A 69039-nucleotide genomic window follows, 5' to 3' on the forward strand; every position below is an offset into this window, starting at 1 on the left:
TACTGTGTGCACATTTGAATGATTCAAATAATAAAAAATACAAATTAAATTTGAATGACAACTTGTTTTGTATATATACTATGTCGACAACAATCTAAGTATCTAACAAATTATCTAACTAGATGTATGTTCACAACAATCTAAGTATATTATATATTATGTTATATAAATATATATTATATATTATATAATATTTAACGGGGATTCGGGGACGGGGTTGGGGATCGGGGTCGGGGCCGGGGCGGGGAATGCCCTCCCCTTCCCCGTCCCCGACGGGGATTGGCAAATTGGCCCCATCCCCGCCCCCGTTCCCCGAAAAAAATCCCCGACCCCGCCCCCGTCGGGGCGGGGATCGGTTTTCCCTATCGGGGGCGGGTTGAATTGACATCCCTAGTAGCAACAGCAGTAGCAGTAGTAGTAGCAGCAGTAGCAGTAGTAGTAGTAGTAGTAGTAGCAGCAGTAGTAGTAGTAGCTGGTTAAGAGCCAAAGAGAGTTAGGCCTAAAATGGGTAGAAAAAATGGCGGTCAAATTATTTAATCAAATGGATGGTTCAGATGAATTATTTAATCAAATAGATGGTTAATATAATTCAGATTAATATTATTAATAGAGATTACCTAATTTAACCTTACTTTTATGATTATCCGTTAAGTTTTCCGTTAAATATTCTCTTCTTCGTTAATATTCCGTTAACTTTTAACTTACCCATTAATTTCTATAAGAAAGGTCATAGGTTCGAACCTCATCTCAATCAAATTAGACATAATTAAGTTTCTCACTCTATTTTACTCTTATTAAATTAAATAAATTAGTAGCTACAACAAAAAATGATACATATGTATTTCTTTAATTTAGAATTATGTGTCTACAATACCTTTATTTGAAAAAATTATTCATTATCAAAAATTAAATTAAATAAGAGAAATAATTTCATTAGTTATATTGTCTTTATTTTCTCTATTCTTTACATTCAAATTTATCAATTGATATTCATTACATTGTCCATTATCTTATTTTTACAATATCTTGTAATTAAATATCAAAGTTATAGTACAAAATAATGTTATATATTTATTTACCAAGTATTTTATTAATACTATGAAAAAAAATTAAAATAATTTGAAGCTAATTGTATTAACTACTTGGGGATTGGTTGACAAATAGAGTACTCAAATAATAACCCAACAAATTGAAGCGGAATCACTCTATTTTACTCATATTGAATTAAATAAATTAGTAGTTACACCAAAAAATGATACATATGTATTTCTTTAATACCATGAAAAAAAATAAAAAAGAATAGTTTGAAACCAATCATATTAACTACTTGGGGGATTTGTTGACAATGAAAGTACTCAAATAACCCATTACCCAGCAAATTGAAGCGAGAAACTACCTTTTAATATCTTTGGAATACATAATATTTTAAATTTTCAAATTTTTATTAATTAATTTAATATTTTTTCTTAAACTAGGGATTTCTTTATCCACAATAACTCATTCAACAATAATGGTTGAACCAAATGAACCCCAAGCAGAACACCTAAAAGAAAGTCCATAGCTCGCCTATATCATAATCTCATTGCATGACGTTGTCATCTATGCTACCAACAATATCCGAATTGCAAATAACACACTACCAACAAAAAGGAAGAGAACAAATAATAAAGATGAAGACAATGACAATGTTACTCAAAAGAGAATTAAAGAACACTTAAAAAAATTCAAATTTTAGTATTTATTTAGACTATCATTTTTAGACAAAATATTTAGACTATCGATTTTACAAGGTTGCAAACATTTATTTTAGTAATAATTATAATGAATTTTCTATATTATCTTGGATTCATATACTTTGAGTCAGATATTTAAATAAAAAAATTCGACATTCAATTACCCAAGTATAAACTTCTCCTATATAATCTTGCATTGATATACTTTCAAATATTTATTTAAATATAAACATTGGGCATTAACACATTCGCGCAATGCGCGTATAAAACTAGTATTTCTAGATAAACCTTAAAACCTAAACATTAATGCTAAATTCTAAGCAATAAAAAGTAAACCATTAAACCAAACTAAAAAGGAAAATGTTAAACAAAACCCAAAAAGAAAAAAATTAAAATCTAAAAACAGAAATAAATAAGTAAATAAAACAGCCAAATAAAACATAAACTCTAAAAGGTAAACTCTTAGTGCATTGCTCTAGAACCGTTAGCTCTAGCCAAATGAATGACTGATTTATGTTCTTAGTTTTATTTTGATAATAACTCTCATATAAAGATAGAAATTTATAGTTCAATCAATTACAATCAGCTTTACTTTATATACATTTTTCAAGTTATTAAACAAACTTGAGTGCTATATATAAAGTGGTGTAAGTATATATGTTGGTTTAAGGATTACTTTTTGGCAGATGTGAAATGAAAAATAAATTTTTTTTAAACAAAATGAGAATGTTTATTTATTTTATTTTCAATAAAATTAGATATTATAATCCACTGAATCAGCCACTTACACGTGTACAATAAATAAATAAATGTGTGATTTGATTTATGAGTACATACATAATTGAAAACTCAAGCGTGTTCGATCGGTTGAGTAATCTGGTTCCTCCATTGCCAATGTCGGCGTTCGTGTATAAAGTGTTAATAGTATTAGGGTGATCCAGCCAAGTAGGCTTGATAACCACAAGATTCCAAGTTCAGCTCTCCTTTGGAATGGTCTATTGGGCTGGTCAACTATTAGTAAACTATGTTGTTTACTTCCTTTGGTCCTTACTCTTTAAAAATTAGGGTTACAAGGTCAGAAAAGTTTCACCGGATTACATTTTCAAGTAGTGACTACTAATTTTCTCCTAAATTAAAGTGTTAGTAATAGTCAAAATGAAGTTCAACCAAAGTACACTTATGAATAGCGATTACAATTTTTTTTTCATAAATTAAAATATTAATAGTATCCGACTATCCAGGCAACCTGATACACCTGTATGACTTTATCATATGCATAGAAATTTCTAGACATTTATTTGTGCTGGTTGCGTTTATATTGACTAGATCTACGTTGTCGACCTATGATTATTTAAAGACTTGGATGATAATTACTAGCTGTCTTATAAGTTTAATGATAATAACTGGTTGTCTGGTTATATACTATAAGTTTTCTAATTTAATACACCCATTACCTAATATTCATAACCACGTACCCGGTCCACCCATGGGTTGACCAGTTGACTACAACCTTAAAGGAGACAAATTAATTGGTATGTGATATTTCCTACAATTTGACATCTGATCTAACTTTTAAAGATGAAGTTTGTTGTTCAATCAACTATTACTGAATTGCCTCTACAATTACTTTTTCTTATTAGCCGCCATTTACTGTAGCATCATTTTTTCTTTTTAATTCGATATGCAAATTCAATATTAATTCAATGTAGGGTTAACCATTAACCAATTTCTTAGTAATTTATGAAAATAAATTTTAATCCAAAATGATCGAGAATAGACTAATAGAGTGTGATAATTGTAGGGGTATGAAGTTTTTTTATTAAATTAATTTATTATAAATTAATAGATATATATAAGAACAAAAAATTGTCATGAATTACATTATTTAATTGAAAATTTTCATACTTAGTCCCAGAACTTTTATAACCATATTAATTAAAAGGCCTTTTTATTTGTTTAGATATATAAAATAAAATCCCTGTAGGTAGAAGTAGATAGCGTGGGTTACCTTCGGTTAAGGGTTGTAGGTTAATTTTACTATAATTCAAAGATAATGTGCATTAGAACATTACTTTTCTCCTATTCTTGAATTTCAACAAGTTTTTAACAAATTAATTAATTATTGAAATTGAAAGGAGGTGCTTTGTCTTAACTAAAAAAATCTTAAGAGGATAGTTGGATTACTCTTGATAGGGAATATATCTCAGGTGTACGGTCCTGAGTATTTGGTACGTAGACCGTATACGAGTATGGGTATTAGCCTATAAAAGGGACCCTAGCCCTTTAGGTTGAGGGCCTTTTTCTCCTCTCCCGGCTCTCTCTCTAAAAGGAACCATGATCTCTCTTCTCTCTAAAATTGTGAAGGTTAATCAATAAAAGATGGGAATTGAGAGCTATTTTGGGATCTTTTCTTGGTTGTTCATGTCATTTCCATACAGATTATATACATGGATGATTTTACGGTATCAACTCTTTATATGTTCTATTATATGATTTTAACATGCTCTCTTTATATGTGCGAACTGATTGCTTTTGAGTGGCTCCAAGCAACATATAGATTGTAGTCTCTTTTTATTAAATTGAAAGATGTATTCCGTTTAAACTAATAGTTAAATTACAATTTTATATGTTATATTCTATTATGCACACTCAACAATTGAAGGGGCAAAGTGAAAAGTGACATAAACTAGAGGACAAAATATGTCATGAGTATTAAAATCATGTGACTAAAAATAAATATAATTTCCATTTAATGCCAAAGTAAAAATAATTTTCATTTAATGCCAAAGTTTAATATAAAAAAATTATAATTAAAACAATAAAAATGTTATAACTATTATAAATAAAATTTTCCTCTTTCTTAGATGGTGTCTTAGAATTTCTTTATTAAAAAAAAAAAAAAGATAAAATAGACCCTCGAACTTTAGCTGAAAAGTCAATTAAGCCCTAAACTTTTTAAAGGTACAATTATACCATCAATAATTTATTTTAATACAATGAAGTCTAAAAGCTGGTTAATGACCTGTTATATTATAGGTCGTCATTAGGGTTCATGCAACATTCCCGCAATATTTCAGGCAACAAAGTGTCCAGCGATCGGTCACCTTCTCCAGTTGAGAAGGCGACCTTGGTCTCCTTCTCCAGTGGTCGTTTGCTTTGTTGCCTGAAATATCGCCAGAATGTTGTCTGAACCTTAATGACCTATGATAGTAGGTCATTCATCAATTTTTAGGTTTCATTGCATCAAAATAAATTATTAATTGGTATAATTATTCAAGAGTCTATTTGATATTTTTCTTTTTAAAAAAATGAACATTTCTTTCAATAATTACAACTTACAATTCATACTTTGGTCCGCAACTAGAAGTCTAGAACTCCTATAAGTAAGAGTCGTATAGGTTAGGTTGTCCGTCATTCTCCAATCTCCTGACGTGCGTAGATGAAGTTCACACCATCATTTTTGGCAATTTCAATGATTGATTTAGCATTTAACTTAATAATAACTCGTATAAAGTAAGGCCGGAGAGATGCTTTCTTGATTTAAACTAATTAATTATAAATAATTTAAATGAATTTATTTTTTGTGATCTTTTGTTAATTAAAATCACAATACAAACATTTTCTATAATGCTTTTTCAAATTATGATGGTAAACTTTTCTATAAATCAACGTTGACACCATTCTTCTAATTACTCTATTGTATTTGATTACAATGATATAATGGGAGAATAAATAATTTTATTGCCTGTCAACTTTTATGTATTGTGATAGCACATTTGTTATTATTCGACTATTCCAAATGAGTGATCACGTGATTGGACCCCATACTACTTACTTAAGAATTATAAGTGTTTAAAAAATAATAAGCTTATTTTAAGCAGGCGAGGGAGTTAGAAATTAAAATGCATGGTTATTTGATAGTAAATAGTAATGTTTATGATTTAGTGTGAATCAAACAAAGATGCTCATCGCAATCTTGTACATGTCATTAATTAAATGACTACCAAATATATATATAACCATATGATATGAGATCTCCATCTCCACTTTTTTCCACAACTGACCAATCATATATCATAGAACAAATATATAAAACACAATCACAGTTCAATTCAAGACCCAAAACAGCCTTGTGATAATGCATTTGCACACATATATAGGATTCAAAAAGTTTAAACGAATACAGTCTTATCAATCAATTTGGTATCAAATTCAAATCATCAATAGCTGAGCCTTCAATTGCGTACAAGAAGATAAGAGGCAACTCGGCATATATTTAGATCATCACATGATGGTGCAACCTTTGCCTTCCCTTCTGCCAGTAGTGTCTGACTTATCAGAGTGTGTCCGCTGTGAACTATTCGCATCTTGCTGGTACTACATAAATAAAAAAAAAAATGAATAAATAATAAATAAATAACAATAATAATAAATTTATAATGCACCTTATGGTCTAATGACATGAATCGACTATAAATAGGAGGTCATGAATTTGAGCATTGATGAACAGATACTACATACATTGCAACTCTTTGTGCTACTACATTGAGAAAGTAGTGGCTTCAAAATTTTCAATAGGTTGAGAAATTAGATGAACAGATATTACATTATAACAAAAAAAAACTAACAACAATAATAATAATAATTGACCATGCTAGGTTGTCTATCATATTGCTTATGGGTTGTGGGGCTAGAACTTAGTTTCTGTGATGTAATGGCTAAAATTGAAGTTAGTGGGGGTTATCCGATCCATCGCTTAATTGAATCTTACAGGTAATACATATAAAATAAATTAATTAATTAATAAATTAATAATAACAATAATAATTAAACTGATCTCTCATCCTAAAATTAAAAATGGCATATACACTCTTACATATGGCATAATACACTAATACACTAAACAAATAGTAAATGCACTAGGTAAATTTGACCTTGTAATCCTAGCTGATAAAGAACTATAAGGAGGTATACTAGCTTAGGTCACACCAGTATGCACTAGGTAAATTCAGTATTGTGACTCTAACCGACAGAGGACTGTAACGAAGTAAACATGCCTAGGTTGCTCATGTATACATTTGATAAAACTTGTCTTATAAGTTATAACCCTATAATGCAAAAGAACATAACAGAATAATATATCCTAAGTTGTCCACAGTTGACCCGTTGTGGGCTAGTAGTAGGTGTTAATTTCTGTGATAAAATGGCTAGAATTGAAATTAGTGTGACTTACCGAACGGTTGGTGGTATTGGAATTAGCAGAGTTTGTCCACTGAGAAATATTTGACTTCGCAGAGCTCAAACCGTCCTTCAGCTTCTTCAAATAGCTTTTGCGCTACATAATAATAATAATAATAATAATAATAATAATAATAATAATAATAATTCTAGTTGATATCTAAACTAGTATAGGTTGCAGTTATATGCTAGGTATATTCATCGTTGTGACTTTAACTGATAAAGGAACGAACACAATGAGATAAAGTAATTTCGACTGACTATGTATGCATAGAATAAACCCAACTTTATAAATCTAGTTGGCAAAAAAACACAATAAGGTAAATTATGATAAGTTGTCCATCGTTTACGGGTTGTGGGGTTGGTACTGTTAGTTTCATTCTATGATGTAATGGCTAAAATTGAAGTCAGTGGCGGTTGTCAATCACTTATTCGAATCTTGCAGGTACTACATAAATAAATAAATAACATCCCATCCTAACATTAAAAATCGCATATACACCTTATTAAATATGGCATTGGATAAATTTGATCTTGTAATCCCAGCTAATAAAGAACTATAAGGAAGTATACTAGCTTAATTAGATTGCACCGGTATACACTAGGTAAATGCAGCATTGTAACTATAATCGACAAAGGACCACCACGAAATAAACATGTCTAAGCTGCTTATGTATACATTTAGTAAAACTTGCCTTATAACCGTAGAATGCAAAAGATCACAATAGGATAACTAATTCTAAGTTGTTCATAGTTGACCGCGGACGAGTAGTATGCTTTAGTTTGTGTGATGAAATAGCTAGAATTGAAGTTAGTGTGACTTACCGAATTGTTGGTGGCATTGGATTTACTTGACGTCTCAGAACTCTGACCGTCAACTGTCTTCTCTGAATCTTTCTTGTCCTACATAAATAATAATAATAATAATAATAATAAGTCAACAAATCTCTCATCCTAAAATTAAAAAGGGGCATAATATACACCTAATTACTTGTGGCATAATACATAAACAAAGAGTAACTACACGAGCTAAATCTCATCTAGCTTGTAATACAAATTGACAAAGGATTAGATAAACTGGTTTAGGTTGCACCCGTGTATACTAGGTAAATCCCTATTGTGATCTTAATCGATAAAGAACGACAAGTATACTAGTTTAGGGCGCATGTGTATGCATTTAAGTAAATTTTATCTTATGACTTTAACTAACAAAAAATCATAAGGAGGTAATTTAAATCAACCTAAGCATTTTATAACTGACTGGCTGTGAGGATATTAGTATATGTTTTCGTGATGTAATAGCTAGAATTGAAGTTAATGCAACTTACCGAAAATTTGAAGGCGTCTGAGTATTTTCGAGAGTTCGAAGAGGCCTGACTGTTGCCCATCCTGCTCAAATCTTGCTGGCCTCTTCCCTTGTACTGCATATATAATAATAATAATAATAATAATAAGATAGACTTCTCAAATTTTTAAAAGTTGTAATTACTACATTTAATAATGTAATGAACTCTCGCTCAGTTACACAATAATTTAAATATTTAATATTTAAATTATTGTTATCATTATGAATATAATGATAATGGAAGTTACAAAAAATTTCTAATTAACTCTCTTCATTAATCTAATATTTATGAGAATTGAAGAGATGATGTCTTATATGATGGATATAAAAGAGGATTCTAAGGTGCCTAGATAATGATTATGTGTGTATTCTTTGTTCTTGACTAAGCAAATGCAGTACTTACAAGTTACAAGAGAGTGGTTTCTAAGACAAAAATATCAAGTTACACCCTTGATGTACTTTTTAGAAAGCTAGCAACCTAAAAAGTTTGGCATTTTTCTTGTATCTTAAAAGTTCTAATTTGTTACCATTGTTGCTTGCTAAAGAAAACTGGGAAACTAGAAACTTTTAGATAGTGTGTTTGCACATGCCTGAAAATTATAATTAAGCTTTCCCTTGTTTTTATGGTTCTCAGGTTTCTTTCTACGAGACTAGATTGTTTCTTTTGATTCAGTAAGTTTATTTTATCTATAAATTTTCAGTAAGGGAAGGGGTACTGGTAGTAGTACATGTTAAGGTCATAAGGTAGGATCACATGCACTCTCGGATAACCTCATGATAAAAAATAAAATAATAAAAATAAAAATAAGCATGGTCGGATTAGTGGTCTTACCTCTTTGCAGGAGAGTGGCCGGCGGGGATCGGAGATTTTCTTGAAAGACTTAATTAAGGTGATTAGGGAGAGACTTTGTAAGTTTTCATTGTATACACAGAAATTGCAACTCCCTTATATTGACTAAGGACGTCGTTGACCGACGATTATTTAAAGACTGCCCGGGATAATAATTACAAGTTTTTTTTCTTTTTGAAAATTAATTACAAGTTGGTTGTATTATAAACTAAGTTTAATTTAATACACCGCCACCTAATTAATATAATATTCATAACCACCTATGGGTTGTCCACTAGTTTTGACTTTTGAAGAATAGAGTCAAAAACAAGGCATAAAAAATGAAAAAAAAAAATCATTATTCATGCATAAAATATATATATGTCACACTTGTGTAAGACCGTCTCACGAATGAAATATATATAGGTCACACTTGCATGAAATATATATAGGTCACACTTGTAGTATTGTAGATTTGTTTCTCAATAGCGAAGTGAAGCACTTATTTTTCTACATGATCTTATGTATTGATTGAGGCAATTTATATCATAGACCGGGTCCACATAGCATTATGAATCTTAGATTGAAATGACGTTGTACAGAATTTATACTCATAAAATACCAAATTTCATAACATAATACAAAAAATCACAACACAATTAAGATTTATATACATAATAACACATGTTATATATTTACTTATTTTTCAAATATGATTTAAGTACATAATTTATGTTCGGGCATAGCTCGGGCAACTCCGATTAAGTTCATCAAGATGTTTACTTGGTAACCACAAGATGCAAAAGTGACTTATTTGTCTTCTTAACTGATTAGATGAATTTACATTCATGTGATCCTTTGCTGACTAGGATTACAAAGTAGAGTTTAATCAATACACATCTTTCAGTAGTGACTATAGATTTCTATCGTCATAGTTTTTATGGTCGTTTACCAGTTCAGGTTTACAAGGCGAGATGCTTAGTTAAGGTGATCAGGGCGTTTACAAGTTTTTATTGTATATATATATAATTATTATTATTTAATAATTCCGAATTTACACATAAATGTCTCCATTGTTGAATTGGTCTACATTAATAATGAAAGATTAAAGTGTTGTTATATTTGACTGGATGTTGGTCGTCAACCATGGACTCAGATGATGACTGGTTGTATTATAATATGTTTAATTTTTAGTACACATTTGGTGGTTGATTAGGAGAGTGTAAATGGACACAGTAGTTGGAAAGAAAGAAATAAGTGTTCAAAAGATAAGTTAATTAAATTAAATTCCATTCAGAACGGTGTGGTTAATTAGTTGGTGGAATTATTTTATAACAATTTATATATATATATATATATATATATATATATATATATATATATATATATATATATTCTGCATTTTATGATATCTTTTAGAGGTAAATTGAGTCAATCTAATTTCCAAACACAATATAGTTTTGCAGGTTATGGTTGTCTAAAAAACATATACTCTCTATAGCTTTGCAGGTTATTTTACAAATAGCATATTTACGCGTGCATATCTTGGGCAGTGACTCTGATTTTTCACGTCATCTAAAAATATACTATGTATATTCTCATCACATAATATATTTTTTGTTAAAGTAATGCTATATACCCTTAATTTATTTTTCTCTACATTCTTTTCTCTTCTGACTTCGCATCGGTCACCCAATGATTGGGAGTCACATTAGGAGGAAAAACTTAGGAGAGACAAGAATCATTTTCCTTTTTGTTGGGTGATTCAATTCCCACAAACCACACAAGTTTAATGGTTTGTTTGATATTTTTTCAAATAAAGTAAAAACTTGTGTGAGATCGTCTCACGAATCCTTGTCTGTGAGACGGATTGGGTAAAGATGAAAATTCAGTACTTATACTAAAAAAATGTAATACTAAAGTACTAATCAAGAATAAAGTGTTTATTATTTATATGAGAAATTATAATATTTTAATTTTAAAGAAAAATATAATACTTTTACATTCTGATTTAAAAGTATTACATTTTTCTTCATAAGTATTACATTTTCTCATATAAATAACAAACACTTGTCAACATTATTTATAAGAGAAAGTATATGTAATGCTTTTAAATTAAAATGTACATTGTCCTCAAATTAAAGTATTACATTTTTTCTTATATTACATTTGACTTAATATTACATTTTTCAGTATAAATATTACGGAGTACATTTTTATATTGATATGACCCGCCAGTGTGACCTTCTAATAAATATCATTTTAGCTTTAAAAGACATGGCTTTTGATTTTTAAGACAACGAATAGTATTTATTGTTTTTCGATAAAATTTTTGACTAATGAAAGTTAAATGTCATAAAATATCAATGAAGGTAAGGAAGGGTAGTATGCCTTTATTAATTAATTCTATTTAAAATTTTCGCTTGAAACGACAAGAAAGAAAAAAACAATATTCCACAATCAAAATGAATACATTTTATATCAATAAACTCAACAAATATCTCTACAAGATTATATAACACACCATCTGCAGAAAACCAATAATAACCTTTTTTTTTTTTTAAAAAAAAAAATACACACCCTCTACTTAAAAGTATATTTCATGTGAAGTATGTCTTGTAACCTTAACCAGCAAAAGACTACAACAAAAATATCTCAATATAGAAGGTCAATAGCTCACTCTCACGGGATTAAACTCGATCAAATGAACTCTCTAACCAATTTGAGGGAGGTTGTCCCGCAGCCACCAAATTTGGACATATATATATATATATATATATATCATTGTTTGATCACATTATGGTGCAAAACGCAGTGGCAAAATTCAGAGCCGCCGTACAAGTGGTGAGTACCGTTGAGAATGTGGTCACTATTTCCGTTCGTTTATCCTGCTTGAAACACGCCAAAATGCATGTCCATGTTAATGAATAAACTCATGCAATCAACAATTTTTTTTGTTAAGGAAAATCCGTAGGATAAACCCTCAATCTAGGTTGTTTATAAGGCCAGCCGGTCCCCCAACTTAAGTTGCCCCAAAAATCATAAATGACGGGCCTAATCAGCCGGTTCAAACTTAACTAAAAATATCTACAGATTATTCTTGTTGGTAGCTAAACTCTTAATCTTGTGATTACCAAATGATCAGTCTAATCCATTTAGTTGGAGTTGCCTCAGCGAGCCATCAACAATTCATGTATACGTGGGATTTGTGGTGAACAAATTAATGAAATTAAACAACCTAGGACGACCAATAATTAAGGAATGTGTATGGCCGGCCGGCCGGCTTAATTAGTACTCCGTACCTTTTTCACGATTGCATTTGAGGGTTCAGGTCTTGGCTGCAAATATATGTAAAAGAAACATACGCCAGGTTAAACTAATCGTATTTCCAGTTATATAATGAAATATATACTCCGTATCTATTATCAGTGTTGTAAAAATTAGCCTAGAAGGTAAGTCAGTAGCCTAGGTGTTAAGCGCACCTAGGTCGATGTAATTTTAGCTCTAGGGGACTTTTAGTCGGCCTACCGCCTAGGCGTTTAGTTCAGCGCCTAACTCGGCCAAGTCAACACTCAACTCGGCTAAGTCGGTGCCCAATTCGATTGAGTCCCGCTCAAAATAGCCAAGTGGATTGGCTGCTCTTCTTTTATGTTTTTCCAATCATGTACTCAATTAATCATTTAATATATTCCTGAATGAAAAAAAAAAAAATGAAGACATATATATTGAAATTATTTGACCGCCTCGTCTAGGCATTCAGGTGCTAGGTTCACCCAGATAGTCCGACTAGAGCCTAGTGCTTAGGGACTAGCTATATCTATTGTATCTAGCTACTTACCTCATCGTCAGTTTGAAAATTGGGGCTTTGCGGCGTCGGGGCTGCGCTGTAGCAGCCGGTATGCAGCACAGTGTAATCCAAGAAGAAAACGTCATTTTCCCCGAAGTGTTTGTTGCGTTTATGGCGAAGATACGCTTCGCTCTCATAACAACCCAGACAGAGGGCGTATTTGGCGGCGGGGCATTTGGAGCAGCAGAAAAACATGTCAGGTATGAAGTGTTCGCAGCCGCTGCAAAACGGCCGTCCACTCAGAACAATGTAGTACAGTGTCAGAGCTTCCGACATAGTCATATGATTCCCATCCTTAGCCAGCAGCATTTGGAACAGTTCTCTGTCGGCATATTGTGGAAACCCCTTCTTGATCATCACTGCTAAGAAATCATTCTGGGTTAGACGGCTTTGGCCTTTTCCGGCCTGCCGGAACATGCTCCGGCAAAAATCATCGGCCGCGTTCTTGATTTCCCGAGAGGCGGCTTTGTGGTGGGCCTTCGCGATGCGAGCCAACTTCTCCATTCCTTCATTATGCCCCTCCTTATTAGGTCAAAAAAATTTTAATTCAAGTTATAAAGCAGCCTCAGAAAAAAAAAAAAAAATGAGAATTATGGGGTATAGCTTGTTAGCTAGACCTCTAGAAGTTAGTGTAACTATCATATCCTTCAAGTCCTTACCATAATCTTTGTCTCTGCAGGAGGGCTTGTACAGTATGGTTTAATTGGAAGTATTTGCAAATCTTGCTTTGCTTTTCCCTTCTCCTACATACATTTAATCGGTAACACTTGTGTTAGAATATCTAACAAATCTTTATTCGTGATACCAAACGGATCAGGTTGAGTCGGTTCAATATATAAATATAATATTTAATTATACTGAAAAATGTAATACTAATTAGGAATAGAGTGTCTGTTACAGGAAAAATGTAATACTTTTACATCATTTAGTATTACATTTTATGTTGACCCAACTCGTTTAGCGGACAAGGATCCATGAGACGGTCTCACATAAATTTTTGTCATCAAAAAATTAATTAATTTCCAATCCTAAAATCAAAATGACATATATAAGTGGTTGGGACAACCCTGCCAAGTTGGTCAGGTTATTAGCTTAATAATCACGACTTCACAAGGTCCCAAATTCAATTACCTACTAGTGAAAACAATAATCTTATTAGCTCTATTGGTTTGAAGTTTGAACATATTAGAAAGATATGGGCAACTTTGACACTTAAAAAGACATATATACACTCTTTTGTTTGACCTTGTCGCACTCCCATATATAGTTTACAAGCTATTACACAAAGCTTACCAATGCACACCATCATATTCTACTTGTGAGTTTTTTGAATCACCAAAAAAAGTGAATATATACCTAGTAACATCACTCCAAACCCATCCACATGAGCTTGGCATTGTTGCGGGCGGTCCTGGGCTAGGCCTTGAATTTTTATATTTATTTTTATATAAAATATATATAAATTGTTTTTTTTGTTTGGAATGAAATTTCAACTATTGACTTCATGATTAACAACGAATGTTCTTACCACTTAAAGTACTTCGACCTTTGTTTTCAAAAAAAAAAAACTACTTCAACCTTTTGATATAATATATATATATATATATATATATATATATATACACTCACGCACACTTTTCAAAGTTAATATTTTTGTTAAAAATAATACTTTAACTATTAATCTCAAAATTAAAAATTTATAAGACTTTAATAACATTTGAACTTGTACTATTAAAAATTTTTATAAGACTTGTAATATTATTTGATAACTTATACTTATTATAAAGTGTATTAGAATTTATAAAGTTTATGTTAAATTTTGTTCGGGCCTGGACCGGTTAGGAACTTTGGTCATGCCTGGACTTGGGCCTAGATCGGTTTTGAGCTAGGCTTCGAGTTAATTTTTTTATAGGACCTGAACTGGCCCTCTATAAACCGGTTCAGGTTTGGACTAAGCCAAACTTAGGTCCACTTTTTTCGAGTTGATTCAGGACTTGTTCAACTTTGAACCGGCCCGTGACTACCGAACTCTACCCTATTTGGCTATGGCAAATCGCGGTTCAGGTTTGACTGGACTAATATAAGCCTAATCCACATTGTCATTTTATTCACCAAGTTTTCTTTTTCTTCATTTTGTTCCACAGAATAATCCACGAGAAAAGAACTAGTCTTACCAATTCTTTTGTTTGTTGGACTTGGACCTGTTGAAGACCTTTTCCTTTCGGCTTCTACATATATATATATATATATAACAACCAAAGAAGAATCATCATATATATATATATCAGTTGTTAGCTTCTTCCAAATACTAAAATGCATCAATCCTAACCAAATTGATCAAATTATTGACAGTAATAACTGCGAATCTCATTTAGGAGTTAATGCCCAAAATGGTCCTCCGACTATGACATTTTCTTAATTTGGTTCCTTGACTTTTAATTGCACCCAAATTAATCCCCCGACTATTGAATTTTAAGCCAAAATGGTCTCCGTTAGCTTTAGCGTGAACCTGCCGTTAAAAAGAAGGGCAAAATGGACAATTTATATTATTTGTTGGAGACCAGCTAGTTTTTTCCCCAAATTAGTGAAACAAATTGCAGCCCTAAATACCGGAACCGGAATTCCACGATTTCCACCAGAACCAGAATCGGAATTCTGCCTTCCTCAACAAGCGTCACCCTCGCCTTCGCTGCCGACGCCAGGACGCTCACAACGAACGCTGACTTATCCACCATGTTTGAACTAAAATCAGCCATTAATTCCACTAGAGGCTTCATTATTCCGGCTTGAACAACCCTGAATTTGTTTTCTTTAACTGAACAAATCGAGTATAGAGCCGTTGATGCATCCTTTTTGCCGCGTAAATTTCTGTTTTCTAGAAGGCTTACTAGCGGCGGAATCGCGCCGGACTGTACAATTTCTACTTTGCTCTCTTTAATTTGCGAGAGCCGGAGAAGAGCGCAAGCGGCGTTCTCTTTGGCGACGGGGGTGCCTACTTTAAGAGCTCGAACGAGCGGCTTGATTGCTCCAAAAGCCGCGATAAGCTGCTTGTTCTCGTCGCAGAGCGAGAGGTTGAGAATTGCAGTAACGCCATATTCTAGAAGCTGAGGATCTGTGGACGAAATTAGTGAATTAAGGGGTTTGATTGCTCCGGCTCTGGCGATTTTGATTTTGCTCTCCGGCTTGTTCTTCACAAGGAGCCGGAGTTCCATTGTTGCCTGCTTTATTGCATCGATTGAGCTCGAATCGAGATCGGAGACAAGTTGAGGAATCAATTCGTCGGAGTTATCGATGGCGCAAGCCAGCAATAGCCGACGACTCTGCGAAGAAGCCGTCGGGAACTCGCCGGATCTATCAATGTTGCAGTCGCTGAAAGCCGAAGAATCATCGTTGATGCTAAGATCGCTGAAACTTCGTCCCATGTAAGTGTAATTCGATTGAATCTCCGTTTCCATTCCACGGAAGTTGCTCAACTTCATCTACCAGCGGTACCGGTTATTTGATTCCCGCAATAAAATCTCCCAGAAAAGTAAAAGCTGAAAAAAATTGCGCAGGTTGTTGAATTGGGGACACATATTGATTAAATTGGAGACCAACACTTGAATTACCCGTTATACCCCTCATTTTAACACCCATTTGACACCAGATCTAACGGCTGACCTTTTTGGCTTAAAATTGAATACTTTGGGGACCACTTTGGGTGCAATTAAAAGTCAAGGAACCAAATTAAGAAAAGGCCATAGTCGGAGGACCATTTTGGACATTAACTCTTTAAAAAAAAACAAACAAACAAACTGTGAGAACTAAAATACCTTGTGAATCTCACAGGGCGGATTGCGACTGCCCTTTTTAACCATGGTGAGTATACTGTGATTATCGGCGAAGGAATCATGTTGGTGTTTGACTGTTCCATCGTAAAAGCAATTGACGCAGAGAGTGTAGCCATTGTAGAACTCACATTCGATGCAACAGAAGTAGAAACCTGCGAGAATCGCCCGACACGCGTTACACTTACGTATGCTAATCTTAGCCACACGAATGTAGAGTTCCTCAATGGATTCTCCGGTCTGATAAGCTTGTTGTTTATACTTCTCATAGCCCTCAGCTCCAAAGTAATGTTTTGCAGCTCTTGTCAAGTCTTCCATGCTTAATTAGCTTCCTGCAAATACTACATACAATACAGTATAGTATATATTTCCAGGATTATTATGAGTATAAGAAAGAATAATAAATAAAGGATTAAAGGAATTGAAGAAGACAGCATAGTCGAAGGGGTTTTGGTCTTATTATTACCTCCTAGGATTAGCAGTACGTAGGATTAATCTGGCAGGAGATTTTCTTGAATTAATGCTTATTTAAGCTGAGGTAGAGAGTTTGGGAGTGCTGTACAGAGCTTTATATACACTTTTTGTGCTAAAATTCAACCTATCTAACTTCTAAAGTTTTCATTGTAGTTGACAATTCATGGTTACCTTTGTTTATAGTTGTGTTCTTTCTCTGTCTTTTCACAAATATAATATATATAATAATTGATAATTTCAAAAAAAAAATTTAGGGTTTTAATCAACACCCTACCGTATTGTACCCGATGCAAACATGCTTGTATTGTAGATTGTATTAGGTATTATCCGTACAAGTGTTAATAGTATCAGGCGACCCCAACCAAGTTGATTGGATAGTTAATTTGATAACCACAAGGTTCCAAATTCGACTCTCATTTAGAATATCTATTAGACGGGTCAACTATTGACAAACTAGCTTGGTTTACTTCTTTTGTGGTCCTTAGTTACTCTTTACAAACTAGGGCTAAACAGTCGGGGAAGTTTCACTTAAAGTATATTTTCAAGTAGCTAGCAATTACTGATTTTCTTCTAAATCAAAGTGTTAATAGTAGTCGAAACGGAATTCAACCAGAGCACACTTTTAAATAGCAATTACAAGTTTTTTTTCATAAATTAAAGTGTTAATAGTATCCGGATCGGAAAACCTGATACACCTGTGTGACTTTATCATATGCATAGAAATTTCCAAAATTTTAAATATGCATAGAAATTTCTCGACATTAGTTGTTCATGTTGCGTTTATATTGACTGGATCTAGGTCGTCGTCAACTTAGGATTATTTAAAGACTTGGATGATAATTACTGGTTGTATTATTATAAGTTTAATGACAATAAGTGGTTATATTAGAAGTTTAATTTAATACACCCGTCACCTAATATTCATAACCACCCATGGGTTGACCACTTGACTACAACCTTAAAAGGAGACTTAATTGGTATGTCATTATTAGGACTCTACATAATAGAGTCATACTATAAGTCTCAGTCCTAGTTTACTTATGATCCTCTTGTATATATACTCTTGTATTCTTACAGTTATATTTGGTGAACTCTAATACAAACATAATTGTTCTCATCTGGTATCAGTCGCTAGGGTTTCGTTCTTGTTCCCATGGCTACGAATGACGGCTTTGCCTCTGAGCGGACCGTTTCAGATGTTGCTGTGAGTTCCGCGGCGCCGGCTCCCGTGTCGTCGCTCTCTTCTGCTCATCACTACATTAGCATCAAACTCAACCACCGCAATTTTTTGTTCTGGCGTACTCAGGTTCTCCCGTTTCTACGTGGCCATGATCTCATTGATCTTGTTGATGGATCGTGTCCTTGCCCGGAGGAGTTCCTCCCTGCCGTGTCTGCTGCTACCTCGTCCGCTGCTGCTGCCCGCGTTCGGAATCCGGCATTTGTTGCGTGGTCTCGCCGTGATCAAGGGTTGCTGTCTCTCCTTGTTTCTTCGCTGTCCGAGGAGGTGCTCTCCATCGCCGTCGGCTGTCGGACATCGAAGGAGTTGTGGGATGCCATTGAGCAGTCCCTAGCTTCCGCCTCTCAATCCCGCCAACTTCACTTGCTTAGCCAACTCCATGGTCTCCGGCAAGGAGATTCGTCGACGGCAGAGTATCTCGGGCGAGCTCGGCTTATTGTTGAAGATTTAGCTCTCGTCGGCCGGAAGGTAACGCTGGAAGAACAGAACCTGTACGTGTTCCGCGGCCTTCGACCGGAGTTCAAGGGTGTCACCTCTTCGCTGGCGGTTCGAGGACATCCGGTGACGCTCCTTGAGCTTGCTGACTTGCTGGGCGCGCAGGACTTCATCGCCGGTGATGATTACGCACTGCCTGTAGGTGCTGCACCGGCGGCTTTCGCTGCTCAGGGAGGTCGCCAGTCGCGTGGTCGTGGAGGAGGCCGTTCGGCTGGCGGAGCACCGTTCGGTCGTGCTGGTTCCGGTTCTGCTCGCGGTCGCGGAGGTTCTGCATGGCGCGGCAGCGGCGGTTCTGGTAGGCAGTCACATGGCGGTGGGAGAGGCCGTGGCAGAGGCTCTTCCATCCAGTGTCAAATTTGCGGTTCATTTGGTCACTCGGCTTTGTCTTGTTACAAGTTGCCTTATGTTGTTTCTCCGCAAGCGAATTTTATTCATCAGGGTGATTCGGCGAATAACGTGACTGCTCATACCTGGTTGCCTGACACTGGTGCAACACATCATGCCACACCTGATATAGCCGCCCTATCTACTTCTGAAGATTATGGTGGTAACGACACTTTACGTGTTGGTGACGGTACGCCTTTACTTATTAGTAACGTGGATCATGCTTCTATTTCTACGCCTTCTAGGTCTCTTAAGTTGTCTCATATTTTACATGTTCCCCGTCTTTCTGCCTCTTTATTGTCTGTTCAGTGCTTTGCGTCGGATAATCAGGTGTTTTTTGAGTTTCACCCTTCCTTCTTTGTTGTGAAGGATATTCGGACCAAGGAAATTCTTTTACGGGGCAATAGTTCCGGTGGGCTCTATACCTTGCCGGTTCCTTCTGGTTCACCTTCAGCGTTTCTTTCTGCTCGTGCTTCGGCATCTACGTGGCATGATCGTTTGGGTCATCCACATCAGCGTGTTTTACATCGAGTCTTGCAGTCCTGTTCTGTTAGTGAGTCGAATAAAACTTCTCATACTGTGTGTTCTGCGTGTCAAATGGGTAAATCTGCGCGTTTCCCATTGCCACGTGTTGTCTCTGTTAGTTCGAATGTGCTAGATTTAGNTCCAACCACTGCACACTGGGAACAACTGAAACGTGTGTTAAGATATGTTAAAGGTACTATGTCTTTGGGTCTGCGATTGCGAAAGTCAAGTTCAGGTGAGCTTCATGCATTCTCAGATTCTGACTAGGCTAGTTGTCCTATGGATAGAAAGTCTACTAGTGGGCATGCTGTGTTTCTTGGAACCAATCTAGTGTCCTGGGTATGCAAGAAACAAAGGACTGTTGCTCGATCTTCTACTGNGGGCCCTGCTCCTGTACTCTCTTCTGAGGGTTATCGTTATTTCGTTTTATTTGTGGATGACTTTTCTCGTTATACTTGGTATTTTCCTATGAAATTAAAGTCAGATATATATTCTGTTTTTGAGCGTTTTCGATGTTTAGTTGAACGTGCCTTCAATCGTAAAATCAAGGCTGTTCAATCTAATTTAGGGGCTGAGTATAAAAAGTTACATTCTGTTTTTGTTCAGCTTGGTATTAGTCACAGGCAATCTTGTGCGTACACACACGAACAGAATGGTCGTGTGGAACGGAAGCACAAGCATGTGGTTGAAACCGGGCTAGCACTTATGGCTCGTGCCTCTGTGCCGTCTCGATTCTGGCATTTTGCTTTTGATGCTGCTGTTTTCCTTATTAACAAAATGCCCTCGCATACTCTCCATAACTCTAGTCCTCATGTCTTAGTGCACAGATCTCAGCCATCATATTCCTTTCTTCGTGTCTTTGACTGTCTGTGTTATCCGCACTTACGGCCATATAATCGTCATAAACTGTCTTACAGGTCTTCTCCATGTGTCTTTCTGGGCTATCCTGATTCGTTTCGGGGTTATAGGTGCATGGACCTGCGTACTAATAAAGTTTTTGTGTGTCGTCATGTGCGGTTTGATGAAGCTGTGTTTCCTTTTGGTGCTAAGTCTGTTTTGCAGGCTCCATCAGAATCTATTGCACGACCTTGGGCTGAATCTGTTTTTCATCCTGTGGCTGATCCATCTGTGGTAGCTCCCTCGCCTCCTGCTGATATGGCTCAGAAGAGGCCTCGTGGTAGGCCACGTGGTCGTACTGTGCGTCCCACGGAGAGGTCTCACTCCATGGCCACTAGGAGTCGGTCTGTGGCTCCGGTTGCAGGTTTGACTGTGCAGGTTTCCTCTGTTGATCCTACTTGTTATACTCAGGCAGTCAAGCACTCTGAATGGAGGGAGGCAATGGATCAAGAGTTCAATGCTTTGTTGCAGAATCAGACATGGTGCTTGGTTCCTCCCACTGAGTCTATGAATATTATTGGCTGCAAGTGGGTGTTTCGCACGAAAAGAAAGGCTGATGGATCTGTTGAGCGCTACAAGGCCAGGCTCGTGGCTAAGGGGTTTAATCAGGTCCCGGGTCAAGATTTCTTTGACACTTTCAGCCCGGTGGTTAAACCTACTACAGTCAGGTTGTTGCTCTCTCTTGCTCTTTCTTCTGGTTGGCTGGTCAGACAGTTGGATGTGCATAATGCATTCCTTAATGGTAATCTTACAGAAACTGTTTACATGCGTTAGCCTCCGGGGTATGTTGATTCTCAGCACCCTGATCATGTTTGCTTGCTGAAACGCTCCCTGTATGGTTTGAAGCAGGCTCCCCGGGCTTGGTTCACTCGTTTGCACGCTTTTCTGTTATCTGCTGGTTTTAATGCCTCTAAAACTGATGTTTCGTTATTTTATTATTCTCGTGGATCGGCTACTGTTTACCTGCTTGTTTATGTGGATGATATTCTTGTTATGAGCAATGAGCAGGGTGCATTGGAGGCTTTGCTCTCTAAGCTCTCTAGTACTTTCAAGATTAGAGATCTTGGTGAGCCTGGGTTTTTCCTTGGGATTGAAACAGTCAAGTGTGCAGATGGAGTGTTGCTTTCTCAGCGCAGGTATATGACTGACATACTTAAACGAGCTGGTATGACAGACTGCAAGCCTGTGTCTACACCTACTACGACTTCAAAGACAGTATCTACCTGTACATATCCATATGATGATCCCACGCAATACCGGAGCATTGCAGGTGCACTACAGTACCTAACTGTCACGAGACCAGATTTATCCTTTGCAGTTAATCTGCTTTGTCAGCACATGCATGCTCCAACCACTGCACACTGGGAACAACTGAAACGTGTGTTAAGATATGTTAAAGGTACTATGTCTTTGGGTCTGCGATTGCGAAAGTCAAGTTCAGGTGAGCTTCATGCATTCTCAGATTCTGACTAGGCTAGTTGTCCTATGGATAGAAAGTCTACTAGTGGGCATGCTGTGTTTCTTGGAACCAATCTAGTGTCCTGGGTATGCAAGAAACAAAGGACTGTTGCTCGATCTTCTACTGAAGCAGAGTACAAGGCTCTTGCAGATGTATGTGCTGAAGTTCTATGGATCCTCTCTTTGCTGTGAGAAATAGGAATTTCACCTCTTCCAGTGCCCAAACTTTGGTGTGACAATCTTGGAGCTACTTATATGTGTGCTAATCCTATTTTTCATGCTCGCACAAAGCATGTCGAAATTGATTATCACTTTGTGAGAGACAGAGTGGCTGTAGGAGACATTCAGGTGCACTTTATTTCTACTAAGGATCAGCTAGCTGATATTTTCACCAAGTCACTCGCAGGTCCCCGGTTCTCCTTCTTACGTGACAAGCTACAGGTTACTTCCGTACCATCCGCTTGAGGGGGAGTATTAGGACTCTACATAATAGAGTCATACTATAAGTCTCAGTCCTAGTTTACTTATGATGTCTCAGTCCTAGTTTACTTATGATTCTCTTGTATATATACTCTTGTATTCCTACAGTTATATTTGGTGAACTCTAATACAAACATAATTGTTCTCATCGTCATATTCCCTACGATTTGACGATCTGATCTAACGTTTAAAGATGAAGTTTGTTAATTGTTCAATCAACTACTACATGAATTGCCTCTACAATTGCTTAGTCCCAGAACTTTTATAACCAGAATAATTTTGGTCTCTAAGTCTAATCTTTATTACTCATAGTGCATAATTATGTCCTTTTTTTCACTTTTGGTTCCTTTAACTACTTATTTGATGAAAACCCATCGAAATTTCTCAAAACATTAACACATGAGAATAATTAAAATTATGTGACTAAAAATAAATATAATTTTCATTATATGCCAAAGTAAAATAATTTTCATTTAATGCCAAAGTTTAACATATAAAAAAATTATAATGTAAAACAATAAAAATGTCAACTATTGTAAATAAAAATTTTCCTCTTTATTAGTTGGTGTCTTAGAATTTCCTTATAAAAAAATAAACATTTCTTTGAATAATTACAACTTACAAGGTGGTTCATACTTTGGTCGGCAACTAGAACTCCTAGAAGTATGTTTCAAAAAAGAATTCCTAGAAGTAAGAGTCGTATAGGTTAGGTTGTCTGTCATTCTTCAATCTCCTGACATGCGATCATTTGTGACAATTTCAACGAGATTCATTCACAACTCGATAATTATAAAGTTTTAAAATCAAATTTATGGAGAAATGTTTTTTGTTTAAGCTAATTAATTATAAATAATTTAAATTAATTTGATTTTTTATTAATTAAAATCACAATACAAGTTTTTTTTAAATCAAAATTGACATCATTTCAAATGATTGGTTATATAATCGAACTTTATACTACCTTTTTAAGAATTATGAGTGTTTTAAAAATAAATAATAACCTTAATTCCTATTGGTCACAAATTATTTAAATTATATATTATTAAATAATTAAATAATGTGATTTTTCTCATCAAAAAGCTTGTGGAGGAATTGGTCTTGTAGTATTGTAGATTTGTTTCTCAATAGCGAAGAACTTATTTTTCTACATGATCTTTTGTATTGCGGCAATTTATATCATGAACAATAGTCCGCATAGTATTTTGACCTTGGATCAAAATGACGAGGTATAAAATTCATACTTATAAGATACAAAATTTCATAACACAAGATATAAAAAATTACAACACATGATATATACATATGTTATATACTCCGTATTTACTTATTTTTTAAATATAATTAAGTACATAATCTGTGTTCATAAACAAAAAATTTCACAATACTTGATACAAAAATTCATAACATAAAACACAATTACTAATTTATTTTAGTATAAAATTCACATTTTTAAGGTACAAAATTTCATAATACAACACAAAAACTCACGCATATACACATATACTAAGATTCACAGTGCATTATGAACCCTCCTACCTGGTATAAGAATTGATATATTGCTAATCATGGTTAATAATGTGTGCTTAATCAAGGCACCCGGGCCCAGGATCCCCAAATATATCTTATTCAATAAAATGATTTTATCTAATTAAATAATTCATACATCACAAACAAACAAAAAATCTGCACTTTGAGAACAAAAATCCCTCCAAATTGGATGCACAAAGAAGAGAAAAGTCAATAGCCCCATTCATTTATATGAAAGTAAAATTTCTTTAGAAGGTGACTCTGCTACACCCTACAGTAGTACACCACAAAACTTTTCTGTCAACAAGCCTACTTTAACTTGCACGTCTTAGAAAATACATTCACTACAGAACTAATACATCTTCATTATAATAAGTTCTTTCCCTACAAACTGATCGAGGTGTATGAGTAAAACTAACCAAAATCAAAATTCAAGAAAACAGGCTTTTCGCCAGACATCTTCGAACAGCAACCGCATACCATAAACTGTGCTCCTGTTGTTTGTCCAAAGAACAAGAGAATTGTGTTAGACGTATACAATACGCTACTCATGCTAAGAGTCAAATTTGTAACCTTGTGGTTACCAAGTCAACAACCTGACCAACTTGACTAGGGTTGTCTCTAACCATCCTTTTGGATAAAAGTTAATTCCATTTGAATAAAAAGGCACAGAAGATCATATTCCCTTTGCAAGATGTATTAATTTCAAGTCATTTAGTTATCAAAATCTAGATCCACCTATATGAATGAATAAGAAATCTTCTGCAAACAACTAATCAATCTTAGATGGGCTTAGTTTAGTTCAGTTAAGTGAACAAAATTTCTAATGTTCATTTGTTTCTTGAGTTCTCAGGATAATTGGCTAGTGACTATGAAATTAGAATGCTCAACTCTTGACCACACAACATATAAGGATAATCTAATTGGGACATAAGATATGCACAGGTACAATAATCCTTTCTAAATGGTTCTTCAAGTCCATGTAAGTACAGATAGTATAATAGAAATATATCAGGGCAGGATGAAGCAGATTCGTTATGTATGCATTAGAAGGAAAATATTATGATTAATGAATCAAATGCCTCAACGAATGTAATAATGTGAAACAGTCTTGCAAAAACAAGCAATGGAGTTATTGAAAAGCTGAAGTTGAGATTACCTCAGGATATCGACTGACAAAGCTGATAAGCATCATTGAATAATTCACAAGAACTGTTCAGTTACAGATAGCGAGCTTCCCCGTCCACTCATCAGCAACCCCATAGTCAATACTAAGCTCCCTTAATGGAGGGATATTCTCCATCGCAAAAAGCATAAGTCGGGGGAAGCAGACATTGTTATGATCATAGAGCACAAGCTGCACAAAAACGTTTGGACTGGAACTATGGCTCATGTAACAGGCGACATTCCTCATTTTAGACACATCCATTGCAAAACCCAAAGGAGGAACAGAAGGATAAGTTGGGCATACATAGTTGGGATATATTTGTGATACATCTCCCCACTCTGCCCATCTCTGGGCAAAACGACTCGGATAGACTAAACTATCGCCATTCATCTTGAAAATCTGGGCTTGCTCCATTGTGAGGACAACCCCTGAATACTCACAAATAAAGGAGCCAGCTTGGATCAGGTCCACTGACCTAACTCCCCAACCAGTCTCTCTAGACCGGAACACTTCGAATTTGTACCTCACGCCTCTCTGAGTAACTCGATTTCGACACTTTGGAGGGCAACGACAGTGCGGGCCACATTCAAAAACCAACGGCTTACCCCTCAGCAAGATCCCATTATGATCATATGCAAACTCACCGCCATTCCTCATTGCACAAAAGCAATTGGCTCCACACCCATCAACACACTCACAGCCAGTGCCATTTCCAGCATGCTGCTGGACATGCGATGGAAAGATCGTCTTCACCAGATAATCATAATAAGCAGGCTCTTGATCAGTATCTATGTCATTATACAAAAAAACCGGCACACTCTCCTTGTTCCTTGACATATCGAGGCTGATATACCCCGTTGGCCTCGCCACTAGTGGTCGAGTCCTGAGATTCTGAGCCAACCTCAGAACAGAACTCCCCATTTCGGGTTGATTCTCAATCCTAACTAGCTTATACTTAAACACCCCATACCCGGACTTCCCCACATCACACCAGTAATCAACAATTCTATACAGACCATCATAAACATACACTTTCCCACTAGCACTACCTTCATATTTAAAGCCACGAATCACCCTCACCTCTATCCCATAAGTCATGCTCCTTTCCATGGCCAAATTCCCACTCTCAAGCTTCTGGCTCACACATTGCTTGGAGAATTTGTTCTGCCCGCCATGTCCAGTATAGATTATCACATCCCCTGAATCCTCGTCGTCCTCGTAGCCGCCTGAAACTATCACACTTGTTGCAATTGGCTCCCCATTTGAGCTATGGTTTGCCGGCAAATAGTCAATTCCGGCTTGGGCTTGGCCGTGCAATCCAACCACACATAATTCCATCCGGTAAAAGAACACGTCTCCGATAAAAAGCCCAGGGATGGCCCCCACAATGCGCTTATCACGGTTTAGCCAGAGCCCCCTCATCCGCATCAACTGGGCGGCTTTTAAGTCCGCTCTGTTCCTAAAATGGCCGAATTCTTGGTTTTTCTCGTCCTCCAGTACCAAAAGAACTCGGATAGAATCGTAAACCATCCGGGCTTTCCTCACGATATCCCGGAAGTACCTTTGGTCCTCCAGTTTAAGATCCGTGACTCTCACGAGCTCCGACGAGCGTTGCCGAATGCTCTTGGAAATAACCGCGCTCGAAACCTGAGCCTCGTCGCTCACCGGGACAATAGCTCGGGAATCCGGGCCCTCCACGACGTCCACGTCACCAAACCCCTGCATTTTCTCCGCGAACGTGGCGCGAAACATCTCCGATATCCGGTTGAACTCCGAATACACATTGGCCTCCTCCGAGGAATGCGAGCTCCTCTTAGCACCGGCCGGCTCAGTAACGGCCGGGAGACCCAAACCCGAACCCGAATCGGAATCTCTGGTGGGGCTAGGGTTTGAAAACAAAGGACTCGCCTTCAGTCCGGTAAGCGCAAATTCGTCGAACGGTTCCAATTTTGGCTCGATTTTCGGCACAATCGTAGCGACGGCGGCGGCGGAGCCGGCGCCGGAGCTTCCAAGTTGCAGATTAAGGTCCTGAAATGAAACAACGGAATCCATTCCCCCTTTCTCTCCCCCCTTCTTTCTACTTTTCCTCACAAATAACCACTCACCACTCCCTCGCCCAAGCGGTGGCTCATCAACGGTGACAGAACAGCGGTTTCCGGCAGCGATTAGGGCTTAACGAGAGGGTTTTCATGGAAGTTCCAAAAGGAATCAAAATGAGTATCAGAGTAAAGCTTGAGCTTAACGAGAGAGAAAGGAGACGAAAGTTTGACACAAAAATTGAAAATATTTTGTCAGAAAATATTTGTCTCAAAAAAATCTATTATTAGAAATTTGTTGACATCATGACTCTTAATGTCTAAATTGAGAAGGGGAAGAAAAAATTAATTTCCTGTTATTAGTAATTTAGTACACTTTTTTTTCAAATATAGCAAAAAAAAATTAATTTCATATTATTAGTACAACTTTTGTTTTCAAATATAGAAAAAAAATTAATTTTATATTATTAGTACAATTTTTGTTTTCAAATATAGCAAAAGAAATTAATTTCCTTATTAGTACTACAATATTTTTTTCAAATATAGTCATTCATCTGATCAACGCGTAACCGAATCGATTAATTTATAAATAAAATACACATTAATCAATGTAATTTCAATAGCTATTTTATAACTGTCCATGAATTGATTAAATAAATTGGCGTTATTAATGTACCTTTAACGGTTCTTAGGCCCTACATTATTTACTAAAACGTAATAATTGTTTGTGCTTTTTTTGTTGTTGTTGTTGTAATGTGAATAAAGAAATCAAATTAAATCTCAACAAATTTTGTTCATGTAAAAAGGATGATTAGTAGCAAGTTAAAACTGACACGAAAATGCAAGGCGTTTTGTATGTAATATGCATATTAATTATTTAAAATTTTGTGTTTGTATACGACATCTAATATGCATAATATTGTGAGATTAATATGGATTCTACTCATATTTTTTATATATGATTCAGATTTCTATAACACAGCGCATGTATATACAAGTCAATTTTATGATTTACCCAATTGTAAATGGCAAATTATTCTATGGACTCAGGTCCAAAATACACAATTTTACATACTGAATGTTCATAATTTGAATTGTGAACATTCAGTATGTAAATTTTAAGCATTTATTATGTAAATTGTAACGGGTCTACGTTACAACATGGATTCTAGTCCATGGTATAACTATTGTTAATAATTTATGATTTGGATTTATTATTACTTCTTAAATTTTTAAGTTTTGTATTTAATAAAAATGTTTAAATAATATAATTATTTTAAATTGTTTAAAGTGTTTTTTGCATTATCCATGAACTATGCTAAAAATATCAGAAATAGTGGCGGCAGAAAGTATCATTTGGGGCCCACGTGTTAATCATATAGTAACGGGTTCAGGAAGTACGGAAAAAAGTACACTTTTCGATTCTCCAAACTATCCTTGCTTTCTCTTCAATTTGTCAGGGGCACCACAGTGGTATTTTAGACTTTTCAACAACAATGGCGTAGCCATTATAGTATTTTATAATTCTCAAAAAAATTCCGGTCAAAGTCCAAATTAACACCCAATTTCATTTGAAATTTTGATTTTGGCTCCAAAATTTTATTTTTTATTTTTTACTTTTTTTGCCAATATTTTGGCTCCAAATATTGAAAACTACCGTTTTGGTAAAAAAAAAAAAAAAAAGAGAAATAACTAAATAAAATAAATGAAAATGACATTGTACATGCATTAATATGCAATTTTAATATATATATATAAACACGCAGACACATATATGTATGTGTATATTTATGTAATATATATTTTTATTTATTTATTTTGATTTCAATTCTTATTTATTACCAATCAAATACATTCTTTTTACTTAAAGTTATTATTACCAATTACGGAGTATCTGATTTCTATCAACATTATGGTTTTAATATTTCAACCAAACACGCCTTAATTTTATACTCATAAGTCATAAGGTGTACGGTAGATAAGATGATTCGCGTCTAAACATGGTAGTTCTTAAAATATTTATAATTTATATTGATTCTTTCGGATTTCATAATTTTATTATGGTGTACATGTTTTTCCCTGTTGAGTTTATATAAACTAGTATTTTCACCCGTGCGTTGCACGGAATGAATTTGTTATAATATTTTAAGAAATATTTGAATCGATATACAATTATATAAAATTATAAATTATAACATCGAATATGAGTATGAATAAGTGTATAAATGCAATTATAGTATGAGTCTTCCTTGCATGCAACAAATATCACAAAAATTCAGTGTTCTAAAATAAGTGTATAAATGCAATAGGTAGATAATTTACATTATTGCATCATATTCATTAATTTAATTACTTGTCGGTTAGTTATTGCAAGATCTTGAGGTATACTTATATTTTGATATTCAGTAAGTATAACTATATTAGAGAAAAATTTACATGGGAGTAATGGGATAATCAGTTGAGTAATTGTTGGTTGACCGTAGAGCGTTGTGTTGGAGGAGGAAGATGATATATAGTGAAGATGATATTGCCCTTCACTATATATCATCTTCTTCTTTCAACACGTTGATATTCTCTTGACAAATAACTGTTGGAAAAAAATTAGCATAAAATGGCATTTTACTGGCAATATTGTGGTACAAATATATGTGGGGTCCACTTTCGATTTGGGTCGGGTCAAAGTGGATTCGTGTTCTTCGTAGTTAGACGAAAAGATTGATATATTGTACGCTCAAAACTGATAATGGGTGAATGAGAAATTGGTTCTCAAAATTGACCCATTTGAGTTAGAAAAATATAGAGAAAAACCTTTCAAGTAACTTTTGTCCCACATTGGTTTGAGAAATGGTTTGCACCACAACTTATACAAGAGTTTTTCTAAGGCTTATTGAATTGTATAGCATAGAGGCTCTCTCGCGCGCGCAGGAGGTGCAAATGAAATCCCAAAATAAACTTAAAAAGGCTTGACTCGTGTGCCGACACCTGCATGCACGAATGTCGTTCAGAAAATTGGTTGGCCTTACGGGTTGAATTATGCCAAATTTTCATATTTTTTACAACATTACACAAACCATACCATAATACTATCGGATTGTTTTGGGCGGGAAGTTAAAAATGAGGATATTGTTTTTATTAATAGTATAGATTGCATTGAGAGAAATATATATACTGAATTATTACCATTAGTAATTCTAGTCTAGAATTGTATTACGAATATGAACGTAGGGAAAAATATATATTTTATTAGGAATTCTATTTTAATTTACAATTGTATTATGGATAGGAATTGTATTACCATATTTTACAATATTACGCAAACCATAATATTATAGGTCTGTTTTGGGCGTGAAGTTAAAACTGAGGATATTTTTTTTATTAATAGTATAAATTGCATTGCAGAGAAATATATATACTGAATTATTACCATTAGTAATTCTAGTCTAGGATTGTATTTCGAATAGGAACGTATGAAAGAATATATTTTATTATGAATTCTATTTTAATTTACAATTGTATTATGGATAGGAATTGTATTACCATATTTTACAATATTACGCAAACCATAATATTATAGGTCTGTTTTGGGCGGGAAGTTAAAACTGAGGATATTGTTTTTATTAATAGTATAGATTGCATTGCAGAGAAATATATATACTGAATTATTACCATTAGTAATTCTAGTCTAGAATTGTATTACGAATAGGAACGTAGGGAAGAATATATTTTATTAGGAATTCTATTTTAATTTACAATTGTATTAGGGATATGAATTGTATTACCATATTTTACAATATTACGCAAACCATAATATTATAGGTTTGTTTTGGGCGGGAAGTTAAAACTGAGGATATTGTTTTTATTAATAGTATAGATTTCTTAAAACATTTAATGATTGTTTTCCCAATTTAGGAGTACATTCCTTTAATTAATTTAAGAGTTAATTTCATTTTTTGTCATACATTTATATGCATCCGTCTAACTTTAGTCATTTTTTATAAAAATTATCTTTTTTGGTAATAGTATTATTGGGTCAACACCTCACCCATAAAGATGGATACCCCACTTTGACGGTTAGACATTGATTTTTCCAATAAATGGGGCCCCTGAGATCATATGTCCCCATCACCTTTATTTCATGTAACTTAAATCAAACAAAGTAATATAGCATTACCTTTCTTATATTACTATGATAATATAAGATTCATTGAACTAAACGTCCCTTAACGGTCAATATTTACAACTATAATTTTAAAAGGTTACAAATACAATTTTTTTTTTTTGTATATTTGTTTATTTTCTCACATTTTCTGTATTGTATTTCACTATTTGTGCGATCCCTATATTGATGATAACTTTTCTTAAAGGCCATCATTGATTGATTGGTGTGTGAAATAACATTTTACTCACTGATATATCATGTGATAGAGTCTTTCATTTTATACACAACAAGTCAGCAATCATGTGAATTGTAATACAAAAAATGAGTTTGTCCTTTTGGAAATTAATTTGTGTGATATTATAGACTACTTTTTTTTGAAGGGAAATTGAACATATATATTATTTATAAAAAACTAAATGTTGAATGCAAGAAGGATAGTCTGAAAATCAAATACGATGACAAGACTAGGAAGTAGCTTCTCCTGTCAAAACATGTGCACACTTATTCGTTGATCTAGGAATAAAATGAAATGACACCTTATCAAAACATCGCTTGAGACTTCGACATTCCGTGATGACACAACCAGCATAGGAGTTATCCGGAGAAGTACTCACCAATGATGAACCAATTGGCAATCTGAAAAAACCACCAACTTTTGCCAACCACACCCCATTGCTCAAGATATGCTACTTTAAAAAAAATACATTTAATAGGATGATATTAGTGTTTGTGTCACTGTTTAAATCCTATTTAAAACAAAAGGTAAGAAATACAGAGTATTGTTTAATTTTATTTACGGAAAAGTCAAAACCGCTATCTGAATGTGCATTTTTGGGTGAAGCATGCATTATAACCCTAGTCGGCAAAAGATCACAATAAGGTATAGTAAACCAATTTAAATTGTCCATAGTTAACAAACTAAAACTAATAAAGTCAATAAACAGCTTACATGAAAATTCAAACTTAACAACTTGTGATTCTCAAGCTAACTGTCCAATCAACTTAATTGGATTGCAAAAAATAAATAAATTCAAACATTAACCTATTGTATGAACAGATACTACATTGTAACAGAGTTAATAGTATTCAAAAAAATAAAAAAAAAAACCTATTGTTGTTTGTTTAATATTAATTTCAATAAGAGATAAAAAAAAATTGTTCAATAAAGGGTAAGCAAAAGAATATGGGCCTATAAAATATCAATTTAGTTTATGCTCTCATGGTCTCATGGACGATTCCCAATATTCATTTGCCCAAGATCTAGGTTGGGCATCGACTGCACTTATCAGTTAGAAATACATAAATTAATGAGCATATGGGCTCTTTGTATATATTACAAAATATCTGCTAATACTATTTTCTAAAGCTGGTCCTTTACATGAACAAAATGCAATGTTGTATATGGCTCTCAATTCATTACTAATTTAAAAATGATATATATATAAAAGATTTCAGTATCACATATTTTAGTTTTCAATTTTAAATCACTTGATATGATCAGATTGTCCATATTCTTTCCATTTTACGAAGGTATTACGAAATTTTACATATATTGAAACACACCTACACAAGTACACGGAAAAAAAAAAATTCTATAATAACTCTGCCTACAATGACTATTTCCATTTTTTAAGTGGCAATGTTATTATAGTACTTTTCTTATCTTATTGTAAATTAGTTTCTCGTGATAAGTGTGGACTAATTTGATCAATCCATATATGATGATTAGTGGCAAAAAAATGACGGAATCACTTATATATATTAGTAACAAAACTAACTAGATAAAACATGTTCTTTTTACATACTATCAATAATAACCAAAATGCAATAAGACACCACAAACAAAAAAAAAACAGGAAATCAATGAAGGAGAGAATGACAAATCTATCCAAAAACGAATTAACAAAACTTAAAATAATTAAAATCAAAAGTAATATCTAATACCTAATATCATACTAACTAAAATAAATATTTAGATAATTATTTTTTTAAATGCAAATTAAATATTAATTTTAATATCAACTATAACGAACTTATCCTATATAGTCTTGCATTGTGCATTAAAGCAGTTACTCAATGCACGTATAAAATTATGTTCAGGTGTTTAATTGAAACTTTTGTTAATTCAAGAGCTCAATTATATTTTCATAAATAATTTAAGGACATATTTACCTTTATATCTATTATTATTATTATTATTATTATAATAGCATTTTTATTTGTGGATAATAAGGAGTTATTGGCAGAGAATAATCTGGTCCGGGAGGTTTTGAGTTGTGGAGATTGATGTTCAAGTGGTCACGAAGGCTGTGTCTGAGGATATGAAGATTGGTCATTTCGGTTTAATAGTTCAAGATATTGGTTGTCTTTTAGGCCAATTGCCTTTGGTTCGTCTTCTTTTTGTTAAGAGGGAAGGAAATAGGTTAGCCCATGTTATAGCGAAGAAAGCGTTAGCTGATTCGTCTATAGTAGATGTTGCTTATTTCGATTGTATTTCTCGTTTTATTTCTTGTAATGTTCATTCGGACTTTGCGGTTATTTAATATATTTGGTTTGGTTGGTATTCAAAAAAAAAAAAAAAACTTTGTAACTGATGTAGGTGATAGTTTTTACAAGCTTGGCTCTCTCTTCAAATAACATGTTATTGTCAGAGAGGAAAGGAAAACAAACAAAAAAAGTAGCGCTAAGGCCGCGATTAAAAGGCAAGTCATGCCACAGCGGGTGCGCTGGGGTGTGCCAGGGTGGCCCTGACATTAATATTACTTTTTTTTTTTTTGGGTTCTTTTGTCATATTTTTTTGTTTGTGTTTTTCCTTTTTTTCTTTTTCTTTCCATACTCTCTTTCATAATCACACTTACAAAAACTCCTTAAAAATTACTAAATATCTCAATTGGTCAGGATGCTCTTAGGAAAATGTCAAATAAACCCCTAAACAATATATGAAAAGTCAATTAGGCCTCTAAACATTTAAAAAGTGTAATTAAACCATTTACCATGTTAAATTGGGTTAAAGAAACATAAAAGCCGATAAATGAGGGAAAAATCCGGCGGAATGGTCGCCTTCCGCCATGGAAGGCCCAAGAGGAAGGCAACCATTTGGTCGCTTTCAATGGAGAGGGCGAACAGTTTCTCCTTCTCCATTGAAGGCGACCAGATATGGTCGCCTTCCTCTGGTGGAAGGCCACCAGTGAGGAAGACAACCATTGATCGCCTTCCATGGTGGAAGGGCGCCAGAGTCCAGCGATCGGCGACGGTTCGGTCGCCGAATTTCTCCTGAATAGTAATTGACCTGCTATTGCAGGTTATTTACCGATTTTTGGACTTCTTTGTCCCCATTTCACATGTTAAAGGATCTAATTGGACTTTTTAAATGTTTAAGAGTCTAATTGACATTTCAGGTATTATTTAGGGGCTTATTTGACTATTTTTCATTATTATTATTATTACTATTATTAGTTTTGCTTTTCGTTTTTTTTCCCATCATTCTAAACTTACACAACGAGGGGATGCTCTTGTACTCTTGGTTGCTCTAAACAGCTAGGGTTCATTGTCCAACACTTCAATTTTTTACCGCCGGTCCGCCGCTGCTTTCACTACCCAGGACTACCATCGGCAATCGTCCATAACTGCGACGCCGAAGCTGACTGCGCCGGACGCCGGTCACTCGGTGCCTCAATCGGACGCCCAGGACTCGAACCGGCGATTTTGCTTCCTCCAATCATCTTCGGCTCCCTACATAGCCGTTAACATCTGTTATTTCGGATTCTAACCAAAAGGTCTCGACATCAATGAATCTACGGAGGATCTGAAAAGGACAGCCTTCGTATACCGGTGAGTTCTATGTCTATTTTTTGTGTTATCACTTTTACATACATTATCATGTTTAGGGTTAATTAACGGTAATACCATATTATGATATAATTTGCACGTGAATCTGCATAACTACTGTATTTTTTGTATGATTTTTAAAATAAAAATTTAATTTCATAAATGTATGCATTGTTTTCATGTTGTGTCTATATACTGAATTTATAAATTTTGGAAGTATGTTATGATACTGTAGCATATTATATTTGTTTACCTTAACTTTTCGTATTGATACTGGATGATGTGGAAGCTATAATTTTACTTTTTGTTGAACTCCTTTTTATAAAACATTCACAGCTTTATTTGTTTTGTAGTCTTCTGTTGTAGCTGCTTTTGAATATCAAAGCCATGAACTGAATGTATGCTTCCAGTTTAATACATGGTTTTAAACTTTTAGGATCATAAAGTGTCTCAAGCTTGTTAGTTTTTTTTTTTTTAATAAAATAATATATCATTTTGAATGAATTTGTTGGTGAAAATTGGTGAGTAATTCATGTTCATTTCTCATTTCTTGCTTGCTTTCTCGATAGTTGGTCATCCTAATGCTTTACAAGAACCATATCCATTGCCTTGGGTGTTTTAGGATTCGACTGCGTACTATTTTACCAACTTGTGTAATTTAGTTATTTTCCTTTAGTGAGACAATTAATTGTGGACAAGGAGCCACATCCTAAGGGGAGTGTATTCAATCAAAACTTTTAAAGACTTTCAAAAACTTTTAAAGTGATGGATTTTAATTGACTTTCGTAGAGTTTTTGTAGAATTTCCTAGAATCTTTTAAACTTTTATTAACTTTGTAAGAGTTTATAAATATTTGTAAGACAAACATTTATAGACTTTTAAAGCTTTTTTATATTAAAAAGTCTACAAAAGTCATTAAAATTCTAAATTGAATACACCCTCACAAACATTCCATAACTTCTTTTAATATATTATTTATAATTTTATTAAAAAAATATATTTTTATAAATCATAAATAAATTAATGCATTGTAAAAAATAAAAATAAAAAATAAATATTGATTGTCACGAAAATAGAGTATATTATACATAAAGAAAATATAATCAATTTCAATAAATATAACTAATAAAAATATTTCTTGAACTAATGAAACAACTAATGTAAATTATATCAAAATATGTAGCAACTTGTTAATATAATTAGATCAATTCTGCACATATAAATGTGCATCTTTTTTTTTTTTAATGTGTTTTCGGCTTTTCGCACATATATACAAGGCTTTCTTTATTTTGGTTCAGTAATATAATTTGATTAATTATGCTGCAGCCAGCAGCCGGAAATTTTATGCTGCGACCGCAGTAATTTTTTCTTTTTGCTCAGAACATCAACAAATAATAATTTTACAGGTTTAAAACGTACCGTAAAATCGATAAAAAGTTTGTTAGAGGAAAAAAGTCTGTAGAGAATGTTGAAAAGTTTGGGTTTGGAGGGTTGAATTTCATCTATTTATATTAATGAAGAAAAAGTCTACAATAATCCTATTCTGACAAAGTTTATGAAAGTTAATAACTTTTTGAATACCCGTAAACTTTTAAAGACTCTATAAAAGTCTGAATCGAATACCAGTATACTTTTAAAGAGTTTTGAAAAGTCTGGATCCAATACCAGTAGACTTTTAAAGATTTTTTAAAAGTCTAAATTGAATACCACCAACTTTTAAAGTTGGTAAAAGTCTTTAAAAGTCTATGAAAGTCATGATTGAATACACCCCCCTAAGATGACCGAATGAAAACCTCCCTCCCATGCAACTTGGAGGCCCTTGAGAACCTCCCATGCTTCAACTTCTTCCCCACTCTTCCCCTTCACACTAAAAGTGAACCCCGAAACCCACGATGGCTTGTCATATATTATAGAATTTTGAGAATTAATTAATCTAATAATATATAATTAATTAGTGCTTGTAGGCTATAAATTTCTTTGTTATAAAATGATATTTCATAAATGGATTTTAAGAAGATTTACTCAATGTCTAAAAAACTACTTCATTCTATTGGAACAATAATGCAGAGGGAAATGCCAACAATAGCAAGAAGAATGGTTAGTCGGGTTGCACAAGAAGCTAGTATACCTAGAGTTGTTAATGCGGGCTGGCAGTGTGGGCTAAAAAGCCCACAAAATTGGGCCTAAGGGGGTCCGCCCTGCCCCGCCTTAGGCATGCGGGGTTAGGCGGGGGCCTGTCAAAATTAAACTTTATTTATTTAGTTATTTTTTGGTAACTTATCTACACTAGTAATATTCGCAGAAAGAAAATATACACGGCACGTTTGCATATATACATTGGTAATATATAAAATATATGTACACATACAAACAATACAAACATTGAACATATACTCACTGAAAAACAATACAAACATATTCACTGGCAAACACTGATCAATACAAACAAATATGTAAAATATTTCAAACAATACAAACATTGAACATATATTCATGGGCATAAAGAAAAACAACCAATTAAATAAATTTAATTAAATTGAAGATAGGAAATAAATATATTTACCTGGTGGCGAACTGGAGTGCGACGAGACTGTCAGAGTCGGAGTGCGACGGAATTGCCGGAGAATGGAGGAGTGACGATGTCGAGGACTAGGAAACGGAAATGATTAGACGAGGATAGATTGACAGTACAACGAAGGGAGGAAGAGTGTGATGATAAAGGGCTTGTTGCATCTTTGTCGAGTGACGACAAAGGGAAGAAGGACATCGAAGGGAGGATCAGAGGAGTGACGACAAAGCGTAGACTCTGCATTGCGCTTGCGTCATTTCTCTGTGAACCGTGGAACTGTAGTCTGCTGAACAAAGGAAGGAAAGGGAAGACTAAAATATGATTTTAGGGATTTTATTCTTTCGGCTATGGCTTTTTTGTTTTTTTTTTAACAAATATGATTGACTAGTGTTTGCCAATGAATATGTTTGTATTGTTGTCAGTGAGTATATGTTCAATGTTTGTATTGTTTGTCAGTGTATGTATTTTATATATTACACGTGTATATATGCAGACATGCCGTGTATATTTTGCTTAGTGAATATTATCGGTGTAGGTAAGTTACCAAAAAAAGGTCTAATTTTGGCAGCCCCCTCCTAACCCCGTGGGCCTAAGGTGGCCCGGCCTTGCCCCCCTTAGGCCTGCATTTTGTGGGCTTTTTAGCCTGTCCCGCCAACCCGCATTGACAGCTCTGCTAATAATACTCTCAAAACTATCAAGTACGTGCTCTCTCGAATTTCGGATTCCAATCCTCCATAGCTGCTCAATTCAATTATTCGAAGTTTGTCCATATCTATTAACCCGTTTACTTGGTTTTTGAATTATTGAGTTTTTTTTTTGGGGGTGGGGGGTGGGTGGGGGAGGAAGCTAAATTCAGCACTGATTTTTATGAAATTTTGGATTGATTTTTTTATTGTTATTTTATTTATTATTTTAATGATATGCAGAGTTCAGATAAATTTGAGTGAACGGAGGTGGTATAGCAATGGGACAGCAACGACCGACGACGCGCAGTAAAAACAAAAGGAATAGAGCTGATGATAATGCTGATGCTATTTCTGAAACTTTCAGGTGCATCTTTTGTTGAAAAATATTTACCATTATTAAAATTATTTTATTCTAATGTTAGAATTCAATGGAGTTTGTTTATAATGTTGTTTAAGCTGGAAACTATCATTGACATTTCCATTTGGTGTTGGATGGATTTTCATCTAATTTGGTGAAATAGGAATTACTGATTTTTCTAAGGAGAGAATGTCAATTTTTGGTTCGATTTTGATTAACTTGAATGTGAGAAATTTACAGTCATATTCTGCCCCTATTATTGGGCATGGAGCTTTTATCTATGTTTTCTAAGATTCCCTCTGCTATGAATTTGTTCAACTTTCCTCTGGCAGCTTATAGATTTTGCTTGTTTCATTGGGCATGGGATGTTTATCTGTGTTTTCTAATATTCTCTGCCATAATCTGTTGTTCAACTTTCCTCCAGCAGCTGATAATCTTTCATTCATCTTTCCTTAGTATTTGGAAAATAAAAATTGTTCAATCAAATAATGTTACATTTCTTTTGAATTTCTTGTTAGACAATTAGAAGCTCAAACACAAAATAAAAGTTGAATTATCCATAATTTACACTGCATATTTGCATTCTATATCATATTTCCTCTGTGTTCTTGCAGGGGTTCTTTGTTTATAAGACTCTATGATCACTTTGATTAGGTTTGCTTAATTTTTTTTTTTTTTTGGAAGTTGTACAAGGAGAACATGTGTTTGAAGGGGGGTGGGTATTACCGGGCATTTTAGAAAATATTGCCTTAATAATGATTATGGAAAATGAAATAAAAAGAGGGTATGACAGTATAATAAAATAAAGGAGCAGAGAGAATTAACCTTGTCCTCTATAGACTATAGTGTTAAAGGGTGGTTTTCATTGCCATTGGAGTTTAGGACTTGCTAAGGTTAACTGGAGAATTTGTTTAAGAACTGGTTCCTGGACTTTAATCCCAGGAACAATCATTGGTGCACTGTAGTATTGAATATTCTTGGAAATTTCTTCAGGCACACACTTAAGTGTTGCAACCCAGCTTGATCAATTTATGGTCCAGTTATGCCATGGTGGGGTTAGGGTGATTGTGTTAAATATTGTGGCAAAGTATGAAACTGTTGCAAGAATGGGGATTTCTAAGAACACATTCCTCATATGCCCTTTTAAAATAATGCAAAAGTTCACATATTGAAATCATGTTGTCTAATGTTATTGATCTAAAAAAGGTGCTAGGATGTTTTGTAATGGCTGACTTTCTCACATGACATAATTTATTAGATTTAATTTTTTTTTTAATTTTTAGTTTTTAATTTTTTTTTGCAGGAAAGTTCTTTCTACTGGACAGGTAACTCAAGATGATGTAAATCAACTATACATGGTATGGAGGCCTGTGTGTCAAGGATGCCGAGTCAACAGCAAGGATAATCCCAACTGCTTTTGTGGATTGATTCCACCACCAAATGGAAGTCGAAAAGTTGGTTTATGGCAGAAGACATCTGAAATTGTCCATTCCCTTGGGCCTGATCCATCTGATGACCTTCGTGCATCCCCAGACACACCAGCAGGCCTCACTAACCTTGGTGCGACATGCTATGCGAACAGTATACTCCAATGTCTGTACATGAATAGGTCATTCAGGGAAGGTGTTTTCTCAGTTGAACCTGAGGTGTTGAAAGGAGATCCAGTATTGGACCAACTTGCACGATTATTTGCTAAGTTACACTTGAGCAAAATGGCTTTTGTTGATTCTGCTCCATTTATCCAGACTCTTGAGCTTGATAATGGTGTTCAGCAGGATAGTCATGAGTTCCTGACATTGCTTTTTTCTTTGCTTGAACGATGTTTAAGCTGCTCTAAAGTATCCAAGGCTCGAACAATTGTCCAAGATCTTTTCCGTGGAGGTGTGTCACATGTCACAATGTAAGTCCTGAACTTATTTAGGTTTTGTTGATGTTATTATATATGTGTGTGTGTGTGTGTGTGTGTGTTTAATTTGCTAAATAGTTCATAACATTTCAACATATGAGGTGGAGAGGAGTAAGAAAGGGATATTTTATAGCACTGAAAAGTATGATACTTGTAATTGTATAAAAGTTGAATGCATTGAAATATTGAATAGTTCATGATGCTTTCACTTATATGTCACAGCCGAAGATTATCTCCTTGGTCTTTTGTGTTGCTAAACTTGTAGGTGCTCAAGATGTGGAAATGAATCTGAAGCATCATCAAAAATAGAGGACTTCTATGAGCTGGAGTTGAATGTTAGGGGTTTGAAGAGTTTAGATGATAGTTTGGATGACTATCTTAGCATAGAGGAGCTTGAAGGAGATAACCAATATTATTGTGAGTCATGTGCTACTCGAGTCAATGCTACCCGTAGCATTAAACTGCGCTCTCTCCCTGCAGTCCTTAATTTCCAGCTCAAGCGTTGTGTTTTCCTTCCAAATGTATGTGAATATTTCTGAATATCTTTCTGATTTCTTCTAGTTCTATTAATAGTAGTAAAAGATAACTTTATTATGTGTACGTTATGTTAAGGGTAAGAGAAAATGTTGTATGCATCTTGATGTCATTGATAATTATCAATTTTCTCTTGGCTTGGTCCTATCTAAGATTTTCTTGTTTTCTAGACTACAACAAAGAAGAAGATCACATCGGCATTTTGTTTTCCTGAGGAATTGAATATGGCACAAAGAATATCCGACCATTTGCAACCAGATTTAGTGTATGACTTGTCAGCCATATTGATCCACAAGGGCTCTGCAGTTAATAGTGGCCACTACATAGCACTTATTAAAAATGAGAAAACAGGGCAGTGGTGGGAATTTGATGATGAGCAAGTGTCCAACTTAGGTTCTCAACCATTTGGGGGAGGCTCCTCTAATTCTGCTGTTAAACCTGCTCAAACTGAGCCCCCTCTCCACACATCTGCCTCTGAACAAATGGATGTTATAGTAAATGGAAAAAATGTGAATGGTGGTCAGCAAAGGTCTTTGAACACCAATGTCGTTTGTAATGCCAAGACATTCTCATCCAGTGATGCATACATGCTGATGTATGCTCTTAGGAGTGCACGCGAAGGTGTTGAGGCAACAAATAATGAGACTGGTGGGGAAGAACTGAAAAGTAATTCTTATAAATTTTCTTTTGGAACTGATAGTCCTCTTCCATCCCATCTTCATGAAGAGGTTGATCAACTGAATGTTGAGTTCCTTGAGTCTTGCAATCAATATAGAGAAAGGAAGGAAACTGAACTCAAGCGCATCACTGAGCGGCGGCAGGAGGTGCGCTCAATTCTTTCTGAAGTGCCAGTTCAATCACTTTGGAAGCCATATTTTTGGATTTCTACTGACTGGCTTCGTCAATGGGCTGATAGCATCACACCACCGTGAGTTCAAATCCTGCATTATATCTTGAGCTTACTCCTCTATGTAAAAAAAAAAAAACTCTTTTCATGATTGGCTTTATTTGTTTGTTATATAATAGTTTATTTCTTTGACATAGCTAATATCAATTGTTAAGCTGTTTTTTTTATTTTTCAGATTTAGTCTATAGTAGCATGTAAATATACTAAACATGCTGCATTATTAATTTGACGCTAGTAGCCTAGTAGTTGGTATGATTAATAACTTGTACAATGGTTTCATTGTTCAAAATAGGTTAGTACAATCAGTTTAGCTTTTTAAAACCCTGATTGTCATTTTGTGCAGAATAATAGACAACATTGCCATACAATGCAAGCATGGGAAAGTGCCAGTTTCAAAGGTGAACGCAATGAAAAGGTTGTCACAAACATCTTGGGCCATGCTATTATCTAAGGTATGATATTATGTCCTTGAGACATTCTCTCTTCTTTTATTTGTGTTTCATAATTTTCCTTTTCTAATTTTCAACTGAAAGCAATCATGACACTCATGAGTATGACATTTTTCTGATGGATCCAACTCCAGTATGGTGGAGGTCCAACACTGGCTAATGATGACCATTGCATGGAATGCCTCTTTGAAATGGCTCGCACAATGGCTCGTGCAGACAGCTATAGGGATCGGACAGCACTTATGAAAGATCTAGCAGAGGCAGCCCTTGCAGGGAAGTGTCTCGATGGCAAGTTGTTCTATATATCAAAGTCATGGTATGCCACATTTTATTACATGAACATGAATTTCCTTTTTCCTACACAAATTGGGCATCTCCCCCAATTTATTGAATGCGTTGGTGGTTTTCCTCATAGCATACAAGCTCCATGCTTTCTATTCTTTTTGTTTTGTGTTTTGATGTTTAAATTATCTTTTGGCAGATTTATGTGGTACTCATTGTTATCTTCTATAGGTTGCAGCAGTGGCTTCGGAGGAAGAATGTAGACTCTCCATGTGAAGCTGATGCTGGGCCTACAGCATCGATTAGATGTCCCCATGGGGAGCTATTGCCTGAACTAGCTCCTGGTGCCCGTCGTGCACTAATTCCTGAAAACCTATGGAATTTTATTCATGAGACTGCTATGGCTGTAAAGCCTGGTGATACCTTGGGCTCTTCAACTTTCTCTTCAGATTCAGAGCCATGTGCCCAATGCAGTATTGAACTTTCGGAACATGCATGCTTGGAAGATAACCTAAGGTCCTATTGACATTTCTGAATTGTTGAGTATTTGAATGGCATTACAGGTTCTGAATCTGGTTTTTCTTTTGCAGAGAGTTCAGAATTAAACAACGACAAAGTCATGAGAGATTAGCAGCTGGTAAAAGTATAGCACTTTATCCAAGCAACAAGTACTACTTGGTGCCTTCTCATTGGCTGTCAAAATGGAGAAGCTATATTAGTGCAACTGGGAAGAATTCTTCTGCTGAACTTGAAACCTTGGGCTCAGCCATGGATTTACTCACGTGTGAAAAGGTGCCTTCTTGATACTAATTATATAAGAATGTAATATTTGTGCTCAATACTTTATGTAATGTACCTCTCTCTGTACCATAAGGTGTCTAAATTACTCCAAATTTTGTTACAGCATTATAGACTTCTAGAAAGGCCTCCTGAACTGATTTGGAAGCGTGGTGTTATTCACCAGAAGACACCCACTGTGAGTATAATAGTATATACTTGGTTGTTTTACATGCTTGTAATTTACTGCATGTTGTTATGCAAACTCATTAACCATCTTGGTTCCAGGACCCAAGTTTCCTCACTATTGGCAATATTTGTAGTTTGTTTGTTTGTTTGTTTGTTTTTTTGTTTTGTTTTGTTTTTTTTCCCTGGACTTCTAATTCTCAGCTGAGAATACATACTCAAAAGTTAAATTTGACTATTTGATTTTTAATCCTCTTTCATGTTTTGCATATCAGACAGATGGATTGACCATTGTTAGTGAGAATGACTGGAAGCTATTCTGTGAAGACTGGTGTGGTTTAGAGGCAAGAGGAATTGTTGCTGAAATTGAATGCGTGGAAAATGATTTGGTCATATCTTGTGATGAGATGCCATTATCTGAAGATCATATGACTGTGGATGGTGAACCGAATATTGGGATTGAATCTAGAAAACCTATCATTAAGACTTTGCCAGAGGTAATTCTTGGAATTTTCCCCTCTTTTTCATTTAGTCTTGTGCTGGGGGTTATCCAAACTATTGATAGTTTTGATACCTTTGTTTTCAACAATCATAATATTATATTACATTGATTGCTTTCATGTTTTGGATACAAATACCTCTTTTCTAAAGATTAATGTTGAATTCCAATATGAATCATATGATACTTTATATTTATATGAAGTTAAATTAATGAATTTCCAGGTATGTGAAGAGTGTATTGGCGAAAAGGCAAGCTGTGAGTTGCTGAAAAAACTCAACTATTCCAATGAGGACATATGTGTTTGTTTCATTCGTGGCAAGGAACCTCCTAAATCAATTTTAGAAGCATCCGGGAATAGTTTGGAGCCAAATCGACGAACTTCAAAGCGGTCCAGGAAGACATCATTTGGCAACTCTGTAAATTTAAACGTTTCTGGATCCACATCAATCTACCAACTGAAGATGATGATATGGGAAGCCTTTGGGGTAAGGTTTTGATAAAACGTATCAGTATTATTCCTGTCACACTCTTTCCATATTCATTAGCAGTATTTTAAAAAATTTCTTTGTATAATTCATTGTGTTGGCATTGTCTATAGTATTGTAGTACAACTTGGCACTTGTTCCAAATTTTGGGAAAGAACAACTTCTAGAAGTGAGGAAGAATTATAACTGTGAAAGCATGAAGTATGTAATTGATGAAAACTATTGGGTTCTTAATCTGAAAATTGTGCAGATCTTTGCATAATTGCATGAATTAGGTTGGAAGCAATTTCACGTTTTAAGTCTCTCAGTTACTGGAGCTAAATTACTTTCTGGCTTCTGAGTAAATATAATCACCTCTTTTACCTTTTGAACTCCCTTGTCTTTACCTTTCATGCCAAAAGTTCGAGAATACGTTCAATGTGATAGAGTGAAATGAGTTTTTTTTTTCCACAATATTGCCATTGCAATGAGATTTATTATGTAATGTTTTCTATCTGTAGTGTTCTATTATGCTTTCACAATAATGTTTATCAATGCCAAAGGAGTTGCTAGTTTCAACTTTCAAGTTGCCACCATTAGTCTGCCCTTCCCAAGCCCTCGAACTTTTTTTGAATTCATGAATTTGAAGTGTCATTCTGTTAATTTTATGCAGGTTGTCAAGGAAAACCAGGTACTTCACAAAGGTTCTAGGATAATTGATGTGGAATCTGCATGTCTTGCTGATTTGGAAATATTTCCTGGTGATGTTCTATGGGTGACTGATTCGGAGATCCATGAGAATCGGGATATTGCTGGTAGGAATCTGGCTGTTTGTAATTTTCATGGAATGCCATATGAAATTGATGACTTGTTTGCAATTTCACTTTGCTCCCTATGACTTGTTTCCAGATGAGCTTTCTGATCATAAGATGGAGGTGCACAAGGCTGAGGAAGGTTTTCGTGGAACACTTCTTACATCAAGTGTATCTTCCCAGGTTTCAGAAGCATGCTTGAATTAGTGAAGATCCGCATGCTTGTAATATTCTTAATTTTGGAATGTGAAGAAGGTACAGTTCTGGAGGTGAGATCATGTGTCACATAAATTACTGCTTAGTTATTATAAGATGCTCATATTTTTGGGTTTTGGATTTATAGCCAGCTTCTGTTTTATTGGTAACCTTTGGTCCACCCAAGCCTGGCTTGTATCCAATATATATAAATGACACAAATCATCCTGGCCTGGATTGTATTTCCCTCTCTGATCATTTACATTTCATGCTGATTCACATAGTGTCCTAAATCATTCGTGGGTATTTCAGATGGCTGGCTCGTGCACTGCAAGGGAAGTCCCATGTTGACATTGACTAGCTTGCTTGGGTAAAAACATCATGTTTTTGGGTGGTTTTTCGACCTTAGAGTATGGTTGTTTCCAGTTTAACCTTGTTACCTGCTCAGTTCTTTTTTGGCTGCCAGATTGTTAATGCAGGTATTAGTTATAATGAAGGGTGAGGTTTGGTTTGGGGTCCCCTCTTGGGACAAGTTTTGTATATTAACTTTCTACCTTACCTTTGACAGTCAACTGTAAATGATGTATTTTATGGTTTTGGTAAATATAAATTGTTACACTTTCGATTCAATCGTCTTTATGCTCAGGTGGTTCAATTCCCCCTATCATTTAAATGAATAGTGCTAGATGTGTACAAATTGTACATATGTTTGGTTTATTTATGGTGTGGTTACAGAATAGGGGGTTTTCGACTGAAATGTGACAAACATCAAGGATGGTAGGAGACGAAAATAGGAATTTTTTTTTGACAAAAATAGGAAACTCGTGTTTGGGAAATGCGTTTTCCAAACTCGAATTACTTGTTTTTTAAATACGCACATCATACGCATTTAAGAAATGTGTATGATTTATAAATACATCATTCACATTTCTCAAATGCGTTTGATAAAGAAAAAAAAGCCTTTGGTCGCCAGTTCTTCTCTGACGAAGGAGAAGGTCACCATTTTGGTTGCCTTTTCTGGAGAAGGCAACCATTTTGGTTGCCTTTGTCGGAGAACGCGACTATAGCCACAATTTTCTTTAAAGTGGTTGCCTTCTCCTTTCGGCGGCGAAGGCAACCATAGTCACAATTTTTTTTCATTTAAAAAAAAAAATGGTTGACTCTCCTTTGCGACCAGAGTTTTTTTTTTTTTTTTTCTATAAATTTATTTAATAAATAAATCAAATACATATGATGTATATACATCATATACATTTCTCAAATGTGTATGATATGCGTATTTTGAAAGAAAAAGGTAATTCGAGTTTGAGAAACGCATTTTTCAAACGGATGGTTTGTCACATTTTAGTTAAAAAACTCCTGCTAGAATGGGAGTTTCACCTTTTATTTAGATTGCACCACATCAGCGGTGTTGATATTGTACATTGCCTTGAAAATGTAGAACCTTCACTACACTTGCAGCATTGTTTAGGGTTAGTTGTGTCTAAAGGGCTTTTCAAGTGTGGTTGATACAAGTACATCACACGCAATGTTGTAAGCAAGATAGTAAGTTTTTGAAAGTACGAGAGTATTGCAGGGATAAAGATAGCTTATGTTGGAGCAATCACACAACATCAATCTGTAAATTACATAGGTAACAAACTTAATTAAAAATATTGATAAGAATCAAACTCGTGATATTTTGGTACAAGAATTATGCAAAGTTATGCTACATTGAATACATGTGCATATATATATATATATATATATATATATATATATATATATATATATATATGTAATACCAAAAACAATCTTCTTTTGCCTAAAGATTGAATCCCTAACCTTAAGGCTCCCACACCCCGACTTGACAGAACATGTGAGAAGATCGATGTAATCACGGTAGCTCAGTGGCTCAGCAGACATGGCCAAATGTCGGTGCACATAAAGGATTTGTTCATTTTGAGCATAATTAATCCCCATATTATCATTGTCGAGTTTCGAATATTGGTCTCTTCCTCCAAATAGTGCCTACTAAAAACAATCTTAAATAACAAGATTGAAATATCCTATCCAAGTCTGTCAAACAGTTGACTTGAAACCACAAGATTTCAAGTTCTTCGACTCGCTATATAACCTTTGTAGTTTGAGCCAATCAACCATGTACAACCTATTTTAATTATGCTCCTTGTAGTTTGATTGTAGTTTGATAGGGAGCTAGCCATTTCCTAGCTTGGTAACCCCAAACAAGATATGGATCAACACAAATGATCTCTGCAGGAAAACAAAAATAAAAAAGATAAATTATTTAATAAGCTCGAAATGGGCGACAAGACAAGATTCTTTAATTTTAGCTTTACCAAAATAATATAGGATTTTAATTTACTAAAGGACAGCTAGCTTTCAAGGTGTAGCATGCATGTAATAAGCTAATTAATATAATTAACACTTATAATGATAATTTAATTAAGGTTGTACTGATAGGTACAAGCTAAAGTGGTTTGCCGTATAATCATGGTACGCCGCAGGAATCAAACCCTTATCAAAGGGGGACAGATTAGGGAGATAATCAGATTTTCTTCATTAAAAAAACATATTTTAAAAGTCACACAAATCCAATAAAATCCAGTTTATGAATGCCGTAGGATTTATAATCTTGCACGGATGATTCTGCAAATCCATCAACTTGGCTAGCTAATACATTTTGGTGAGTAATACTATATGCAATCTCACTTTTTTTAATTTATTTTTTTAGTATTTGTTTATGTGATAAATATACCTCGATTAGTTTAGAAAATAGTGCATTAAAGTCAACAAGAGGAAATCTGGGGGCTGAGGGTGTAGTTGAGTGGCAAAGACTCATTTATTCATAACCAAACGTCAATGGTTCGATCTTTGACTTTGAGTATGGAATAGCCTTAAATCTTTGACTTTGAGTATGGAATAACTCATATATTTGTGGAGTTGAAGACAAGGGCCGAGGGTGCTTGACGTGTCAGCTAAGCGACCTATATTTGTGGAGTTGAAGACTAGGGTCGAGGGTGTTTGACGTACTACTCTAGGTTGTCAGACCACGAGGGAGAGGTGATAAAGTACTGGTCAGATTAGTTTTTCCATATAAGAGGGGGTTCGAATTCCCAACCTCTCTTAAGGAACGAGAGTGCACGTCCACTCAAGCCAACCAAGCTGGTTAAAAAAAGTTATTTCGTTTTTTCTTTTTATTAATTAAAATAAAAAAATAAATAATGATCAATAATAAGTATTTATGATATAAAATAACGTATATCATATCACAAGGTTGACAAAATGTCATTAAAAATTCCTTAAATAATAATAAAGAAAACATAAATATATGTTTGTACGTCATATCGCATGGTTCTTTAATTTTGCCTTGGCATAACTTTTCTTTCGTGCAATCTCCAAGGACCAAACATTATTTAATTCTAATAACCTGGATTAGACATCATTAACACGAATATTAGCTATAGTAATCATCTTTACAATTTTTTTAATTGTAAATTTTAATTATTTTCACATATTATGTTGTACTATTTTTGAACTACAATATCTACAAACAATTGAGAAGCTATATACTTTGTAATTAAAAATGTCATATGATAATCTTAAAATGGGTGGAGCATTATTATTGTATTAGAAGGTCACATATTTAATTCGTGTCAACTCTTCCAATTAAATCCATTGCATAGGATATTGGTAATATATGGCGAAGATGTCCCCTCATGTGTACGGGCTGGTTACTTTTGACGGGTTCCAAGTAATTCTTACCCATATGCTTTATCTCAACTAAAAAGTCTAAACTGTTATTAGTTGTGGTGCATTTTTATGTTTATATATTATTATATGCTCAACAATTTAGACCTATAATCTATTGATTCATTATTTTACTTGGCCAACCTACGCGCTAGCTAGGCCTATTATATAATAGGTCATGTGTTGAGAAAAATGAGATCAATAATAAAAAACAAAAATGAAAAAAAGAAGAGTTTATGTGGTTCGGCCAATAACCTACGTCTACAGAACGAATGAGATTTTTTATTAATTGTGATAATAAAACATTTAGGGTTATCGCATCATATTTATAGACAATCATATCGCAGAGGCGCTGCCCCCGCACCCCAACCTACTAAGTGAACTTGATTCAAATTCAAACCACAAAACAAGTGCTATTATTCTGTTCCACTTCACTTCGTTGTGTTACACTACACCCCATCATATATATATCATTATGAGACATACACAACATCATATCTCACCGTTCTTTTTACACCCCACAAAATGAGACTAATATAACTAAATCTTCCAGATAGCTCTTTCAACAAACTGGTGACACCTTTGCAAAAAAAAAAAAAAAAAAAAAAAAAACTGGTGACACATGCTTGAAGATGAGGTAGCAAATCAAACATGAATTAATGTTGTTCTCTGTGAACATCCAGAACCATCACTAGGCCAACACCTGTCCCCAATGACGTAGTAAGAGCCTGTTTTTGTCCCAATATTATAGTGCCATTGATGCCCAGAATGGCATCCAACAAATCATATTTTATCCCAGGAATTATATCTTAATAAACATAAGATGGCGATTTGTGTTGTACTTATCCCCTTAAGAGGTAAGCAAAAGCCAACACCTGGCTAATTCCCATTGGCTCACCAGTGGCTTTCAAACACTAAAAAGCCACCACCACCACTTAAGTTTAATCAATTGTTTAATTAATAACATTTTTTTTTTTGAAAAGTCAAGCTTAAATTGATTCAAAATCAAGATGCAAAGCATTACAAATGAAAGATGGAGGGTACAGACACCACTCTTTACAATCAGACAAAGAAACAGACTCCCTAGCTAGGCAGTGGATTATCTGATTCGCAGATCGTCTAACGAAATGTAAGGAAATATGACTAAACTTCATCATTAATTCCTTAATGTCACATACAAGGAGATTAAAAGTGGCATCCCCACTGTTGTTTTTTAAAGCTTGAACAAGCTGAAGACAATCAGTCTCAACTTCCACAAAATCTTCATTTCTTCCTTTTATCCAAGTCAAGGCTTCCCGGACAGCCATGGTTTCGGTCTCCTTCGGTTTGAAACTGCCCCTCCACGGCACAGATTTTGCTGCTATAAACTCTCCCATCTCATCTCTAAGAATGAACCCAAAACCCATCATGTTCGGATCCTTCTGGACAGAGGCATCAACATTTAACTTGGTCCATTCAGATTGGGGTTTCTTCCACCTCTCCACTCTATTATCCTGATTCCAGTGTACTGCACACGGCTCTTGTGCTTTCTTCCAGTCTTTTAGATAGTTCCTTGCTGTTTCAACTATGATGGCTGGAGGAATATTTATATTGTTCCACACTTTTTGGTTCCTTGCATACCAAAGCTTCCAAGGATTTAAGGAATAATAATCAATGCTTTAAGGATTTCATGTATCTTTAGTGCATTTAGCTTAGCCTAGGTTATTCTTGCCTTTGTCAATGGAATTTTAATTTACTCTCCATTTTAGCTTTTACTTTAACATTAACAACTTTTCCTAGTTTTCATTCTTGTTTGTGTTTTGCAGACCTGATATGCCAACATGTCACCTACTCCCTTGGCAGCATTTACATTTACCTAAATTCTCACCGCGCTTCGGTTTCTAACCACCTAAACGTGATAAGAATTTGAGAATTTTCAATAAAAAATAAGTATTGACATTTAACAAATGAATGAATATGGTACTTTATGTGTTGGTTTAGTAATCACAAGCCTCCAAATTCAATTCCTGGTGGGAATTGTCTATTAACATTTTTGGTTTGAGCTTGTCAACGAGTATGAATAATTTAGGCTGGTTTACCTTCTTGATGATCTTTGCTGATAAGGTCATCACAAGATAAGCTTCACCCAGAACACACCTTTGATTATCGACCGCGGGCTTTCCCGTAAATCAAAGAAGAATAAAATACTGTGTGATTGATCTAAATTGTGTATGAGTCATGCCTGCAGGGTTTATTTGGAGAAAGGTATATTCAAACCTCTTTAACATTACGCATATGATTAATCCTTCGATTAGGGTTTATTTGGAGAAACGTATACTCAAAACTCTTTAACATTACGCATATGATTAATCTTTCAATCTTGCAATTACATTAGTAACTACTTACCAACTGTCTNAAAAAAAAAAAAAAAAAAAAAAAAAAAAAACTTGGTGACACATGCTTGAAGATGAGGTAGCAAATCAAACATGAATTAATGTTGTTCTCTGTGAACATCCAGAACCATCACTAGGCCAACACCTGTCCCCAATGACGTAGTAAGAGCCTGTTTTTGTCCCAATATTATAGTGCCATTGATGCCCAGAATGGCATCCAACAAATCATATTTTATCCCAGGAATTATATCTTAATAAACATAAGATGGCGATTTGTGTTGTACTTATCCCCTTAAGAGGTAAGCAAAAGCCAACACCTGGCTAATTCCCATTGGCTCACCAGTGGCTTTCAAACACTAAAAAGCCACCACCACCACTTAAGTTTAATCAATTGTTTAATTAATAACATTTTTTTTTTTGAAAAGTCAAGCTTAAATTGATTCAAAATCAAGATGCAAAGCATTACAAATGAAAGATGGAGGGTACAGACACCACTCTTTACAATCAGACAAAGAAACAGACTCCCTAGCTAGGCAGTGGATTATCTGATTCGCAGATCGTCTAACGAAATGTAAGGAAATATGACTAAACTTCATCATTAATTCCTTAATGTCACATACAAGGAGATTAAAAGTGGCATCCCCACTGTTGTTTTTTAAAGCTTGAACAAGCTGAAGACAATCAGTCTCAACTTCCACAAAATCTTCATTTCTTCCTTTTATCCAAGTCAAGGCTTCCCGGACAGCCATGGTTTCGGTCTCCTTCGGTTTGAAACTGCCCCTCCACGGCACAGATTTTGCTGCTATAAACTCTCCCATCTCATCTCTAAGAATGAACCCAAAACCCATCATGTTCGGATCCTTCTGGACAGAGGCATCAACATTTAACTTGGTCCATTCAGATTGGGGTTTCTTCCACCTCTCCACTCTATTATCCTGATTCCAGTGTACTGCACACGGCTCTTGTGCTTTCTTCCAGTCTTTTAGATAGTTCCTTGCTGTTTCAACTATGATGGCTGGAGGAATATTTATATTGTTCCACACTTTTTGGTTCCTTGCATACCAAAGCTTCCAAGGATTTAAGGAATAATAATCAATGCTTTAAGGATTTCATGTATCTTTAGTGCATTTAGCTTAGCCTAGGTTATTCTTGCCTTTGTCAATGGAATTTTAATTTACTCTCCATTTTAGCTTTTACTTTAACATTAACAACTTTTCCTAGTTTTCATTCTTGTTTGTGTTTTGCAGACCTGATATGCCAACATGTCACCTACTCCCTTGGCAGCATTTACATTTACCTAAATTCTCACCGCGCTTCGGTTTCTAACCACCTAAACGTGATAAGAATTTGAGAATTTTCAATAAAAAATAAGTATTGACATTTAACAAATGAATGAATATGGTACTTTATGTGTTGGTTTAGTAATCACAAGCCTCCAAATTCAATTCCTGGTGGGAATTGTCTATTAACATTTTTGGTTTGAGCTTGTCAACGAGTATGAATAATTTAGGCTGGTTTACCTTCTTGATGATCTTTGCTGATAAGGTCATCACAAGATAAGCTTCACCCAGAACACACCTTTGATTATCGACCGCGGGCTTTCCCGTAAATCAAAGAAGAATAAAATACTGTGTGATTGATCTAAATTGTGTATGAGTCATGCCTGCAGGGTTTATTTGGAGAAAGGTATATTCAAACCTCTTTAACATTACGCATATGATTAATCCTTCGATTAGGGTTTATTTGGAGAAACGTATACTCAAAACTCTTTAACATTACGCATATGATTAATCTTTCAATCTTGCAATTACATTAGTAACTACTTACCAACTGTCTCAAACTGTTGAGTGAAAAGATTTTTTTAGATTACTTAAATGAATGGTAATTAGGAATAGTGGATATATATCACCCAAAGAAATACATGCATGTAGTGGAAAATCTGGGGTGATCTTTTCTTTATATTTTTTTAAGAAGGGTATTTAGATTATGGTAAAATAATTAGATGCCATGGTACAGATCATGTTTACCTTTTCATGAGGGATGTGAAAATGACACATTAAGAAGAGAAGAGAAGGGAATTAATGATGGGATGTAAAAGGGGCTTTGGGTTTGCTGATATAAATATATATGCACCAAACCCCTTCAATTCACACATCATGTCCTACAATTTAGAGTACAAAGCTGCTTAGCTACCCATCACTAAAAGAGATCAATTAAATATCCTTTTGATCATTTGGCTTTTGTGCTTACCTGGGAATGATGGGCACAGAACAAATGGGGTGGGGAATCATGGGTGGATGGAGGAAAGGGCCATGGACTGCAGAAGAAGACAGATTGCTTGTTGAATATGTGAGGTTTCATGGTGAAGGAAGGTGGAATTCTGTTGCAAGATTTGCAGGTAACATTGTCTGTGGTCTTAATTAAACACTCTCGGTTTCGAGAAAGTAACTCAATTGAACAGAGAGGCTAGATTGCTTACTGTGCACAATGAGCCCCTTCACCCCTGTGACCAGCTGAGCTGTTCATGCAGGCAGAAAGTAGTTTATTTTTGTCCGAGATGGTGTTTATGCCATTTTTGGGTGTTTTGCAGGACTGAAAAGGAATGGGAAGAGTTGCAGGTTAAGGTGGGTGAATTACTTGAGGCCTGACTTGAAGAGAGGGCAGATAACCCCTCATGAAGAGAGGATCATTGTTGAGCTACATGCTAGGTGGGGGAACAGGTAAATATATATGATGATATATAGAATCTAAGTAATAGTTTGTTGGGCTATGGTTTGGACAGTCAAGTCCAGCATCCCGTCATCAAAGCATGCCACTAACTGCTACATAAAAGTAAGTTTGAAAGCATGTTGTGTAGTTGCGGCTGGCAAATACTGGGAGGGGGTGGTTGGGCGACGGTTCAGAGAGCCAAGTCCAGCATCCTCCCATCTGTTCTTGAAGATTATATTCTTGTGTAAACATGGTTGATTAACAGATGTTGTTATGTTTGGGAACTTTAAGGTGGTCAACAATTGCAAGAAGCCTACCAGGAAGAACAGACAATGAGATCAAGAACTACTGGAGAACTCATTTCAAGAAGAAGGCAGCAGCTAACAGCTCTGATCACCCGAAAGCTCGGATTTTGAGGCAGCAACAACAACAGAAGAAGAAGAAACAAGAGGAGAGCAATCATCAAATGGACATGAGAAAGATGATGTCTTCATTCGACGAAATCGACGAAAACAGACTCTCAGTACCTCAACCTCAACCTCCAACAGACCTGTTGTCTGATCAAGAACAAGGCTTTCTCTACTCCATGATCAATGGCTATGCATCAGTGCCAGAGCCCTATTCCACTGAGGACATGATTATGTGTGATGGGCTGTGGAATTTGGATGATTTTCATGGGAGTTTCAGTGCAAACAAAGCCTGTTTCCTGCAACCTGTAGCAGCTCCTTTCTACTGACCATTCATGGGGGGGAAAAACCAATAAAGTTTCCATCTTTTTGGTGTGACAGATGCCCAATTGAGAACCAAAGAAGGTTTTCAACAAGACTGTTGTATAATCTCTTCAGAACATTCTAACTTTATGTCAATCATATGAGTGCACTATGTCACCTGAAATCGCGTTTTATATAATACGTTATGATTGATTGATTATCAAATTACAAAGTTTTTTAATTAAAAAGTCAGACAATTATATAATTCATCATATCATATGAGATTTTTGCATTCAGTATCTGGTATCCCACCACTGTATGACTAATTCAAATTGAGTTCTGCTCACCTCAATCAAGTTAGTCAGATTGTCGGCTTGATAACCATAAAACTTCAAGTTCGACTCCTAGCAGGAGCAGTATATTGGTCTTCTTGATTTCAGCTGACAAGCTATGAACAACTTAGGTTAGTTTACCTCCTTCGATCCTCTCACTACTAGAGTCACAAAACGGGATTTACCCAATGTACACCTTCAGATAGTTTGCAGGGCAAAATTTGACTGTGATGGTTTGATGGTTAGCTCTTTAATACGATTGGCATATACAAACTTGATCTTCTGATATTGTAATTGTATTACCAATCTGCTTACTAAAAACAACTAAAATATATCAAATGAGATTTTTAAGACTAAAATACATATAATATTCTCTCTTTTTGGGATTTTTCTTCACTTAACATAATGTTTTAGCCCAAGGGGACAAGCCCAAATAAAGATTATACATCCATAGCCTTCCCGCGCAAAATCTCAAACGGTTTTTTTCCAGTCTTCAATTCTTTGAACAGTGATGATCAACTTTCCGGCCATATTTACGTCTATGATTCGTTGTTACCACACATCTGCAGCTGGCTTCTCTCTTAATCTCCTCCATTTTCTTCAAAACTCCATTGATTCTCAATCTCTCAAGCTCGCCCAGCAGTGCCATGCCCAAATCCACCGATCGGGCCTCACTCAAGACTCCGTTCTTGCAACAAAGCTCATCTCGGCGTACTCGACCTGTCGAAACGCGTTCGATTCGCGGCTAGTTTTTTATTCGATTGAAGCTAAAAGCGTATACATTTACAACGCGTTGATAAATGGGTACGCGAAGAACAGGTTCTTCGCGCAAAGTATTGATCTTTTTGAGCAAATGTGCGCGGGTACTGTTTTGCCAGATGAATTCACGTTTTCGGGTATCGTGAAAGTGTTGGGTGAATCCGGGGATTTTGTCTCTGGGAGAATGGTTCACTGTATGTGTGAGAAAAAGGGGTTTGTTTTGGATACTGTGGTTGGGAATTCTTTCATGTCTATGTATGTGAAGGGTGGGAGTCTTCATGATGCATTGAAGGTGTTTGATGAATTGCCTTGCAGAAATTTGAGTTCTTGGAATTGTATAATTTCTGGGTATGCAAATTTGAGGGATCAAACTTTTGAGAATAGTTTGTGGGAGTTTGTGAGAGAGATGCAAACTGAAGGTTGGAAATTTGATGCAATTACAGTTTCTACACTGCTCTCATTTTGTGCAGAAGATAAGAAAACATGGCATTATGGAAGGGAGCTGCACTGTTATGTCTTGAAGAATGGGTTGAAGTTAGAAGTGAGTTTCGACGACGATGCTCATTTAGGGTGTTGTTTGATTGATATATACGCCAAAAGCGGCAGAGTTGATTCAGCAAGAAAGGTTTTTGAAGAGTTAATCCATAGGAATGTGTATGCTTGGACAGCAATCATAAATGGTTATGCGCAGAATGGTGATTTCATGGAAGCTTTTGCGCTTTTCTTTGAAATGCAAATGGAGGGAATCAAGCCGAATAAGGTTTCACTTATTAGTATTCTACCTGCCTGTGGTTCACTGGTGAGTTTGAAGGGCGGGAAACAGGTTCATGGATTCGCCATCAGGCACGAGCTGAACCAAGAAGTCTCGTTCTGCAATGCTCTAATCGATATGTATTTCAAGACCGGGAGCTTGAGTAGTGCAAGAAAGCTTTTTCTCGGCTGCAACACTAAGGACAGAATATCCTGGAGTTCAATGATCGTTGGATATGGACTGCATGGTAGAGGTCAGGAAGCGGTTCGTTTGTTCGACGAGATGCTTCAGCACGGGATAAAACCCGATATGATCACAGCAGTTGCAGTCCTTTCCGCCTGTGCAAGGGTGGGGCTAGTAGACGATGGCATTAGGGTATATCGTTCTGTTCTGAATGACTATGGCGTTAAACCAACGCTAGAAATGTGTTCATGTATGGTCGACTTGTTTGGTCGATCGGGGCAGCTGGAAAGAGCGCTCGATTTCATCGACACGATGCCAGTGCCACCGGGGGCTAGTGTTTGGGGGGCTCTCATGAATGCCTCTGCACTCCATGGAAATGATGAAATGAGAGAATTGGCATACAATTTTCTCGTCCAGATCGAACCCGAGAACCCTGCAAACTATGTTTCGCTCTCGAATCTTTATGCTTCTTCCCAGAAATGGGATGTTGTTTCCAGGGTGAGAACTTTGATGAAAGAGAGAGGGCTGAAGAAGATGCCTGGATTAAGCTGGATTAACATCAGTAATGAAACTCATAGCTTTTACATTTTTGACAAGGCTCACCCTTGCTCCAACATGATTTATGAGAGGTTGGATGAACTCAGTACAGCAATGAAGGAAGCTGGTTTGGACTCTGAATTTGAAAGTGCAATAAAATTGTGTGAATGAGAATCTCCATGGAGGACCAAGGAGGCAAGGAAATCGACTAGTCTAGATTCAGTACAAATTACGCTAGCAGAGTTTGATTCTTATTCGGGTTGCTTTTCTGATCTCATCCTAACCCAATCAGCTAACAACTATTTGCTAATTCAGTCATCTATTAGCTATCAACTAACAATTATTTGTCAAACATCCCCATTAATCCACTTGTGGAATACTAGACTAATGAATGATAACACATTGTCAATACATATGATCAAAGCTGGAATCAAGCTAGAAACAATAGCATCCCCAACCCCAATAGGGGATTTTGGTTGGTTTTTGCAGGTTCCAATGTTTATGCGGAGGAGAGAGGGAGAGGAGAGGAGAGGAGAGAGAAGAAAATACTATGTTGCAATAAGACCTGGTTTTTTCTCCAAAAGTGGGCTCCACCAGAACAAATGCTGCTCATTTGCGTGAGCAGAGGTGCCCAGTCGGGCACGTGCAACACACGTACCTGCTGGACGTGTTAAACTGATTTTTTTTCTTTTTCTTTTTTTTCTCCCTTTACCTTCGACCCTACCATCTTCTCTTTCCTAATCAAACTTGCAAAAACTTCTCAAAAATTACAACTATTAAGATGCACTAACAAGAGATAGATGAAGACCTACCTTGAGGTAGGGAAGGTTGGGAGATTCTATGGGATTTGGGCTGGTTTGTCTAGTGTAAGTGAATTTATTTTCTCTTGGGCTAGTTTTGAAAAGAAAATCATCATTCACCTGATTTTCTTTCCACTTTTGTCATTGATCCATAATTAAGATTAGCATGTGATAACCCTTTTTTTTTGCCCATTTAAAAGTTAATCAGATGAATTTAATTTCGAGACTAAATTTCAAACCATACTATACACTTCTGCATACAAGAATTTTAATAGTATCAAGTATAATAATGTACTTTTTATCATATTAAATACAGAGTATTTATTAGCATTGAGACGAACAATACTTTATACAATCAAAATATAATATATATAATTATATTTGATATAAATATGGATGGATAGGGTAGAAAAGTGTTAATTGGTCATTAAATAATATGAAAGTTGATGATTTGTGTTTGGATAATGAATGCTATCCACTTGGGGGTATATGCAAGGCAAAGAGTGCCACCTAAGGCTGCATCTCTTGGTGGCATTCAAACACAACACATAATTGCCCCCCATCATCACCAACCTAATATGTCCTTTTTGCCTCCCATTGAGCTACACGTGGCACCCCTTTCTCTTTTTTCCTTTGTCCTAATCAATGACGTGTACCATATCATCCCAAGAAGATCTCCCCTCTCTCTTCCTCACTTTGTGTCCCTTTCTCTCAATTATTTTACTCCCCCCCCAAACCCTTCTTTTTTTATATGACCGCAATTCAATTCCAGTTCAAATCACTGATTATAATTCAAAAAAAATAATAAACTTGAACTGAAATCTTTTTAAAGAATTCCAGTTCCAGCTTGAACCCTTGAATCGATGATCAACGAATAGTAAACATGTAAAATGTGACAGAAAAGGAACTTAATACATATGGGCAAATGAGTGGACGAGGACATATTACTATATTAGCTATAGAACGTCTTTCAAAGAGCGTTAGGCAATTATTGATTTTAAATTTCTCAAAACTCAAAAGTAGCGTGTTCAAAAATAAAATTTATGTTTAATTTTTCTTTCTTATCTTATATTATAACTTATACACCAATAAAATATATTACAATTCAAAAATAATAGAGCATTATAAATTTTAGAAATTTTGGTATAGTATAATCCACTAGTATATAGAATTTTCATCTTGTTAATTATAAATATGTTATGAAACTATGCCCAAAAAAAAAATCTTACTTATATTTAATATATGGTAACACCATGTGTGGTATGTTGTAGTTTTACATCAAAAGGCCAGGTCCCCCATGGGGACAAGACATCATGGACAACTCGTTTAACTTTATTATTAAACATACAACATATATTATATACTAATGACAAAGGTTGCACCAAATTATTTATTTGCACATACATGAATGACAAATGGCACATCAACTTATTTATTTCAATAAAGAACATGTATATATATATAATCCATGAAATAATATAATGTAAATGAGATGACATGGGTCTTCTTTCAGTTTAACTAAAGGTACAAAGAGAATTAGTCTCGAACTATTGGTGTGTGATTACTAGTTAACTATTGAAGAAACTTGTGATTAAATCAAAATAATATTAATTTAATCAATATAAAAATTGCAATGCAAACCATTCAAGTCCTTCCTAGTAATCTAAAATGATTTGGTTAGATTTGTGGAGTTTACTGGTAGTGTAAATTATATTGTGTAGAGTTCAAATTTATACGACATGGAGAGAATAGAGTATGCGTTTTATCATTGGTTCAACCATTATGATAGAGTCGAGTACATTGATTGAGAAAATTAATCAAACAAGTGGGGTCAGGTTGCTCTTACCATGTTTAATGATATAATCAAGTGCAAGTGGTAAACTGATGTTTAAGGCATAAGTTATGAGATTAGAAATGATAGATGGTCTACAACACAACTAATTAAAGACTATTAATACCAAATTTAAGTGACATGACATTTCTTTATTGATGAATAATATAGTCAGCTAATCAAGTGGAATAACAATATGCTTCGACAATTTTGATAGCATACGCTATTAATATTGAGACAATTGTTACGTCTGTTTATTTATTTAACTACTGAAAAACTTATATAAAATGTTATTTATACTGAATTTATTAGTGTTAAGTAACATTATTATAAGTAAATTGAATCATATCTTATAATTAAATTAAATATGGGCATATAAAATGAGACGAAAAAAGAAAGAAAAAAAGAAAGATAAGATAAGAAGGGTGTCGAAGTACGTACGTTTTTGACGGAACAAGTTGGAGGGGGACAACAAATGTGGTTCCGGTCGCCGATCAGACTTTTTAAAAGCGCAAGTTGGGGGTTGGTGGGGCCCACGCTTCATCATCATCATCAGCTAGCCTCATGCATATTGCATAATAATACCGGTCCACAACGTGGGGACCACCCATCCTTGCCACGTACTAACAACCCATTTTCCTCGCCGATTCTTTTGCAGGCCCCCCCTCGTTGACCTCCCCGACTCCGGTCAAAATCGCTCCCCCCGCACAAAAACTGCCAACTGCGATTTTGGTTTTGTTTACGCGCAAATTATATTTGCCGTAACAACCAGTTTGGTTAGAATGGGTGATCGTACATTTTTATCGTTTAAAAAAATCAAGAATTTAAATTTCTTCTTGTATAGAAAATCAATCTAACCAACGTTTTTGTCCCTTAATTGGGCTAGTCTGGTACAAACTGAGATTAGTCTAAGTATAGTACGGGTTTAAAGATCTCAGGACACCTCGTGACCTGACCCAAAAAAAATTATATTTGACATGGCTTAGACCTTAGAGGAGTGATATGGGCAAATTATACCGTGCACCACGTACGTAAACGACGTCGTTTTGAGCATTGTAAACTAACTGTCCGTTTTTTTTTTGAAAATCACGTTTCCCGTTTCGGCCGATCTATGTATTTATGTTAATATTCTGTGTATTCCAGGCAATCATTCTGTGTATTCTAGGCAACCGTTATGTGTATTCTAGGCAACCGTTATGTGTATTCATGTTAGTAACACATGTTGTGATGTGTTTGTGCATTCGAATGTTTAGGAGAATGAGTTATGTGTATTTTGTGTCAATATTCTGTGTATTCATGTTATTAACACAGGTTGTGATGTGTTTGTGCATTCGAATGTTAGGAGGATGAGTTCTGTGTATATTGTGTCAATATTCTGTGTATTCTGGGCAAACATTCTGTGTATTATAGGCAAACGTTCTGTGTGATGGGTAAATATGCACATGTACTAGTCAGTCCGTAAATCACCTGTCCGTCGGTCACCCAACCTGTCCGTCAACGGTCACCCAACCGGTCCGTCGACGGTCACCCGGTCCGGGCCGCATGATCGGAAGCAACACACCTTGTGGATTGGAGGCTCACGAGCGCGACAGTTGCTTGATGTGACGACCGACAACTTTTCGGGAACAGGGGATCCGTGTTTTCATCACCTCGAGCAACTCAACCACTTCGAGCAAACCGATGCGCATTTTGCGGAGTGACACCCCATATGCCCTCCACTTGCATATCAGACACCATGTGCATAGTGAATCCACTTTGTATAAAGAGGGGTCATTCCCCTCACTGGAAGGAGGAGAACTCATCAGTACTACACTAATACACTTGTGATTTGCTCATTCGTCTCTCTTGCTCTCTCCTTGTTACTGTTCGTCACCCGTAGAGCGATATAGCTTCTTACCGCTCAGTTGTCAACCGGTAGAGCGACCGATTGACCGGCCGAGCGGCATCCTTCACCACACGTAACACACGTGTTCGTAGCGTAATCGTAGGCCCGTTTACATTTACGCTATCATTGGCGCCGTCTGTGGGGATTGAACGAGTCACTCTGTTCTATCCCTTTATCTTTTCTTTCTTCACACTATTATCCATCTTAAAATGACGAACAATAGGAAAAGTTTGAGCCAAACTCATGCGCGTAGGGGGAGCCCGACTCGGTTGGTCGGACCTCACCCTGACAATGTAATTGAAACACTCCCTGAAGATGATCTACGTCGCCAGTTGGAACGATCCAGGAGCCTAATGAACGAGTTGACATCCAACCAGAGGCAAGATGCACGACCTACCCAACCGGTCAACCCGAATGCAGGCGGACATGCAAGGCAAACGAGCTTTCAAATTCCAGTGACATATGCCATGTTGCCCCCAACTGGCCAAATGCTGACTCCACCACCAGGTGCACTTGGGGGGAACCCGTTGCAAGGGACTCCACAACAAGGATTGACTCCGGTGTACCAACCGTGGCCGGGAACTCCCGGATACTATGTTGTATCACCCACTCCCCAAATGCTTGCAATTCCTCAAATCCCTGCCGTGGAACAACAGGCGCCCCGACCTTCCCAGAGGCAACAGTCGCACCCCCAACCTCAAGATCGTAACTTGGAGGAAGTCCAATCTACGGATCGCACACGGAGGTCCGATCGAGAGGGACGTCGGTATGACCCCATTCAACGTAGGAGTGCTTTTGATCGCATCCGGAATAGCGTTAGATCTCGGTTGGGGCCCCAGAATAACAATGAACACGCGAGACAAAGGCCCCAAATGACTGTAGAGGAAAGCAGCACTGGGAGTGCACAACATGGGGACGCCCATTTAGCTGACAGAAGGGCCCGACCTGTCGGTTGGGTGAGTGATCGGCAGACCAATCGAGTAGGCGATCAACCGGTTAGGGAAGAGAGGCAACTCGATGAGGAGGATAGTCCCCGACTCCAAATGGCCAGGATGCAGGAAAGAATAGATCGTTTACAACAAGAGCTTCGCGAGAGAGTCGGCGCGGGAAAAGAACCATCATGCTCGCTGGTTGCCACCCCCTTTACGGACGACATCATGAGTGCCCACTATCCGCAGGACCTCCAAATCCCGCTGGCTCACACTTATTCCGGACGGTACGACCCGCAAGAGCATGTCGACATGTACTATGGCAACATGTTGATGTTGGGAGTAAGCGATGCGGTCATTTGTAGAGCTTTCTTCGCTACCTTAGTCGGTAAGGCGGCCGAATGGTTCAAGGGTTTGGAGCAGGGGTCGATCAGAAATTTTGGTCAGTTGGCCGATAAGTTTGTAAAGCGTTTCGCTGCAAGTAAATCGAGAAAGAAATCTTACACTTGCCTGAACAAGGTAAACCAAGCTGTGGGAGAACCGTTGTCTACTTTCCTATTTAGATGGGAACGTGAGGTTGATGAGGTTGAACCGATGGAGGACCGGGTGGCAATCCAAGCTTTCCTTGCATCACTTTGTTCCGGGACGCTCTACTACGACCTCATAGTTAATCCCCCCCGAACCTATGAGGAGGCCATCACCAGAGCCAAGCATCATGCAGATGCCACCGAAGCTAACATGGCAAAGAGACGCGATGAGCAGCCGGTCAATCGGGACAGAGGCCACGATCAAAGGAAAAATAAACCACCGTTCAGACACGTCAAACAATACAATCGACCAGAAGATGTACCACGTTTCACTCCGTTGAACAGACCCCTGGTGGAAGTCTTGCAGTTTGCCGAGCAATGCAATTTGATCCACCCACCGGAGCCGATACCCGAGGGGGAGGACAAGAGAAAGTATTGTGCTTTCCACAGAGTCAAGGGACACAATACTTCGGAGTGCATGGCCTTGCGCATGCTCATTGAACAACTCATTCAGAAGGGAGAGTTGAGGCAATTTGTGATGAAGGAGGATAGAAATCAAAGAAAAACGGAAAGGAATGTGATGAAAAGGAATCCCGAAAGGCACGACGAGGCATTCGTCCCACCCAGGTTAGCTGATGAGAAGGCGGTCGGAAAGAAACCAGTGATCCACGTCATCTACGGGGGCCCTGAAGGAGGCGACTCTTCACGACAAAGGAAGCAATGGGCGAGAAACTTATACGTTGGGACGATTCATTCGGAACCTCGAGAGAAGAGAAAGCGTACAGAACCAATACTTTTCACTGACGATGATCTACCATTCCATGGGGAAGCCCAAAATGATCCACTCGTCATCACACTAGATGTCAACGGAACGGATGTCCAGCGGGTGCTGGTTGACACGGGGAGCTCGGTGAACATCTTATATTTTGATGTCTTTGCTCAATTGGGTCTGTCCACCGATCAGTTAACCCCCATTCGGACCCCGTTGTCGGGTTTCACCGGTGACTCCATAGAAGCAGAGGGAGTCATCAGCTTGAATGTGGAGTTGGGCAGCCAACCAAACATATTGAAGACTACCATGGACTTTGTGGTAGTGAAATTGAAGTGTGTTCACAACGCCATACTTGGGCGACCAGGTATCACTCGCGCAGCTGCTATTATATCCATGAACCATTTGTGCATGAAGTTTCATACACCCAATGGGGTTGGAGTGGTTCGAGGAGACCAACGTGCTGCTCGACAGTGCTACGTGCGAGCAGTCAAACAGTCGGACCGGGAGGAAGGCAGGATTCACACCATATCCCAGCAGGTAGATCGCGGAGAAGAGAGGGAAAAACCGCAACCTGCCTCAGAATTGGAAGAGATAGTACTTGACTCCGACCGACCAGAAAGGGTGGTTAAAATCGGTCGGGGACTCCCTGCAGACCTACGTGAGGACATCATCGGAGTGTTGCAGGAGTACAAAGACGTTTTTGCTTGGGGACCGGAAGACATGCCCGGGGTTGATCGGTCTGTCATTTGCCACCGCTTATCAATTCAACCAGGTTCGAAACCAGTCAAGCAAAAGAAAAGGCACCTGTCAAGCGAAAGGAGAGAATTCGTGAAAAAGGAGACCGCCACCCTCTTGTCGGTAGGGCACATCCGAGAGGTCCTCTACCCGGAGTGGTTAGCCAATGTAGTCCTCGCGCCAAAACCGCCAACATGGAGAATGTGTGTTGACTACACTGATTTGAACAAAGCTTGCCCGAAGGATCCATATCCCCTACCAAATCCTGACCAGATGGTTGATGAAACGGCTGGGTGTGAGCTGTTGAGTTTCATGGACGCCTTTAAAGGATACCATCAAATCTTCATGAGCAAGGAAGATGAAGAGAAGACTGCTTTCATCACTCCGGACGGAGTGTTTTGCTACGTGGTAATGGCGTTTGTCACTCCGGACGGAGTGTTTTGCTACGTGGTAATGGCGTTTGGTTCTCCGGACGGAGTGTTTTGCTACGTGGTAATGGCGTTTGGTTTGCGGAACTGAGTGTTTTGCTACGTGGTAATGGCGTTTGGTTTGCGGAACTATGGAGCCACATACGTGCTACGTGGTAAAGGTTTGCTCGGATCAACTATGGAAGCATATGTGGATGACATGCTCATCAAGAGTCGATTAAAAGAAACTCATCCTACCGATCTTGCCCGGGCGAGTCGATTAAAAGAAACTCATCCTACCGATCTTGCCCGGGCGTTCAAATTAAAAGAAACTCATCCTACCGATCTTGCCCGGGCGTTCAAAGTGATGGAAACTTTTAACTTGCGTCTGAACCCAAGTAAGTGTACCTTTGCTGTTCAGACGGGAAAATTCTTGGGGTTCATGATGACGGGGCGGGGGATTGAGCCAAATCCCGAGAAGGTCAGAGCGATAATGGAGATGCAACCCCCCCGATCGGTCAAGGATGTTCAGCGACTGACTGGTCGACTAGCAGCGCTTAGCCGTTTCCTATCCAAGTCAGCCGAAAAGTCTCTGCCGTTCTTTCAGATTCTGAAAAAATCAAATGGCTTTGAGTGGACACCGGCGTGTCAATCGGCTTTTGAAGGTCTGAAGGTATACTTGAGCTCCGCACCAGTCCTCTCGAAGCCGGAGAAAGATGAGGTCTTATTCGTTTATTTGGCCGTGTCCGACCGAGCGGTCAGTTCCGTGCTTGTCCGCGAAGAAGCTAAGGGAATTCAGAAGCCGATTTACTACGTGAGCAAAGCTCTTCAAGGAGCAGAGCTGAGGTACACAAAATTTGAGAAGACCGCGTTGGCGCTCTGGGTGACGGCCAGAAGACTTGCAGCTTACTTCCAAGCTCACCCGATAGTAGTGTTAACCGATCAACCGTTGGGAACGATCCTCAGGAATCCAACATCATCAGGACGATTGATCAAATGGGCCATGATGCTCACCCAGTTCGCGATTGAGTATAAGCCCCGTCCTGCCATCAAGGGTCAAGCATTGGCTGACTTCATCGTCGAATGCACCGCACGCGATCCGGAACCTGACCAACCGACTGCCCTAGAAGAACCATGGTGGGAAGTTTCTACTGATGGGTCGTCAAGTAAGAAGGGATGTGGGGGTGGAATTGTGCTCACATCACCCGAAGGCTTCAAGATTTATCAAGCCTTGATTTTCAAATTTCAACCTACCAACAACGAAGCAGAATACGAGGCACTCATAGGCGGGTTGCGACTGGCCAAGCAGATGAAGGCCGAACGGTTAAGGGCACGGTCAGACTCCCGGTTGATAATCGGACAGCTATCCAGCACGATCGATGCAAAGGAAGATCGAATGATACAGTACAAGGATATTGCGCTCGAATTGTTGCAACAATTCAAAAAATACGAGCTGATCCAAGTATCAAGGATGGAGAACACGGACGCTGACATGCTCTCCAAGTTGACTCAAGAAGCTCCTGAATACGTGTCCAAGATTGCACGCATTGAAGAAATTGGAGCGCCAAGCATTGATGTCATAGAAGTCAGACCGGTTGAGATAGGCGAGCCAGATTGGATGTACGACTTGAAGAATTACATCGCCAACGGCACTCTACCGGACGACTCCTCCCGGGCAAAGAAAGTTAAGTTAAGGGCACCACGTTTTCAATTGGTTGATGATAGGCTCTACAAAAGATCATATGGCGGACCGCTGCTCCGGTGCTTAACTAGCGACGAGGCGAAAGTAGTGATGGAAGAAGTTCATGAAGGGATCTGTTCTGCCCATCAAGGACCAAGAACACTCGCGCAAAAGATCATTCTGATGGGTTACTATTGGCCTTCGATCAACCTGGATTGCGAGCAGTACGTTCGACGATGCGCCACTTGTCAAGAATTTCATAAGTTACCCGGTCGACCGGCCACCTACTATCAACCGGTCAGCGAAGTAATACCTTTTGCAAGGTGGGGTGTGGATCTGATCGGAGCATTCCCGATGGCAGCCGGACGCAAAAAGTATGTGATAGTGGCGATCGACTACTTCACCAAGTGGGTGGAAGCAAAAGCGTTGGCAACCATAACTTCTCAACAGTGTCAAAAGTTTCTTTGGAAAAATGTGATTACTCGCTTCGGGGTACCTGTTCAATTGATCACAGACAACGGGACACAATTCGACAGCCGACCGTTTAAGAACTTCATGGCTCATTTGGGCATAAAGCATACCCGAGTGGCCGTAGCATACCCACAATCAAATGGTCAAGTGGAGAACACCAACCGGACGATCTTGGATGGATTGAAAAAGAAGTTGCAAACTGCAGGTCGAGGCTGGGTTGATGAGCTTTCATATGTTCTTTGGACATATCGAACCACCCCGCGTCGGGCAACGAATGAGACACCTTTCTCGCTGACATATGGATTCGAGGCAAGAGTCCCGATTGAAGCATGGCTCCCTACCACCCGGGAAAGAAATTACGATCCGGAAGTGAATGATGAGATGCAAGGTACGGAACTCAATTTCATAGACGAAAAAAGGGACATGGCAGCTCGAAGGTTAATAGAATATCAGAGGAATGCCAAAGTAGCCCATGACGGTCGAGTAAACCCACGATATTTCCAAGTAGGAGATCTGGTCCTACGGCGGAGGGAAGCTAGCAAGCCGACTGATCACGGAAAATTTGCCAAGAAGTGGGAAGGACCCTACAGGGTCTCTGCAATGGTTCAGCCAGGTACCTATAAGTTAGAGACTCTTTCTGGTCGATTAGTCGCCCGAGTGTGGAACTCTGAGCACCTTATTAAATTTCACAAGTAGTTTGGTTGTTGGAATGTAACTTGCATCTAAAATAATTAAGTCGCAGTGTTTTTGTAATTTTTTCACTGTAATCTTGCTTGGTGTAAGT

General features: G+C 36.6%; 7 protein-coding genes across 8 annotated transcripts; 3 read left to right on the forward strand and 4 right to left on the reverse strand.

Annotated features, from left to right (window-relative positions):
* Positions 1-5780: 5780 nt before the first annotated feature.
* LOC116001554 lies at positions 5781-9216 on the reverse strand. Its single transcript, XM_031241436.1, has 5 exons — positions 9149-9216; positions 8300-8392; positions 7797-7874; positions 6967-7068; positions 5781-6110 (listed from the first exon to the last, which is right to left on the reverse strand). Exons 2-5 carry the CDS (start codon positions 8357-8359, stop codon positions 6018-6020), a joined length of 333 nt encoding a protein of 110 aa, XP_031097296.1. The 5' UTR covers positions 8360-8392; positions 9149-9216; the 3' UTR covers positions 5781-6017.
* Positions 9217-11769: 2553 nt separating this feature from the next.
* Positions 11770-13496, reverse strand: LOC116001474. The gene is made up of 3 exons (XM_031241346.1): positions 12984-13496; positions 12448-12483; positions 11770-11784 (listed from the first exon to the last, which is right to left on the reverse strand). Exons 1-3 carry the CDS (start codon positions 13494-13496, stop codon positions 11770-11772), a joined length of 564 nt encoding a protein of 187 aa, XP_031097206.1.
* Positions 13497-15556: 2060 nt separating this feature from the next.
* On the reverse strand, positions 15557-16447 carry LOC116001475 (U-box domain-containing protein 4-like). The gene has a single exon (XM_031241347.1). It carries the CDS (start codon positions 16445-16447, stop codon positions 15557-15559), a length of 891 nt encoding a protein of 296 aa, XP_031097207.1.
* An 8048-nt stretch (positions 16448-24495) lies between these two features.
* Positions 24496-27734, reverse strand: LOC116003111 (histone-lysine N-methyltransferase family member SUVH9-like). Its single transcript, XM_031243281.1, has 2 exons — positions 25456-27734; positions 24496-24790 (listed from the first exon to the last, which is right to left on the reverse strand). Exon 1 carries the CDS (start codon positions 27514-27516, stop codon positions 25513-25515), a length of 2004 nt encoding a protein of 667 aa, XP_031099141.1. The 5' UTR covers positions 27517-27734; the 3' UTR covers positions 24496-24790; positions 25456-25512.
* A 7427-nt stretch (positions 27735-35161) lies between these two features.
* On the forward strand, positions 35162-46744 carry LOC116001985 (ubiquitin carboxyl-terminal hydrolase 26). 2 transcript variants are annotated; one of them, XR_004094334.1, is made up of 15 exons: positions 35162-35490; positions 38983-39106; positions 40404-41000; positions 41272-41527; positions 41711-42468; positions 42791-42899; positions 43031-43212; positions 43410-43694; positions 43769-43970; positions 44083-44154; positions 44417-44638; positions 44865-45128; positions 45781-45922; positions 46017-46188; positions 46427-46744. XR_004094334.1 is itself a non-coding variant. In XM_031241979.1 (15 exons), the coding sequence occupies exons 2-14, from the start codon at positions 39021-39023 to the stop codon at positions 46124-46126; spliced, it is 3285 nt and encodes a 1094-aa protein (XP_031097839.1). In that variant the 5' UTR covers positions 35162-35490; positions 38983-39020; the 3' UTR covers positions 46127-46174; positions 46427-46744. The 2 variants fall into 2 exon arrangements, 1 of the variants encoding a protein (XP_031097839.1); XM_031241979.1 differs by having other exon boundaries at positions 46017-46174.
* A 7695-nt stretch (positions 46745-54439) lies between these two features.
* On the forward strand, positions 54440-55839 carry LOC116002738 (myb-related protein 305-like). Its single transcript, XM_031242909.1, has 3 exons — positions 54440-54634; positions 54827-54956; positions 55237-55839. Exons 1-3 carry the CDS (start codon positions 54493-54495, stop codon positions 55679-55681), a joined length of 717 nt encoding a protein of 238 aa, XP_031098769.1. The 5' UTR covers positions 54440-54492; the 3' UTR covers positions 55682-55839.
* Positions 55840-56528: 689 nt separating this feature from the next.
* On the forward strand, positions 56529-58388 carry LOC116001476 (pentatricopeptide repeat-containing protein At1g20230-like). The gene has a single exon (XM_031241348.1). It carries the CDS (start codon positions 56529-56531, stop codon positions 58386-58388), a length of 1860 nt encoding a protein of 619 aa, XP_031097208.1.
* The last annotated feature ends 10651 nt before the right edge of the window (positions 58389-69039 follow it).

This window comes from Ipomoea triloba, chromosome 13 (genome assembly GCF_003576645.1).
Source record: "Ipomoea triloba cultivar NCNSP0323 chromosome 13, ASM357664v1".
Classification (NCBI taxonomy): domain Eukaryota; kingdom Viridiplantae; phylum Streptophyta; class Magnoliopsida; order Solanales; family Convolvulaceae; genus Ipomoea; species Ipomoea triloba.

What these genes read in the sequence shown, in the direction of transcription:
- LOC116001554 (XM_031241436.1), bottom strand. Translation starts at nt 8,359, where the DNA reads ATGGGCAACAGTCAGGCCTCTTCGAACTCTCGAAAATACTCAGACGCC. An exon ending in CAGACGCCTTCAAATTTTCG is followed by an intron (nt 7,875 to 8,299) that starts GTAAGTTGCATT and finishes TTATTTATGTAG; the next exon opens with GACAAGAAAGATTCAGAGAA. An exon ending in CCAATACCACCAACCGTTCG is followed by an intron (nt 6,111 to 6,966) that starts GTAAGTCACACT and finishes TTATTTATGTAG; the next exon opens with TACCAGCAAGATGCGAATAG.
- LOC116001474 (XM_031241346.1), bottom strand. Translation starts at nt 13,496, where the DNA reads ATGGAGAAGTTGGCTCGCATCGCGAAGGCCCACCACAAAGCCGCCTCT. An exon ending in ATTTTCAAACTGACGATGAG is followed by an intron (nt 12,484 to 12,983) that starts GTAAGTAGCTAG and finishes ATATATTTGCAG; the next exon opens with CCAAGACCTGAACCCTCAAA.
- LOC116001475 (XM_031241347.1), bottom strand. Translation starts at nt 16,447, where the DNA reads ATGGAAACGGAGATTCAATCGAATTACACTTACATGGGACGAAGTTTC.
- LOC116003111 (XM_031243281.1), bottom strand. Translation starts at nt 27,516, where the DNA reads ATGGATTCCGTTGTTTCATTTCAGGACCTTAATCTGCAACTTGGAAGC.
- LOC116001985 (XM_031241979.1), top strand. Translation starts at nt 39,021, where the DNA reads ATGGGACAGCAACGACCGACGACGCGCAGTAAAAACAAAAGGAATAGA. An exon ending in GCTATTTCTGAAACTTTCAG is followed by an intron (nt 39,107 to 40,403) that starts GTGCATCTTTTG and finishes TTTTTTTTGCAG; the next exon opens with GAAAGTTCTTTCTACTGGAC. An exon ending in GTTGTGTTTTCCTTCCAAAT is followed by an intron (nt 41,528 to 41,710) that starts GTATGTGAATAT and finishes CTTGTTTTCTAG; the next exon opens with ACTACAACAAAGAAGAAGAT.
- LOC116002738 (XM_031242909.1), top strand. Translation starts at nt 54,493, where the DNA reads ATGATGGGCACAGAACAAATGGGGTGGGGAATCATGGGTGGATGGAGG. An exon ending in TTCTGTTGCAAGATTTGCAG is followed by an intron (nt 54,635 to 54,826) that starts GTAACATTGTCT and finishes GGTGTTTTGCAG; the next exon opens with GACTGAAAAGGAATGGGAAG. An exon ending in CATGCTAGGTGGGGGAACAG is followed by an intron (nt 54,957 to 55,236) that starts GTAAATATATAT and finishes GGGAACTTTAAG; the next exon opens with GTGGTCAACAATTGCAAGAA.
- LOC116001476 (XM_031241348.1), top strand. Translation starts at nt 56,529, where the DNA reads ATGATTCGTTGTTACCACACATCTGCAGCTGGCTTCTCTCTTAATCTC.